The following is a 72,089-nucleotide window of genomic DNA, read 5'->3' on the forward strand; positions in this document are numbered from 1 at the left end:
TCCAGAAGGTGAGAATCATGGGCAGGCATCTTGCAGTTGGATATTACATAATTTATAGATTTTCACCTTTTAATATAAACATAGATGGATACTATAAGACATAACTTCTGATACAGTGAAATTTGTATGTATATTTACAACTGGTAATATGTGATCTGGAAAAGATAAAGCAAAGCAAAGAGTAGGATTGACAGTTTATAGTGTCATCTTACACATAGACAGGGGTTGGCAAACTATCACCTGTGGACCAAATCTGCCTCACCACATGTTTTTATAAATAAAATTCTTTCATTACACAGCCAAACCAGTCATTTAGGTATTAGCTATGTCTTTTAGCACTACAATGGCCAAGTTGAGTAGTTTCCACACAGACAGGTCCACAATGTTGAAAATATTTACTATCTAGTTCTTCAGAGAAAGTTTTTCAACCCTTGAACCAGGATATAAGGACGAAAGTTTTAGAAGTCACAAAATTATTGAAATACAAAAGAAGGTTAAATATTCCAGACTTGCACGTGCAGACAGCTGAAAGGAATCCTAAGGCTCCCATGAGTACAGGCATGCAAGGCTTCCAATAAGGGCAAAGGCTATGATCCTGCATGAGAAAGAGAATTCAGATAAGCAGCAGGGGACCAAGAGACATTCAGGGGCAAGCTCCCAATATTCTTCCTATTTGCACAAAGACGTGCTTTATCCCTGGATAAATCAGCTGACGTTTGTGTAATAAAACTTGCTTTCCGGGGAGCTGAGGCTGAAGTTTTCTATAATCTTTTCTGCCCATTTGGCCACAGAGCAGAGACAAGATGTCTAATACATTATCGTAGGTGTAAACCATCAATAAACAAATTGGTCCTAGATTATACTTGTGTATTTTGAACTTTAAGCAACTCACCATAATTCATTAATTGCCTAGTCTCTCAGCCCACTGTTCATATCATGGCCAAGCACCAAAAACAGACTCTTAGGCATCTCCTGAAATAAACAAACAGCTGTCCCAGTACAGTTACAAAATAATTATCCTTCTTATGTATACTATATTAGGGTATACATGTCAATAATGGAGGGACTAAGAATTAATATATTGGGGAAAAACAGAAAATGATTATTTGCCCTGGCATATGTGAATTAAGTTCTCAGTTAACTCAGGAATCAAAAAACAATGTTTAAACTACTGCAACTATGAAGGAGAAGTTGTAACACATTTGTAGGGGTGTGTTGGTGTGGTAGGCAGAACCCTAAGTGGCTTCTAAAATTCCCATGCACTGGTGTACACCTCTATAATCCCCTCCTTTGAATTTGAATACAATTTGTGAATAAGATAGAATATTACTCTGTGTTTAGATTACACTAAAGGCCACAGGTGAGGCCATTTTTCAGATGCTATTAAGGTTCCAAATCCTTCACTTAATGAAAAAAGAGATGTGTCCCTCAGGGTGGGCCTCACCTAATCAACTGAACACTTTGAAAGAGATTGTAAAGATCAGAGAGCGGGGAAGTCAGAGATGCTCTTATTGTGGCCTTGAAGAAGCAGGCAGCCATGTGTGACCGCCTAAGGACAGGGGCAACCCCCGGGAGCTGAGGGTCTCAGTTCTACAACCACAGAAACTACCGTCTGTCAACAGCCTGAATGAGCCTGGAAGGGGACTCTGAATTTCAAGTGAGAATGCAGCCTGGCCAAGATCTGATTCCAGCCTTGTGGGACCCTGAACAAAGAAACCAACCTCAGCTATGACAGATTCCTGACCCACTGAAACTGTGAGATAATAAACGTGTTATTTTAAGTCTGTAATTTTATGGTAATATGTTATGTAACAGTACATAGCAAGTATTGCATACCATTAGGATAATATCTTCAGGGCATCAAGATGAAATTAAGGAAATGTAAGCTGACTGTTGAAATACTATTTTGCTATTGTGTGTGTGTTTTCCATATTTACTTACCCTTTTCTGTTCTGTATAGAACATATAGGGTGTCAGTCAGCTAGATCCTTCCCTGTGCATGAGCCCATTTCATAGCAAAAAGAAAAAAAAAAAAAGCAAAAGAAGAATAATCTGTGTCTCCCCAGGAAATACTTCAGATATCTTATATCAGAGGGGATAAAAAGAGATTTGTATAAATTCTTATATATGATAGTCTTTCCCATCATGAAGACTACAAAGATATTTTTAGGATGAAGAACAATGGAATGCAGGCAAGAGTGGGAGGAAGAATAGTAAAAATGAAACAGGTCACATGGGCCTGGACTGAGTGTGACTCATGTGATAGCACCATGTTGTGAGAAAGACACACCCTTGGGTGACCAGTATCCTCCATTCAAGCCAATACTTTCCATCAAAAAGCCCTGACATTATGTATGAACTGAAAAATAACATCTGAGCTCTACAGTTCAAAGGCAACAGGAATTTTCTTCTCCCAGGAGAAAATATTTCTCTCTGAAATTAGACAGCATTCATCACACTTAACACCTTTATTTTCTCACTACTCTTGAAACTGTAATCAATGTTCATGCGTTCTCTAGAAAATAAGGGAAGATTGGGCTCTGGATGGAGTAATCTTGTGAAAAGTAACAACTAGAACCTGTATTTGGGTGTAGCTAAATGAACACAGTTGAGACTCATTGTGGACGAAAAATGATGAAAATTGAGCAGCTTTTGTTCATTACAGAGAAAACCACTCTAAGTGTCAAAAACCAAGCAGAAGATATTGCCTTATGGGTAGATAATAGATATAAGACAGTTGGTACCAAAACTTATTAATTTTCCTTACAAGCTTACCTAGTAGTTTTAAATTTTAATTAAAAATGTATTCTTTGTAATCATGAAACCAATCCATTTCAAATCTCCAGAAAGTGTAATGCATAAGCTCTCTAGTTCAAGTTAAACATTTGAAAGTTGTTATATTCTATCCTGTATATTTCATTATGCAACTTAAATGCATTTTTCCTAATTCAATCTTCATACAACATTATGAAGAGTTCAGTGCATAGTCCTGTTTATATTTTGAGAAATAAAATTTAGGAGGTCCTTTCCTCTTCTAGGAAAAACAACTTTATTCTTAATTATCATCATTTAATTGAAATATAAAACTATAAAGTGAATAGAGATGCCAATATAAATTTCTTAGTTTTTATATATGTGACAGTTATAAAATGAAGTTGGTTTTTGATAGCAGGGACATCACGTAATTCCCATCCAAGTCACAGCATTGGACTCATTATTGTCCCCAACCTCTTGTTTGACATGTTCAGAAACTCCTCAGTAAAATGGAGTGCCCCTCCCCTCCAAAAGGGAATTGTTCGGTATTAGACACATAATTTTTGAAAAGGGAATAAGATCGTCATCGTCCATGTAAGTGACTCCTTCACTGAAGCACAAGCGTACAAGTGTGTTCTTCTCTGAAGCAGGTGACAAATGTGAGAAGATTTTCATATGACACTTTCAGCTCTAAATTAAAGCATACAGATATATATGTATATAGATATTGACATCTATATATTGATATATATACATATCAAGAAAGGATATTCACATTATTGTTACTTCACAAAAAGTGAGGAGAGATGGCAACTTCCCAATTGAGTGTGCCATACAAAGAACTGAAGTGATCTTGAGATATATTATTGAGTGTGAATTACATTTTATTTAAATTTCTGCCAAGAGAATTTATAAAGATGTAAAGAAAATCACACGAATATGCACTAAAACTACATTGAATTTTGTATGAACCATATATATTAAAATGCATTTAAAAATTCATAAATTTAACTTGCACTTTATAATTTCAGATGTAGGTAGGTGTACAAATTTCATCAATTTTAAAGCACATGTCTTTAAATATAGGAAAATTGTATCATAAGACAGTTTGACACATTTTACAGAACTAAGAAATAGATAATTATTAATAGCAATAATGTGGGGTAAAAATACTATTTGTAGTAATACTGGATTGGTTGTCCCCACCTCTCTGTCCTAAGAAGCACTTAAATAAGCTTTTTTTACAGATGAAATGATTCTGTCTTTCACACGGTTCATCCACAGCACTTTTCATTGCGTCATACACTATGCAGTTCTTTGGGTCTGGAGTTTCAAATGATGAAAATCTGTAATGCAGAAGAAAATTTTAACACATGGGAACAGGGAGTGAGATGTTCAGGGGTGATCTTTATATTAAACAATACAATTTTAAAAGCATTTTAAAACTCCCTTGGCAGATCCAAGCATTAATTCACAAAGATCAAAAAAGGCCCCTAAAAACTTACAGATTCCGGGAAAAATTAGAGCCATCCTCCCACTGCCAGTCTCCACGTTCTGTATTGTAGGAGAGTCCAATCCAGTAAAAGTATTGATTGGAGTACATAAAAGCCTGCTTGGAGTCAGAGATAAACAGATTAAACTGAGTTTAATCTATTCTGCGTATACCATACTTCAGTGTTTGAATAAGATTCAACCTGTCCCTCATACAGACACATGATTTTTAACTGCTAATTTAGTAGATATAGTCACATCCTCAAAGTTCTCATTGATCAGGCCCACTCATATACGGAAATAAAAATACCACAAAATTTCCCTTCCTGGAGGAATGAGAAACCTCATAGAGGGAAATAGTTTTCACAGCACATTTCCTTCGCAGGGGATCAATGATCAAATGTGATCCCAAACTACCAGTATCTTAAAGGAAAAATCTCATGGGTACAATCTAGACTCCGCACAAATGCTGCATGCAGCTGGGGAAATTTTTCCCTTTTTCTTAAGAACTGGGTACCTTTTATGATTTTACTCTCCATATTGCTTTCATATTATATCCCAGAAAGATGACAAAACTATATATTTACAAGAGAAATTTACAAAATTTCTCTTGTAAATATATATATTTATATATATATTTACAAAATAAATTTACAATATTTACAATAAAAAACTATATATTTACAAAATAAATTTCATTAAAAGAACTAAAAATTACAAAGTTCAAATTAATAACCTATTATTTCTTCTTTGAATTTTCCCTAAAAAGTTTCTTGTACTTTATGTGACAACTATCTGAATCTTTATCCCTATGATGTAAATCTTTGAAGAACTTGATATATGTTTTACAATGGTAGTTTCAAGGTACATGGAATTGATCGGTCATTAGTTCAAAAATAACTGTCCCTTTACTATCTGATTAAAGACTTGAATCAAAGTGTTTGGCTTACTTAGATAGTATATTTTTCTAGATTAAAAAAAAACTGTAGGAAGCCACAAATAAGTACATGCCAGTTCATCTCTGTTTTGAAGCTGAAGCAAACTGGAATTCTGCGAAATACAGAAAATCCTACTTTCTTCCCAAGTTTTCACTTCACCAGAAATGAAGTAGCAGTTGCATTGGTACCCAATCCACTTCTCTGGGCAAGAGCAGCAGTCAGAGCCTAACAGAAAAAATAAAACATTGCATATGACATTGGGATTTAAAATTCTTTTTAATGCAATTTAGTTATTCAAAAGTAATTTACCATTTATTCATTTGTTTCTACAAATATTCTTTGAAAGTCTATATATACCACAGTTCAGGGACTATTAACATGAACAAATTATATTATGTTTTTTTTTCCTCATGGAGAATATATTCCAGGGATAGATCCAAAATTATATAATTTCCAATCATTTATTAACTATAGGTAATGACAACTTAGGTGAGTTTACAAAAGAAATTCAGTATGTTAATACAGTACATAGTAGTATATGGGGCGGGGGCAGTTAGAAGAACATTTTTTTGAAGATGTGACCCGAAGCTGAGCCCTGTGGTGCAAATAGGAGTTAACCAGATGAGAGAGTTAAAAGAGGAAAATATTTAACATATTTCCTGAGTGAGTGAAGAATATGGTACATTGAGAGAATTCTGATATAGATTTGGGTATTTTATTTTTCTAAAAGGAAGATAAACCAATTAATTAGCTTGAGGTCTGATTATACAGTGTATCTGTTAATATCTGCAACATTTACACACAGTAATTATAGTCATAACACATGGTAGATACTCAAATCTTTGCTGTATAATGGTGGTGGAGGTGTTGAGATAAAATAAAATTATAAATGAAGTACTACTGTGTGGGCACAGAAGATGATGAGAAAACATGGGGAGCATTTGGGAAAAAAACACAGTTAGAAAATTTGACTTTGAGCTACATTTGCTAGAGAAGAAAGGTTTAGAATTGCAGAAATCTATGCAATATATTCTGAGTCATAGAAGAGGTGGAAAAAAAGGTAAAGAGATAGGAAAATACAGGTTATACCCAAACACAGGCAGGTAATTAGGATTGGCTGTAATATTTACTGTAGATTATTTTTAATCTGTTACTTAATCATGAACACTTATTAGGAAACATCTGTCATCTCAGGCTACTATTTTCCTTTTTAGTTAATACATATGTCATGCACATTCAATGCTATTTAATCATTCTTACATTAGAGAGCAATAAAATGTAACTATCCTACAATTAATAGGTAAATTTTATGACCAAGTATAATAATTATTTAATTTTGCTCCTATGTGTAAAAAACAAAAAACTGTCTAACATACCTTCCTGGAGGTTGAGTCTTGGAGAGTGTGTGGCCTCAGTACTTGTTTGAAGAATTACTATAAGAAATGATTACAAATTTGCTTGACCAAGTATAGGTTTATGAAATCATGAAATAAAAAAAATAACACATTAATAAAATGAAAAGTTATCCTTAAAGTATTTCCTTAAACTTTTGACTTTTGTGCAGACTTGTCAAGAAAAACTTACAAGATTTCAACAATATTCCCAAAGTAACCATCAACAAAAGGCATATGACTCCTAAGGTCCCAGAAATCAACCTCCACCGAGTGGTCTGAGACACTGCAGAGAAAGACAAATGGAATAATGACTTAAACAAACAAAGTGGCTGAAGTTCTTTTTTACTTTTCTTTTCTTTCTCTTTTTTTTTTTTTTTTGAGACAGAGTCTCCCTCTTTGCCCGTATTAGAGTGCCCTGGCATCAACCTAGCTCACAACAACCTCAAGCTCCTGGTCTCAAGCAATCCTCCTGCCTCAGCCTCCCGAGTAGCTGGGACTACAGGCATGTGCCACCACGCCCAGCTAATTTTTTCTATGTATTTTTAGTTGGCCAATTAATTTCTTTCTATTTTTAGTAGAGTCAGGGTCTCACTCTTGCTCAGGCTGGTTTCGAACTCCTGACCTTGAGCGATCCTCCCGCCTCGGCCTCCCAGAGTGCTAGTGAAGTTCTTAAAAACAGAAATCAGTGATGTATGATGCAAAACGTTCTTTCATTTGATAACACAGTCATCTTGTCAATTAAACACTGAAAATGAAAACATTCAAGAGTTCACCCAATATCAATACTTTTATGCATAGTGCATTGTTCTTTGGTGTAATCATCCATACATTTTCTTCTCTGCCATCTCTGTTTCAATGCAGTAGATTTGCAACCTATTTTTTAAATTGTCTGAGAAGTGTAAAGATCAGGAGTAAGAAGAGGCACCAATTTGTTTTCCATGGGCTTATATAACACATATTTACTTGCATTCTCTCTACAAAATCATAAGATAGACAGTATGATTCCCATTAGATACATGAGAAAACATACAGTCTAATAATAATGTTATTTTCTCCAGGTATCAAAGCTAGTAAGTACCCAAACCAGAAATCAAATGACAGTTGGCCTAGGCTCAGACTCTTTCATTTCACATATTCTATCCCTGTCACAAGAATATTACTTGGGAGTGTGCCCTCTTCTCGTCTCACACAGGCTCTGCTCTGATAAATGTCTAGCTCTCATAGGCTTGCTGAGGTGTTATAGGGAAGAGAAGTCATAGGAACTTTCTGGATTTGATGTGATAACTGCTTCTACAACCAAAATATAGGTATTATTCTGGGGACCTGGATTTATATCACAGTACACTGAATTATAATACATAACCAATCTTTTTTTCCAAGAACATTAAATTTACTCATACTCAAAATTACTTGCTTAAAGCCTTTTCCTCTAAAACGTTTTAACATTAGAAGACTCTACATTAACATCAGCACACTCTCAAGAAGTGTTGCTGTTAACAATAGTGCCATGTGCCAAACTGTTAATTTGTATAATTTTTGCATGTCATAACATGAAGTATAAATTTTTAAAAACTTTTAAGCATTCTGTTATTAATATTTGGCATTCTTTATTTCAATGAAGAAATTATCATGCTCAAAAGTTAACCAGATAAGTTTTATTTCATTCCTAATTTAGAGGTATCTCCATCAAAAGCCACTTTTTAAAACTGTTGTAAAAATTTCACAAAATCATATCTAAGTTATGGATTCAAGAATCAGGAAAATAAAATGAAAGTGCTGATACATGAAAGGCCCCAAAATATCACTGTTAACCATGTGCTTTTCTCTTACAGCACTGCCCCAAAACTAGCCAATCCACAAAATATCTTCTCTGGTTACTTTTTATTTTTTAACTTTGTCACTGGGGTCACACATACCTGCCATGAGAACTGATGTTCCAAGGCCAACGCAGAGAAGACACGGTGCTTGTTCAGGAAGAACGGCACTGGGTCATTGGAGCTCATGTGAAGGAACCCTAATGTTGGCTATGAAGAAATTTAACATAAAAAGAGAAAGAAAAATTGTGTGTTTAAAAGACGCTCTTGAGTCATCTATTGTTGAGACGTGTTTGGATTGCATGAAGCAGTAAAGCAATAAAATCACAAGCTTCTGAAGTGTTCCAGGAATGACGACACAGGAAATTGTCACTGTACTTTTGTGCTGCTAACACTTTGACCAGCACTAAGAAAGGTGAGGAGGAGTTTTTGTTGTTGTTTTTTATGTTTGAACATCAAAGTCATCTTAAAATGTTAGTTGGAAAATGGGGAGGAAATGGGCAAACCAGAGGTAAATTTACTTAGTATGATAAAATTCTATGCAAAATTTCCCTCTTTAAATAGTAACAACCATTTATTATCTAAGTTGTGTTCAATACAGTTCAAAGCATTTGGCATATGTTAGCTCATTTATGAATTAAAAATGGGTTCAAAATGAAGATATATAAATGTCTTGATTTTCCCAATGAAAAAACTGAGGCACATAGAACTAAGTAACTTGCCCCAGGTCACTAAGTTGGGATCCCCATACCTCACTCTGTGCCTGTCATCCCTGCTGCACAAACCCAGCCATGAGGACAAAGTTTAAAAAGGCAGAATGGAGAGGCCTCCCACTACTGTTCTATGTACACACACACACACACACACACACACACACACACACACACACACACTTATGCTATAAAACTGCCCTGGCTTTAGGGCAACACTTCAGTGACTTGGTCACGTTAACCTTAGAAGATTCCTCTAAAAAATGACTGCCATTCCATTGAAGTCCTTTGATCATGACTTCAGCTAATCTAGACTCCTTATTTTTACTGATATGTTAACTATTATAATTGTTTAGTGTGTTATCTCATTCAGATAATATAGTGATATTTTAATATACACTAGTTTTTTCCTAAGGTTCTCAGAAAAGTAACCTTCTAGGGGAATTTCAGGAACAGATTGACATTATAAGAGTCTTGAGAGGAGAGACCTTGATCTGCAATTTATATTTGGAAATGCAATCTACCATTCATCCCTATATAAAAGCTGGCTCCGGCATTAGTTTTTTAAATTTTATAGTGTTTATTTTTAAGTATTATGCTATTTCTATAGATAAACCTGGTTATGAAAGATGGGTTAATCATCAACAGAAAAAGAGAAAATAAAAAACAAAGAACAATGACGACTTTGATTTTTCAGAGTCCATGAAGTCAAAAGTTTTCCATCTTTTTATAATAATTTGCTTTGTGTGCATAGAGCTGCTCTCATTGAACCACCAAAGTTGTTGAAATATAAATCTTTACTAGAGAATATAAGCATGAAAACAACCTAATCTAGATTTTATGCAACTCTTACTTGAGAGAAGTGATTTACAAACAATCCTACGCTTACTTGAAGCCTATCCTTTTTCAGTTTTTGTGTTGGAAAAAGCTGACCGACTAGAAAACTATCTGATTTTGCTTCCTTTTTGTCCCATCTAAAATTGCCTCAACTAAATAGGAGTTTAGGATTTTGCTGTTAACTCTGGTTTGAGATACGAATTTGTGACAGAAGGTACAATAGGGATTATTACTACACTGCCAACATAATAAGGCCACCTTTATTTGGACATTATTCTCAGTTTTCAGAACCATATTTGGTGAGAGTACATCAATCATTGTCCTGTTTTAAAATCTGAGTTCACTGACTTTGAAATAAAAATCCAGCAAACACATGTTTAATCCAAGAACTCCAGGCTCAAGTCGATAAAATAACTGGCCAGGCATGTTGGCTCATGCCTGTGATCCTAACACTCTGAGGGCTCTGAGAGGCCAAGGTGGGAGGATTTCTTGAGGTCAGGAGTCCAAGACCAGCCTGGCCAAGAGTGAGACCCTGTCTCTACCAAAAAATTTTTTAAAAAATTAGCCAGGTGTGGTGGCACTCATCCGTAGTACTACCTACTCAGGAGGATGAGGCGGGAGGATCACTTAAGCCCAGGAGTTTGAGGCTGCAGTGAGCTAGGATGCCATGGCACCCTAGCAGGGGTGACAGAGAGAACCTCTGTCTCAAAAAAAACCCAAAAAAATAAAAACTGAACACACACATACACAAATTTATATGTGTGTGTGTGTAGGGTTGTGTGTGTGTATTTGTGTATAAACTCTCCCTTTATTCTTTCTGAACTGCTGACCCTGGTTGCTCTTTTGATTCCGTTTTGTACATAGGCAGCCGAATGGGTTTCACACACAGTATCCCTCCCACTCCTCTCCACTTGCAGTCAAGGGCAACATTGCCATGCTCCTTGGGATATTTGGTGAACTCTGTCCAACTAGTGCTTGCATCACTATGAGATTTTTTTTCTCCTATAACTGCTGAAAGCCTTGCTTCTATCTCATATAGCTGTCCAGAAGTGCTGCATAATTATGATCAGTATGGGCCTCAAACAACAAATGTCAGGATATACCATGGGTATGGTACAGCACTTTTGATCACAAGGTGAGGCGATTCTGAAAATTGTGTTCTGCCCCATTTCCCAGAATCACTCAATGGTGTTAAGTTCTAATCTCCTCCTCTTGTAGCTAAGTTAAGAAAACAACTTCTATTGCATACCTCCTTCCCTATCCCACATTAACTTTCCTTTTCCTACCTTTAGTCAGTACACATCCCAAATAGTCTGCACACAAAACCTTCCCCAGGATTTGCTGCAGAGAGAAACCAGATTGAAATTCCACCGAAATGTCCACCTTCACTTATGGAAATTTGTTTTTGAAAAGTTAAGTATTCTTCTAAAAGGACATTGCTCTTTGCAGGACCTCCCCTCCCTTGGTGTCCACGCAGACAACCACCACCTTCCCCCCTTGGAATTTACTCAGGCCCTTGTTCTAAGCAAGTGATGACTTCAATAACTAAAATACCTTTAAACTGAGCAAAGAGCTGGGAAAAGAAACTAATACCCATCTAAGATCTGAACAGTGAAGTCTTTTTCTTACCTAGAAATATATAATTAAAATATTGCAGAATATAGTAACAATTGTTAATCATAGGCCATATAGGCTCTCTTTCTTAAAAAATGGGCTTTGCTGTTTTGTTTTGTTGGGTTTTATTTGTTTTTTGTTGTTTTTTTCCATAAGAAATTGTAGGTCAGACTTAAAGCCTCTGGAGCTAAGCCAAAGATTTAACTGCCTGTAGAGACCTGTATGAAGTAGGTAAATTCCTCTTTTCTCAAGGTCCAAAGTAACTTGAGGTTCCTAGGCCTGTCAGAAAGTGACCGTCCTTGCTTACCACACATCAGAAAATGTTTCAGATGTTATAGAGCTTTTATGGGCCTTATAAAGTCAACCTAATTCTTCAAAGCAGGCTGGACCTTTCTGAAAATATGCTGTTCCAGTCAAAGCCTTGCTAGAATAACCAGCATCTCTAATTCTGTCCTGTTAGAAAAAAAAGCAAATTCTTATTGAACTTATACAAATGATTATATTGCCATAAAATAAGAATATTTAGAAATAGTTTGCAAATTTTGGAGAAATCAAGTAGAGAGAAAAATACATGTTTCGAATTGTTTACAAAAATATATTTTATCAATATTTTGGAAGCTATAAGTAGCTCAAAATAAGGAAAAACGCTCTTTTGACTTCTGAAAAACAAAATAAAAAAAGAATCAGTAATGTTTAAACAAAAGTGATTTTAAAAATTGACTTTGTTTCATGTAATTAATATTTATTCTGTTTGAAGTTGGATTAGTAATCCTCATGAATGCATCATCTTTTTAATTAAAGTTTTCTTAGTTGAAATGATCTGATCTTCTAAGTCATCATCTGCACCTATATTTAAAGGTGTGTGTAAGAATCCTTTCTATAAATTTCCTTGAATAAGCCAATTTTGGACTGTAGTCAGTTAAAAATCACTTTTTCAGAAGAATCAAAGTAAGACAATAACTATGGATGACAAAAGTCTTAGGTTTGTCCTGGTTAAAGAGAAAATGGACAGGCTGGGCATGGTGGCTCATGCCTGTAATCCTAGCACTCTGGGAGGCCAAGGCGGGAGGTTTGCTCAAGGTCAGGAGTTCAAAACCAGCCTGAGCAAGAGCAAGACCCCCTCTCTACTAAAAATAGAAAGAAATTACTTGACCAACTAAAATTATATAGAAAAAATTAGCTGGGCATGGTGGCGCATGGGTATAGTCCCAGCTACTTGGGGGGGTGAGGCAGGAGGATTGCCTAGGATTTTCATTTTTGCATTAGTATATTAAATAGCAAAAGTAATTTTAATAAAAACTTACACACAAATCTATTTAATCTTAATTAATTTGACCATACAGTAAGATTTCCATAAGGTTTTATAATTTTTACCATTATTTTCCTAAATTTATATCAATTTAGTTTTGTCTATCATTTTTATTCATTTAATTTAAACCTATTTTTAAAACCTTTAAATTAAGCAAAATTATTTTTCCACAAAGATCAAATTTTTATGTTTTTATACCCAGTTTTTCCAAAAACAAATCTTATTTTCTTCATATACTTTATATATACAATAATTTCATTTATGTCTGGTAGTTTTAATTACATATATTAAATATAAGGTTAACTCTTAGTAATCCTAATTTTAGTAAAAAACCCAGAAAGTAAATAATTTGATCTTTAAACATGTAGACTTATTTGGCCTGCCTGACCAACAGGTTCAGGTGAAAATGCCTACATTAAATTTTGAAGATATTTTAATTTTGTTTTGCCAGTGATGTTAAAATTATCTTTATTCATTGAAGATTATTAAAGTCACATGAACTTGAAAAGCATTTGGGCTAGTTTTTTCCTTTTATGAATACTCACTTATAACTTAATTTGGTACTATGGAAAATAGACACATACATGCATATGAAGATACAATCAAACATAATGAAGATTGCATAGCTTTGATTTTAAAACTCTAGCCACAAGACTGGCAAAACAGGTGGATTTAAACCACATCCTTCACAATAAAACAATTTAGAGTCTACTTATTTTAATATGGCCAAAGCCCTCACAGAGAAAACAGGGTAGCAGTCTATGTTTCAAAGCATAGAGAGATAAAAAGCTAAGCTGTGGGCGGCAGAGGTGGTTGGATCCTTTGAGCTGAGGAGTTCAAGACCAGCCTGAGCAAGAGCAAGACCCGTCGCTACTAAAAATAGAAAGAAATTAGTTGGACAATGAAACATATGCAGAAAAAATTAGCCAGGCAAAGTGATGTATGCCTGTAGTCCCGGCTACTCTGGAGGCTGAGGCAGAAGGATTACTCGGGCCCAGGAGTTTTAGGTTGCTGTGAGCTAGCCTGACACCATGGCACTTTAGCCCAGGCAACAGAGTGAGACTGTGTCTGAAGAAAGAGAAAGAGAGAGAGAGAGAGAGAGAGAGAGAGAGAGAGAGAGAGAGAAAGAAAAGAAAGAAAGGAAGGAAGGAAGGAAGGAAGGAAGGAAGGAAGGAAGGAAGGAAGGAAGGAAGGAAGGAAGGAAGGAAGGAAGGAAGGAAGGAAGGAAGGAAGGAAGGAAGGAAGGAAGGAAGGGAGGGAGGAGAGAGAGAGAGAGAGAAAGAAAGAAAGAAAGAAAGAAAGAAAGAAAGAAAGAAAGAAAGAAAGAAAGAAAGAAAGAAAGAAAGAAAGAAAGAAAGAAAGAAAGAGAAATTGTTCTAAATGTTTAAACCACATCTTTTCTATCTGGAAGCACACACACACAAAACAAATACGAGCAGTCCTCTGTAGTAAAAATCACCTGCATTAAACCATCATTCTTAATCACCTTTAAAACTGTATGGTTTTATTGGTGACTGTCTCCTCCAGCTTTTTCACAGGAGTGAAAATGTTAGGTAGGTAGTGAGGGATTCCAGGGCTCCTAGGGACAAAAGTGGGTGCTGCTATGATCCAGCCCCACAAATGGGCTTTCAGAGAGGCTCGTGGGAGATCTGCATGCACAGTAAGACTCAGGTCGTAGAGCTCCCAGCTGTCCAATCAAAGTGGTTCCACGGTGACGTTTGAACCAAGAGGGAGGTCCCAATTCAGGCACTATAAAACAACATGCAGACCATAACCCCTTTTTGATCCCTTCCTTTTGCTCTCTCTTTGCTGAGAAAACGGGTCCAGTAGTTATCTGTGGAGTTTGAATATTGCCCTGTAAACCTATATCTTGCTCTTGCTCTATAATCCCATCTTTCTCTCCTCAATAAACAGGATTTCCGTGCTTGCCTTACTTTGTCGTGTCTGGTCATTCTCCAGCTAGGTGTGCACTAAGAACCGACATTTCGGACTGAAACCTGAAAAATCTATCTATATTAAAAAATAGTGTAGAGCCATAAGGTATAAATGGTAATCAAAGTCAGATTGTCATAAGAGTATAGATATAGGCAGAAGTTAACCAGCCATTGTTCCCTAACTTCCTTACTGCTGTAACAGGTTACTGCCTATTGGCACTATCCTCCCCGACAGATGCCAGATTTGTGACTTCCCACACTACTTCTGCTGATACCATTGCTATGGTAAAGCCTAAGACTGGTCTTTCAAGTATTTTCCAGACTCTGCATTCTGAGTCCTTCTAGATTCTATCCACTGCCAACTTTAAAGCACTCCAAAATTTTAGTATTTTTTTCTTTATGACACTACCTCCCTTCTCAGTAGCAAAATATGTATTAGTCATCTACTACTATGTAACCCATTTCAAATACTTAGCAGTTTAAAAGAATAAATGGGCACTATCTCACACAGTTTCTGAGGATTAGAAATGCTGGAACAGTTTAGCAGGATGGCCCTCATGAGGGGCTCTCATAAGGCTGCTTTCAGAATGTTGGCTGGGACTGTCACCATCTGAAGACCTGACTAGGCCTGCAAAGAAGGCTCATTACATGGCCGTTGGAATTAGACCTCAGTTCCTTGCTGGCTGTCCCTAGGAGGCTTCAGTTTTGTTTTGACAGGGCTGCTCAAGATATGGTAACTGGTTTCTCCCAGATCAAGTGATATGGGAGAGAGAAAAGAGGAGGAATCCATGCTATTGTTTGTGACCTAACTCAGAAGTGACAAATTTCCACTCTATTTCATTTATCACACAGATCAACCTGGATACAATGTGGAAAGAAATTACACAAAGGCATGTATACCAGAAGGTAAGAATCATGGGCAGGCATCTTGCAGTTGGATATTACATAATTTATAGATTTTCACCTTTTAATATAAACATAGACGGATAATATAAGACATAATATACAATGAAATTTGTAAGTATATTTACAACTAATAGGATGTGACCTGGAAAATAATAAAGCAAAGCAGAGAGTAGAATTGATGGTTTATAATGTCATCTTACACATAGACAGGGGTTGGCAAACTATCGCCTGTGGACTAAATATGTCTCACCACATGTTTCTGTAAATAAAATTCTTACATAACACAGGCAAACCAGTCATTTAGGTATTAGCTACATCTTTTAGCACTACAATGGCAAAGTTGAGTAGTTTCCACAGAGATAGGTCCACAATGTTGAAAATATTTACTATTTAGTTCTCCAGAGAGAATATCTCTACCCTTGAACCAGGATATAAAGAGAAAAGTCTCAGAAGTTCCAAAAATTATGGAAATACAAAGGAGATTAAATATTCCAGACTTGCACGTGCCGACAGCTGAAAGGAATCCTAAGGCTCCCATGAGTACAGGCTTTCAAGGCTTCCAATAAGGGCAAAGGCTATGATCCTGCATGAAAAAGAGAATTCAGATAAGCAGCAGGGGACCAAGACACATTCAGGGACAAGCTCCCAGTATTCTTCCTATTTGCACAAAGACATGCTTCATCTCTGGATAAATCAGCTGACGTTTGTGTAATAAAACTTGCTTTCCGGAGAGTTGAGGCTGGAGTTTCTTATAAAGTTTTTATGCCCACTTGGCCACAGAACAGAAACAAGATACCTAATTGATTAACGTGGATGCAAACCATCAATAAAGAAATTGGGCCTAGTTTCTACCTGGGCATTTTGACCTTTAAGCAACTCACCATAAATTATTAATTGCCTAGTCACTCAACCCACTGTTCATATCATGGCCAATCACCAAAAACAGACTCTTAAGCATCTCTGAAAATAAACAGAAAGCTGTCCCAGTCCAGTTATAAAATAATTATCTTTCTTATGTATGCTATATTAGGTTGTACATGTCAATAATGGGGGAACTGAGAATTAATATATTGGGAAAAACAGAAAATGTTTATTTGCCCTGGCACAAGTGAATCAAGTTCTCAGTTAACTTAGGAATCAAAAAATAATGTTTAAACTGCATCAACTATGAAGTAGCCATTGTAACACATTTCTAGGGGTGTGCTGGTATGGTAGGCAGAACCCTAAGTGGCTTCTAAAATTGCCATGCTCTGATGCACACCTCTATAATCGCCTCTTTTTGAATTAGAATAGGATTTGTGGATAAGATAGAATGTTACTCTGTGTTTGGATTACACTAAAGGACACAGGTGAGGCAATTTTTCAGATGCTATTAAGGTTCCAAATCCATTACTTAATCAAAAGAGAGATTTGTCCCTCAGGGTGGGCCTCACCTAACCAACTGAACACTTTGAAAGAGATTGTAAAGATCAGAGAGGGGGAAAGTCAGAGATGCTCTTATTGTGGCCTTGAAGAAGCAAGCAGCCATGTGTGACCGCCTAAGGACAGGGGCAACCCCTGGGAGCTGAGGGTCTCAGTTCTACAACCACAGAAACTACCGTCTGTCAACAGCCTGAATGAGCCTGGAAGGGGACTCTGAATTTCAAGTGAGAATGCAGCCTTGCCAAGACCTGATTCTAGCCTTGTGAGACCCTGAACAAAGAAACCAACCTCAGCTATGACAGATTCCTGACCCACTGAAACTGTGAGATAGTAAATGTGTGTTGTGTTAAGTCTGTAATTTTATGGTAATGTGGTATGCAACAGTACATAGCAAGTATTGCATATCATTAGGATAATATCTTCAGGGCATCAAGATGGAATTAAGAAAATATAAACTGACTCTTGCAATACTATTTTGTTATTGTGTGTGTGTGTTGCATATTTTTTTTTCTTATTTTGATCAACAGACACATCAGGATATGTTGCATATTTATTACCCTTTTCTGTTCTATATACAACATATATGGTGTCACTCAACTAGATCCTTTCATATGCATCAGCCCATTTCATAGCAAAAAAAAAAAAAACAGAGAGCAAAAGAACAATAATATGTCTCTCCCTAGAGAATGTGTCAGAAATCTTATATCAGAAGGCATAAAAAGAGATTTGGTACAAACTGTTACATATGAAAGAATTCTTTCCCATCCCAAAGACTACAAAGATATTTTCAGGATGAAGAACAGCAGAATGCAGGTAAGAGTGGGAGGAAGAATAGTAACAATGAAACAGGTCACATGGGTCTGGATTGAGCGTGACTCATGTAATAGCACCATGTTGTGAGAGAGACACCCCCTTGGGTGACCAGTATCCTCCATTCAAGCCAACACCTTCCATCAAAAAGCCCTGAAATTATGTATAAATTGAAAAATAACATCTGAGTTACAATTTGGAGGCAACAGGAATTTTCTTCTCACAGAACAAAATATCCTTGGCCTAAATTTCTCTCTGAAAATAGACATCATTGATCACACTTAACATCTCTTTTCTCACTACTCTTGAAACTGTAATCAAGGTTCATGAGTTCTCTGGAAAATAAAGGAAGATTGTGCTCTGGACAACAGATGGACTAATGACATGAAAATTAACAACTGGAACCTGTATTGGGGTGTTGGCAAATGAGCACAATTGAGGTTCATCCTCGTCAAAAATGATGAAAATTGAGTAGATTTGGTTCATTGCAGAGAAAACCACTCTAAATGTCAAAAGCCAAGCAGAAGAAATTGCCTTATGGGTAGAGAATAGGAAATGAGATTGTTTGTACCAAAAATTATTGATTTTCCCTACAAGATTACTTAATATTTTTAAATTTTAATTAAAAATATATTATTTTGTAATGAAAAAAACAAAACATTCCAAATCTCCAGAAAGTACAGTGCATAAGCTCTCTTAGTTCAAGTTAAACATTTGAAAGTTGTTATAATCTATCCTGTATATTTCATTATGTAACTTACATGCATTTTTTCCCAAGTCAGTCTTCCTAAAAGAATATGAAGAGTTCCATTCATAGTCCTGTTTGTATTTAGAGAAATAAAATCTAGGAGGTCCTTTCGTCTCCTGGGCCTTTGTGTATCACAAACAATTTTGTTCTTAATTATTGCCATTTAATTGAAATATAAAATTGTAAAGCAAATAGAGATGCCAATATAAATTTCTTAGTTTTAACATATGTGACAGTTATAAAATAGAGTTGGTTTTTGATAGCAGTGACATCAGGTAATCCAATCCAAGTCACCACATTGGAACTCATCGTTGTCCCCACCCCTTGTTTGACATGTTCAGAAACCGCTCAGTAAAATGGAGTGCCCCTATCCTCCCAAGAGAGAATTGTTCGGTATTACACACATAATTTTTAGAAAAGGGAATAGGATCATCATTGTCCATGTAAGTGACTCCTTCCCTGAAGCACAAGCGTACAAGTGTGTTCTCTGAAGCGGGTGGCAAATGTGAGAAGATTGTCATACGGCACGTTCAGCTCTAACTTAAAACATACAGATATATATGTATATAGATATTGATATCTATATATTGACATATACATATCAAGAAAGGATATTCACATTATTGTTACTTCACAAAAAGTGAGGTGAGATGGCAACTTCCCAATTTAGTATGCCATACAATGGACTGAAGTGATGTCAATATATATAATTTAGTGTGAATTACATTTTATTTAAATTGCTGCCAAGAGAATTTATAAGCATGTAAGTAAACCCACACAAATGTGCACTATAACTACATTGAATTTTATATAAATCATATACATTAAAATGCATCAAAATACTCATAAATTTCTTTAACTTGCACTTTATAATTTCAGGTGTAGGTATATAAATTTCATAAATTTTAAAACACATGTTTTCAAATATATGAAAATTGTATGATAAGACACTTTGAAACATTTTACAGAACTAAGAAATAGCAATAATATGAGGTAAAAATACTATTCGGAGTAATCCTGGATCTGTAGCCCCCGTCTCTTTGTTCCAATAAACACTTAAATAAGCTGTTGTATACAGATGTAATGATTCTTTCTTTCACACGGTTCATCCATAGTATTGTTCGTTAGATCATACAATATGCAGTTTTCTGGATCTGGAGTTTCAAATGATGAAAATCTGTAATGCAGAAGAAAATGTTAACACATGGGAAAAGGAAGAGAGATCCTCAGGGCTGATCTTTTTATTAAACTATAGAATTTTAAAAGCATTTAAGTAAGATATTAACATGTTGAATCATTATTATTTTAGAGCCATAACCACATTTCTCATGACTCTAGAGTATAATACCATAAAACACTCAGTTATTCCCTTACTCATCAGTAGCATTGAGGCCAGGGAGTTTTCAGTTTTTGCTCTTGTCAGTAACAGATTGATGTATGAAATGCTTTATTTCTGTTTTTTTAAGATGTATCAGCTGACCTAGTCTAGGAAAACAAACCAGAACATACACTTTGGCATAGTATGATGCTGTAAATCTCACATTTATGAATGAAAATGAGATTCAAAATTTACAAATATACAGAAAATAAGCCCAAGATATTTAAAAGATGAGAGGATGCTGAGAGTATTAGGCTCCACTAAGAATAAAGAAAATAATGGATATACCGTTTTCTCTGGCTGCCCTTGTGTTCATGAGCATCTATCTGTACTGGTACATATACCTTTAAGTACAGTACTAAGACAAAATAAAGAATATGTCAAGAGTTCTTTATGACCACAAGCTCACCAATTTTCATGTCACTTGAGCATAAACTTGGATATTGTAGGTGGAGCCAAAATTGTTGTTCTATCTCACTGTCCCATTTTTTCTGTGTTCTCAAGCCCTAAGTGGGTGATTTTAGCTTCAGTGCTCCTGGATGCTACCTCCCTTGTCAGATCTAAAGGTAAATTCACAAAGATCAAAAAAGGCCCCTAGAAACTTACAGATTCTGGGAAAGAGCAGAGCCATTCTCCCACTGCCAGACTCCACGTTCTGTATTGTAGGAGAGTCCAATCCAGTAAAACTTTGTATTGGAGTGCATGAAAGGCTGCTTGGAGTCAAAGACAAACATATTAATCTGAGTTTAATCTATTCTGGGTACAGCATACTTCTGAGAACATCAGTGCTCAGAATAAGATTCAGCCTGCCCATCATACAAATGATTATTAACTGCCAATTTAGTAGGTATAGTCAGTCATATGCCTCAAAGTTATTTTTTTAACAGGCCCACTCATTTACAGAGAAAAAATACCACAAAAATCTCCTCCTGAAAGAAAGAGAAACCTCGTAAAGGGAGATAGTTTTCATGGTACATTTCCTTCACAGGCTTCAATGATCAAATGTGATCCCAAATTAGCAGTAATTTGAAGCAAAAATCTCATGGGTACAATGTAGACTCACCACAGATGCTAGATGCATCTGGAGAAATTTTTCACTTTTTCTTAAGAACTGGGTACCTTTTATGATTTTACTATCCATACTGGTTTCCTATTATATCCCAGAAAGATGACAAAAGCTATATAGTTATATATAGTTATAATTGTATAGTTTTATATATAGTTATATATAGCTATATGACAAAAGCCATGTAAGAAAAATTATAAATTTCATTAAAAGAACTAAAAATTACAAAATCCAAATTAATAACCTTATTATTTTTTCTTTGAATTTTCCCTAAAAAGTTCTTTTATTTTATGTGGTGCCTATCTGAGTCTTTATCCCTGTGATGTAAATCTTTGAAGAACTTAATATAGGTTTTAAAATGGTAGTTTCAGGATATATAGAATTGATAGGTCATTTGTTCAAAAATAACTGTCCATTTACTATCTGATGTAAGACTAGAATCAAAGTGTTTAGCTTACTTAGATTGTATATTTTTCTAGATTAAAGAAAGTGTAGGAAGCCACAAATAAGTACATGCCAGTTCATCTCTGTTTTGAAGCTGAAGCAAACTGGAATTCTGAGAAACACAGAAATTTCTACTTTCATTCCAAGTTTTCATTTCAAGAGAAATGAAGTAGCAGTTGCATCGGTACCCAACCCACTTCTGTGGGCAAGAACAGCAGTCAGAGCCTAAGAGAAAAAAATAAAATATCACAAATGACATTGGAGATTAAAATTTTTTTCAGTGCATTTTAATTATTCAAAAGTAATTTACTTGGGAGGCCGAGGCGGGCGGATTGCTCAAGGTCAGGAGTTCAAAACCAGCCTGAGTGAGACCCCGTCTCTACTATAAATAGAAAGAAATTAATTGGCCAACTGATATGTATATAAAAAATTAGCCGGGCATGGTGGCGCATGCCTGTAGTCCCAGCTACTCGGGAGGCTGAGGCAGAAGGATCACTCGAGCCCAGGAGTTTGAGGTTGCTGTGAGCTAGGCTGACGCCACGGCACTCACTCTAGCCTGGGCAACAAAGCGAGACTCTGTCTCAAAAAAAAAAAAAAAAAAAAAAAAAAAAAAAAAAAAAAAAAAAAAGTAATTTACTATTTATTTTTTTCTGCAAATATTCTTTGTTCAGTGGCTATTAATGCGAAGAGATTATATATATGACACTTTTTCCTCATGGAGAATATATTCCAGGGATAGATCCAAAATTATATAATTTCCAATCATTTATTAACTATATATAATGACAACTTACGTGAGTTTACAAAAGCAATTCAGTATGTTAATACAAGACACAGTAGCGTATGGGGTGGGGGCAGTTAGAAGCACTTTTCTGAAGACGTGACCCACAGCTGAGCACTGTGGTGCTAACAGAAGTTAACCAGATGAGAGATTTAAAGGAGGAAAATATTCAGCATATTTCCTGAGTGAGGATAGAATATGGTACATTGGGAGAATTCTGATATACATTTGGGTATTTTATTTTTCAAAAAGGAAGATAAACCAATTAATTAGCTTGAGGTGCAATTATACAGTTTATCAGTGAATGCAACACTACTTATGCACAATATTTATAGTCATAACACACGGTGGACAAATCTTTCCCGTATAAATGGGTGGTAAAGATGTTAAGAAACGATATAGATATAAATGAAGTACTACTTTGTTGTCACAGAAGAGGACGAGAAAACATGGGGAAATTTTAGGAAAAAATACACTTAAAAAATTGGACTTTGAACTGCATTCACTGGTTAAGTAAGGTTTAGGATTGCAGAAATCTGTGCACTATATTCTGAGTTTTCTTGTGAGAATCAGAAGAAAAGGTTAAGAGATATGAAAGTATAGCTTATACACAAACACATACAGGTAATTAGGATTAGCGGTAATATTTAATGTAGATTATTTTCTATTTGTTACTTAATCTTGAGCACTCATATAGGAAACGTCTGTCATTTCAGGTTACTATTTTCCCTATTAGTTAATACATAAATGATGCATATTCAATTTAACTTAATGATTCTTACACTAGAGAACAATAAAAATGACACTATCCTATAATTAGTAGGCAAATTGTATTACCAAGTATAATATTTATTTTATCTTGCTCCTGTATGTAAAAACAAGAAACTGTCTAACCTACCTTCCTGGAGTTCTTTGTTGAGGAGTGAAGAGGATGTTGGCTTAATATCTATTTCATTAGGTACTATAAGAAATGATTAGAAATTTGCTTAATGAGATACAGTTTTGTGAAATAATAAAATATTACACATTAGTAAGATGAAATATGTATCATTAAATTATTTTCTTAAACTTTTGATTTTTGTGCAGATTTGTCTAGAAAAACTTACAAGATTTCAACAACATTCCCAAAGTAACCATCAACAAAAGGCATATGACTCCTAAGGTCCCAGAAATCAACCTCCACCAAGTGGTCTGAGACACTGTAGAGAAAGACAAATGGAATAATGACTTAAAGAACAAATACAGGAGCTGAGGTTCTTAAAAACAGAAATCAATGATGTAGGATCCAAAATGTTCTTTCACTTGATAACACAGTTATCTTGTCAATAAAACATTGAAAAATGAAGACATTCCATTCAAGAGTTCACCGAATATCAACATTTTTATGCGGTGTACCTTGTTCTTCAGTGTGATCATCCATACATTTTCTTCTCTACAGCTCTGCCCCAATAAAGTAGATTTGCCATCTATTTTTTAGATTTTCTGAGAAGCTAAGAAGGCATCGACAGGCACCAATTTGTGTTCCATGGGCTTATATAACACATATTTACTTGTATTTTCTCTAGAAAATACTAAGATAAACAGTAAGTATAATTCCCAGTAGGTAGTTGAGAAAACAGAGTCCAGTAATAATGTCATTTTCTCAAAGTACCAAAGCTAGTAAGTACCCAAGCCAGAAATCAAATGAAATTTGGCCTAGGCCCAGACTTTTTCATTTAATATATTATATCATTGTCACAATAATATTACTTAGGAGTGTGTCCTCTCCTAGTCTCACACAGGCTCTACTCTGATAAATGTCTAGATCTCATAAGCTTTTGAGGTATTATAGGGAAGAGAAGTCATAGGAACATTCTGGACTTGGTGTGATGACTAGTTCTACAAACAATGTATGGGTATTTCTTGGAGACCTGGGTTTAAATCACAGTACATTGAATTATGATACATAAACAATCTTTTTTTTCCCAAGAACATTACATTTACTCATACTCGAAATTGTTTAATGGCTTTTCCCCTAAAACGTTTTAACATTAGGACATTCTACATTAACATTAGCACACTCTCAAGAAGTGATGTTGCTGTTAACAGTTGTACGATGTGTCACACTGTTAATCTGTATTATTTTTGGATGTCATAACACAAAGAATAAATTTTTAAAAACTTTTAAGCACTGTGTCATTAATATTTGGCATGCTCTATTTCTGCGCCAGAATTTCGATGCTCACGATTTACACAGATAAGTTTGATTCTCATTCAGAATTTGGAGGCATCCCTGTCAGAAGCCACTTTTTAAGTGGCTTAAAACTTTTCTGTTGGAAAAGTTTCACAAAATCATCTAAGTTACAGATTCAGGAATCAGGAAAATAAATGTTCCCTGCACATTCTTTGAATGTGCAAAGTGCTGATCCATGAAAAGCCTAAATATATCCACTATTAACCTTGTGCTTTTCTCTTAAAGCACTGACCCCAAATTAGCCAATCCACTAAATATCTTTTCTGGTTACTTTTCATTTTTTTAAATTTTGTGACTGGGGTCACACATACCTGCCATGAGAACCGATGTTCCAAGGTCAACGCAGAGAAGACACGGTTTGCTTGTTCAGGAAGAACGGTGCTGGATGATTGGAGCTCATGTGAAGGAACCCTAAAATTGGCTATGAAGAAATTTAACATAAAAAGAAAAAGAAAATCTGTATATTTAAATGATGCTCTTGAGTTGTCTGTTGGTGAGACAAGTGTGGATGGCAAAAAGCAGTAAAGCAATAAAATCACAAGCTTCTGAGTGTTCCAGGAACGACAATACAGGAAATCCGCACTGAACTTTTGCAATGATAACACTTTGACCATCACTAAGAAAGGTGAGGGGGAGTTTTCTTGTTGTTATTGTTGTTTTCAATGTTTGAACATCAAAGTCATCTGAAAAAGTTACTTGGAAAATGCCTTAAAAAGGTGCAAACCGAAGGTAAATTTTGCTTAGCGTAATAAAATTCCATGCAGAATTTTCCTCTTTCAATAATAACAGCCATTTTAATATCTAAGTTGTGTTCAACACAGCTTAAAGCATTTGGAATATGTTAGCTCATTTATGAATTAAAAATGGGTTCAAAAGGAAAATATATAAACGTCTTGATTTTCCCAATGAGAAAACTGAGGCACATAGAACTAAGTAACTTGCCCAAGGTCACTAAGGTGGTATCCCCATATGTCACTCTGTGCCTGTCATCCCTGCTGCACTAACCCAGCCATGGAGGCAAAGTTTAAAAAACCACAATGGAGAGACCTCCCACGGGGCCTGGGACTTTGTTTCCCAGCTTCCTGTGACTCCTGAGACGTGGAGGGAGGCAGGAAGGCTGAACCCAGGCCACCCTGACCTGCCTGTGCATGTGATTCAGCTTCTCACATGTGTCCTGTGCAATCCACACTACCATCCTCATCAAATCCATTTCCTCCACTTAATTTTAATATGAGCAGCACTAATATGCATAAAAAATGAAAGGCACTGATGCGTGCACCTTTACCAAAGACCGTTGATAACAAGATGTTTCCACTTCAAAGGACTACAAGACTATGCTGATGTCCAGTCCTCAGATGCTCTGAGAGCTTTCCTAATAAAACAACAGGCTAGGCACCTTCGCACCCGAAAAACTAGCACTCTGGGAGGCCAAGGCGGAGGATTGCTTGAGGTCAGGAGTTTGAGACCAGCCTATGCAAGAGTGTCTCTACCAAAAATTTTTTAAAAATTAGGCAGGTGTGGTGGCACGCACCTGTAGTACCAGCTACCCAGGAGGCTAAGGCAGGAGAAACACTTTGAGTCCAGGACTTTGAGGTTTCAGTGAATTATGATGAAACCAATGCACTCTAGCAGGGACAACTGAGGGAGACTGTGTCTCCAAAAAACTGAACACACACCTACCTACATAAATTTCATATATATGTATTGTGTGTGTGTGTGTGTCTAATCCTCCATTTTATTCTTTCTGAATTGCTACGGTGGCCTCTCCTTTGATTCCCTTGTGTACATAGGCAGCTGAATGGGTTTCGCACGCAGTATCCCTCCCACTCATCTCCACTTGCAGTGGAGATCAGCCCTGCCCTGCCCTTGTCCCCTTGGGATAATTGGTGAACTCTGCCCACTAGGACCTGCATGGAATTTTTTTTTCTCCTATAACTGCCGTAAGCCTCGCTTCTATCACACATGGTCATCTGGAAGTGCTGAATAATGATCACCAGGATGGGCCTCAAACAACAAATCTCGGGATATAGCATTGGAATAGTCCAGCAATTTCGACCTTGCTATGAGGCGATTCTGAACATTGTGTTTTGCCCCATTTCCCAGGATTACTCAACAGTGTTAAACTCCAACTATCTGCTCTAGTAGCTAAATTAATAAAACAATCTCTATTGCATACCTCCTGCCCTTTCCCACATTAATACTCCCTTTCCTACCTTTATTCAGCACACATCCCAAATAAACTTTGCACACAAAACTTTCCTCAGGATCTGCTGCAGAGAGAAACCAAATTGAAATTCCATTGAAATGCCAAGCTTCACTTATATAAATTTGTTTTTGAAAAGTTAGGTATTCTTCCAAAACGACACCTCATTTTGTTTTTATTTTTATTTCAGCATATTATAGGGGTACAAATGTTAAGGTTATGTATATTGCCCATGCCCCCTTCCCCTTCAAGTCAGAGCTTCAAGCATGACCATCCCCTAAACGTTGCACATCTCACTCATTGTGTTTCTATATACCCATCCCTTCCTCCCCCCTCTCACCCGCCCAAAACCCGATAAATGTTTTTCCTATATGTCCACTTAGGTGTTGATCCCTTAATATCAATTTGCTGGTGAGTACATGTGGTGCTTGTTTTTCCATTCTTGAGATACTTCACTTAGTAGAGTGGGTTTCAGCTCTAACAGGAAAATACAAGAGGTGCTATATCGCCATTGTTTCTTAAAGCTGAATAGTACTCCATGGTATACATATACCACCTTTTATTAATCCACTCATGTATTGATGGGCACCTGGGTTGTTTCCACACCTTTGCGATTGTGAACTGTGCTGCTATAAACATTCGAGTACAGGTAGGACACTTCACTTTGCAGGACCTCCCCTCCCATGGTGTCCACACAGACAACCACCACCTTCCTCCCTGGAATTTACTGGAGCCCTTGTTCCAAGCAAGTGATGACTTCAATAACTAAAATACCTTTAAACTGAGCAAAGAGCTGGGAAAATAAACTAATATCCACTTAAGATATGAACAGTGAAGTCTTTTACTTAGAAATTTATAATTAAACAGTTGCAGAACATAATAACAATTATTAATCATAGGCTATATAGGCTTTCTTTCTTTAAAAATGGGCTTTGCTGGGTTTTTTGCCCATAAGGAATCTTAGCTTAGACTTAAAGCCTCTTGAGCTAAGCCAAGGATTTATTAATAACTGCCTGTAGAGACCTGCATGAACTAGGTAAATTCCTCTTTTCTCAAGGTCCCAAAATAACTTGGGGTTCCTGGGCCTGTCAGAAAGTGACATTCTTTGCTTATCACACATCAGGAAATGTTATAGATGCGATATTAGGTCAATTTTTCCAGAGAGCTTTTATGGGCCTTGTAAAGTCAACCTAATTCTTCAAAGCAGTCTGGATCTTTCTGAAAATACGCTAGTCCAGTCAAACCCTTGCTAGAATAACCAACATCTCTAACTCTGTCTTGTTAGAAAAGAAAACAAATTCTTATTGAATTTATGCAAATAATTACATTGCCATGAAATAAGAATATTTATAAACAGTTTGCAAATTTTGAAGAAATCAAGTAGAGAGTAAAATACATGTTTCAAATTATTTACAAAATTATGCTTTACCAATCTGTTGTAAGCTATAAATTGCTCAAAAAAAAAAAAGAAAAATTTCTGTTGCATTCTGGAAAACAAAATACAAAAAGAATCAGTAATGTTTAAACAAAAGTCACTAGCAAAATTGGTTTAGTTCCATGTAATTAATTTGTGTTCTATTTGAGGTTGGGTCAGTAATCCTCAAGAATGCATCGTCTTTTTTTAATTAAAGTTTTCTTAGTTCAAATGGTATGATCTCCTAAGTTATCGTCTGCCCCTATATTTAAAGGTACCTGTAAGAATCCTTTCTATAATTTCCTTAAAGAAGCAAATTTGGACTGAAGTCAGTTAAAAATCACTATTTCAGAAGAATCAAAATAAAATAATAATTGTCTGTGTATGACAAAAGTCTTAGAATTGTCATGGTTAAAGAAAAAATGGGCCGGGCGCTGTGGCTCACGCCTGTAATCCTAGCTCTTGGGAGGCCGAGGCGGGCGGATTGCTCAAGGTCAGGAGTTCAAAACCAGCCTGAGCAAGAGCGAGACCCTGTCTCTACTATAAACAGAAAGAAATTAATTGGCCAACTGATATATATATATAAAAAAAATTAGCCGGGCATGGTGGCGCATGCCTGTAGTCCCAGCTACTCGGGAGGCTGAGGCAGGAGGATCACTCGAGCCCAGGAGTTTGAGGTTGCTGTGAGCTAGGCTGACGCCACGGCACTCACTCTAGCCTGGACAACAAAGTGAGACTCTGTCTCAAAAAAAAAAAAAAAAAAAAAAAAAGAAAAAATGGACAAAGATTTGCTCAAAAATTTTTAGGGGCACATAACAATTTAATTTAATAACCATAATTATTACAGATAACATACATCAAGACATATCATAATGTTAGGATACTCATACAATTTTGGAATAGATATTAAAACATGTTTATATAAATATAATGCAAAGATAGTTAAACACCATTTAATATTTCACTGCTTCCTGTAGACTTTTAACACACCAAAATAAGCTGAATGTTTCTCTCCTGGTCTTTTAGTGGCTGTAATATTTAAAAAAAAAAATCCTAGTTTGTGGTCAAAAACACTGCATTTAGATTTTTGATTTTGTTAAGTTTGTCAAATATCAAAGGTCTAAAACACTTGCCATAAAACAAGATCATAGGTTACTATGATACAATAGTCATTTATTCAGTCCAAGTAATATTTAAAGATTGTAGGGGGAAAAATTATATTCTTTAATAGAGAGGAGACTCAGTTTCCCAAATAAATAAGACCTAATAAAGACAAACTGAAAAATCTGTCTCTCTCCCTTGTTTTTTGCAGTTTACTGAAAAGAGTGAATAAAATTTTTTTACTATCTCTATTAATATTACTTGAAAATCTTGTTTAAAAGAGAAAACCAATTTTTTATTTTTGCATTAGTGTATTAAATAATAAAAGTAATTTAAATAAAAACTTACACGCAAATCTATTTAATCTTAATTAATTTCACTATACAGTAAGATTTCTATAATGTTTTATAATTTTTACCAATTTTTTCCTAAATTTTTATCCATTTAATTTTATCTATCATTTGTATTCATTTAATTTAAACCTATTTTTAAAACCTTTAAATTAGGCAAAATTATTTTTTCCACAAAAACCAAATTTTTATGTTTTTATACCCCTTTTTTACAGAAAAAAAGTCTTATTTTCTTCATATAGTTTATGTATACAATGGTTTCATTTATACCTGATAGGTATAATTATATATTTAATACAATGTTACAATACTATCTTGTTATAATTATATATTTAATACAATGTTAAATCTCAGTAATCCTAATATTAGTAAAAAACCCAGGAAGTAAATAATTTTATCTTAAAACGTGTAGCAGACTTATTTTACCTACATGACCAACAGGTTCAGGTGAAAATGCCTACATTAAATGTTGAAGATATTTTAATTTTATTTTGCCAGCGATTATAAAATTATCATTATTCATTAAAGATTATTAAAATCACATGAACTTGAAAAGCATTTGGGCTAGGTTTTTCCTTTTATGAATACTCACTTATAAGTTAATTTGGTGCCATGGAAAACAGACAAATACATATATGCATATAAAGATACAATCAAACATAATGAAGATTGTGTAGCTTTGATTTTAAAACTCTAGCCACAAGACTGGCAAAACGGCTGAATTTAAACCATGTCCTTCAAAATAAAACAATTTGGAGTCTACTTGTTTTACATATGGCCCAAGCCCTCACAGAGAAAACAGGGCAGCAGTCTATGTTTCAAAGCACAGAGAGAGAAAAAACTAAGCCCTTTTAAAAAGGAGTTTTGGTATGTCAGAAGATACGACCAAAATGGATGCTAAGACAATGTGAAATCATAGGAATTTATCATTGGACTTTTAAGGAGACCAATTTTATTTGGATAGCTAACATATAATCTTGGCTCTCCAAAAAAGAGAGAGAGAGAGAGTTGTCATGGAACCACTCCATGCAATGCTTTTATAATACACTTTTTAAAAAAAGATATTCCTCTAAGTGTTTAAATCGCATCTTTTCTATCTAAAAGCACAAAAAAGAAAGAATAAAAGAATAAGGTCTGTAGTTAAAACCAGCTACCATAAACAACCATTGTTCATCACCTTTAAAACCACATGGTTTTATTGGTGAGTGTCTTGTCTTCTTCAGCTGTTTGAGAAGAGTGAAATGATCTGTATTAAAATAATGTAGAGCCATAAGGTATAAATGGGAATCAAAGTCAGACTGTTATAAGAGTATAGATATAGCCAGAAGTTAACCAGCCATTGTTCCCTAACTTCCTTACTGCTGTAACAGGTTACTGCCTAATGGCACCATCATCACTGATAGGTGTAAGATAGGTGTTATAGGTGACTTCCCCTACTATTTCTCTAGATACCATTGCTATTGTAAAGCCTGAGACTGGCGTTTGAAGTGCTTCTCAGACTCTGCATTCTGAAGGGACCCACTGACACCAAGAGGACCTGTGGATAGGTGTGGGAACAGATCCAACAGCCTGGAGCCCCCCTATTCAGGAAATCTGCCAACTGAGAAGATAATCTGCATGAGTTTATTCCCCCACCAATAAACAGACCCAATAGCCTAGCCGTTTGCCCGTTAAACTATCCTTAAAAACTCTTTCTCCCAAATTCTCAGGGAGATGGATTTGAGAAATTACTCCCACCTCCTCACCTGGCGCCTTGGGAGGTAACCTCTTTCTCTGCTGTGACCCCTGCTGTCTCAGTACAGTGGCCTTCACTGGGCAGTGGGCAAGGGACCCAGTTGGGCTGTAACAGAACTCTTTACATACAAAAGTCTAAAAGCCTCATCTGCATCTCATAGGTGGAAGAAAACAGGAAATTAAAGGTTGTTTATGGCTTGAAAAGAGAAAAACAGATTTTGGGAGAGAGAGGGGGAAAAGCTTGACTAATTAGCAAAAGATGGTCAGTCTCCTTATGTAAATGTAGCCCTGTGGGTAGTAGCCCCTCGGAGAGAATAGATGGCAAATGTTTCTTTCTAGATCTTTAAAGGTGTCAGACTCAAAGTTAATCTTTTCTAAATCAGGGAAGGATAGACCTGGCTGCATTTTTCAACAGATGTATATTTTCCCCCACAAACGACAGCTTTGCAATGTTACTTTTATCTGTGAGGCTTATGGCGACTATTTTAAAATATGTCAGAGAACTAGATTTAATATTTTGGAGTAAAATATTTCTAATCTCCTTTAGTCTCCACTTTGAAACTAAAAAGCTTTACACATTAAAACCTGAGCCGATAGTACTGGAGACATTTGGGTTAGATGTTGTCGGGGAAAAAAAAAGAAAACAAACAGGGACAAACAAGGACAAAAGTAAATTTAAACAATTCATTCCATATCTTCAGTCAGTCTTTTTTGTGAATAAATCAGTTTAGGTAAGCAGCTGTGTCCCATCCAAGGAGCCGGCATTGTACAGGAGCTTTTAAACAGAGAAAAACAACGGTTAACATTTGCACCAATTTTTAAACTTTTTGGGTAGAAAAACAATAGTCTTAGGAGCAGAGATTGAAAGAGCGGTGAGAGCAAGCCAAAAAGGAGGTAGGATTGAAGAAAAGAAAGAGTCAACTTTAAATATTTCACATGTGCCATGTTTAAATTTTAGTTTATGGAGTCTCTTTTTAATTTTAAATGATTTTCATGAAGGGAGGCTATCTAGACTCTTAACTTTATTTGGAAGACTTGAAATACTATAGTATTCATAGTTTTGTAAGGTTTGATAGCCTATTTGTTTGAATTGAGCACATAGATGACTAGAGGTCTCCTAAGATTTTGATTGTTGCCAGGAAAGCTTTCAATCCTCATACATTAGCCCTGTTAGGTTTCCGAATATTTCCGAGAATTTTTCCACAGTTCTTAGAGATGTTAGCCACTGGAGTGTCTGATGGTGGTGGATCAGAGACTACCTCCTTACAACTAAGGTTTTCTATAATTGCACTTACCTTATGAAGGCAGTACTTCTGTGCCCTTAATGTGAGTCTCCCCACAAAACCTTATGGACCAGCTGAGTCCAACTAGATCCTCACCCCAAAACCCATGGCTAACAAAGACATTCCCTCCAGGGTCTAGAATGGAGGCAACTGAAATCAGGAAGAAAGAAAGAGAAGGAGTGGGGAGAAATAAAGCCTTGGAGATTTTCATCCTAAAAGCAGGAGATCTTCTTCTGGGTGAGCTTGCCCAAGTTCTTCCCAGAGAGGTGGAGGAGACAGCTGAGTTTTGAAGGGCTGGTGCAGAGGTTGGTGCATTGACTTCTGATCATGCTGGGGAAACCAGGGGTCTCCCTGGATCCCTTCATGGTTACCAATTTGTTAGCTGAAAAAAAAAAAATAATGAGGTTTATAACTTGAAAAGGAGAGCTTTTTGTTGTATAAAGGGTCACAGCCTAGGATGGCTATTTCAGCAGGCTATTTCAATTCATTTCATTCCACGACAAGCCAGGAACACATGCTCTGAGACAGGGACAATGGGAACAAGAATTTTTACTGAGTGGGATGGCTACATATAGATATTTAAAAGTTATAGGAGTCATGAATATTTATAAAAGAGAAAATATGTGCATATGCAGTTGTGCTTTATACCTCCCATCCCCTCAAGGCTGGGAACTCTCTGGAGTTCCCATGGCCAAGAAGAGTCCATTGAGTCAACAGGGGGCTAAGGATTTTATTTTTAGTTCATAGAAGACACATTCCAGTAGCCATGAATTGGAAATTTATTTTGATCTCACTGCTTTCAGAAAATGTACGCAGTCCGTGAGTGGAAAGAAAATTGCTGCTACCGTGCTGCAAATTAGTCTCCTTTTAAGAGGGAGAGAGGGCTTCCCGAAAAAGAAGAAAAGAAGGATTTTGACCTGGTAAAGTCTCCTTGTAAACGTGCTAATAATAAACCCACCAGCAAACACTAGTGGGTTTTGCTTGCCAAAATCTTTGGAATGTTTATAGCAGGATGTATTAAATTGTCTACACTGTTTATGTTGAAAACAAAACAAAAGATAAAACTAGAATCAATGGATTTATGGTGCAGGGCTTCCTAAAAATGTCACATAAGGTATGTAACCATCTGAGCATGAAATGAAGACGTAACTTGATTAAACTTCTCCTTTGTGTAAGTGATGCTGCCACAAACCCCATTGAGAGACCTTCTATGTTAATCTGTTAGTTTTGGCCAGAGAATGTGCTATGGGGAAAAGAAAAGAGACCTGAGTAGCTGCATGGATGCGCCTGCACTTTTCATTGTTTTTATTTCCTATATCTTGCAATTATCGTCGTAGCACTGAGATTATTAGTAAAGCATGATACTGGGTGAAATCTCTGATGATGCTTGTGAATGTGACTTGACAGTCCAATCTTTGGTGATAACTGTTTGAAAAACGGGTAAATTTTGTCCACGTGGATAATGAGAAATAAGCACGCAGTTCTATGTATACAATCAAACATGCATTCAAACATATGAAATGCCTCTTCATCTACACTTATGGCAGAAGTTGCCGTTGCCCCTCTCATACCCCTAGAAACTTTGGCTGTACTTGGGCAAACTTCTGCATCTCTAGGACTGGGGTCTTCTTTTCCCCCTGGCGCTAATGACAGCTTTGCTGCCCTCACATCAAATCACACTATATATATATATATATATATATATATATATATATATATATATATATATATATTCCTGAGATTGTATATCAGCTTCTTTTGCTTTTCTAAGATGCAAGGGCTGTTTGGGGATGCATATTTTAAAAAAGAAAGTTATTGTTGCAGCACAGAACACACCACTCCAAAATATGACCAAAGGATACCAGAATATTCCACCCCAAAACACTATCCTTTGGTATATTTCAAACTGGTTATTTTGAGACACTACAGCACAGTAGCAGTTCATGAAAAAAATCACTGTTTTGTAAAGGAAATTTACATCTATAAAGAAAATCTATGACAGCAAAATTATCTGTATTCAGAACAGAACTGCTCCTAGACAACATTTTTGGCCTGAGAGATTCTTAACTGCCTAACAAGGAAATCTTTATTAGCCAAGCATTTCCTCTCCCTCTCCCTTCACTAATTTCTCCTTTCCCTACCCCAGAAGCCCCATTCCTTTCAGTAGCTCAGGATGCTGTATAAGCTTCCATCATTTCGCCCTTCTAAGAGTCTCCTAGTTCCCTGAGACCCCTGTGGCTTTCTCCATTTGGATCTCTTTTATGTCAACTAAATTGGTAGCCTGGACAAAGAATCTATGAAGGTGAAGGGAAGCCATTTCTCCCTCCTTTACAAAGTGAAAAAGTTGTTTCCCATCCCCAAGACTAAGAAAAACTCCCCTTACATGAGGGGAAGGAGAAGCAGCATAAAAGTGCAGTGGTGGATTAGGGCAGGCAGGTGACAGGGAGACATCAGAGAAGCAGGACAGTGGCCTCTGACAGGAAGGAGCCATGCTGTTGGAAGAGAGGAGCATTGGATGACACTCATGTGCCACTCAACCTGCACTTCCCTTCATCCATGTCCTGATCACTGTGGGAGTGCAGCAAACATCTGAAGACAATCCACCATCTATGTGGATGAGTAGAGGCCACCTCGTTCTACTGCACTGTGCTTTGTTGTGCTTCCTGGACACAGTGTTTTTCACACAGTGAAGGTTTGTGGCAACCCTACCCACAGCAAGTCTATCAGCATTTTTCCAACAACATGTGCTCACTTCACGTCTCTCTGTCACATTTGTAATTCTCACACTATTTCGAGCTTTATCATTATTATTATATCTGTTATGCTGATCAGTGCTAAAGTTTGCCCCCAGCTGACAGACATGGACTTCCTGTGGCTAACTGAGGGCCTCAAAGTCACAATAGAAGGAAGTGGCCACGGCTGGGTGTGAAAGTGGTCACTTACTCTGTATTCTCAGAAAGATGCTGCAAAAGGGTCATAGGACCTTGCTTTCTACAGTCAAGGGAAACTAGTTCCTGTTATTGGTTGACTTCAACTCGAAATTCCCCAACTGACCACCAACAGATCACCTGGTGCCACCAACCCACCATTTGGAAGAAGCCAATTAAGAGAGACTGGTAAAGTGAGGCTCAAATGTCATCCAATCAAGATTCTGTTCCTCAGTCCCCTGACTCTCCTCCCCTTCCCTGTAGCTCTTGCCTTAGTGATCTTTAAATCTGCAAATTCCTTTTAGAAAATAAAGTTCTCTTTTCACTTCCCTTCACAGATATCATTGGTCTTGTGTGACCATCTGTAATCAATGATCATTGATGTTACTATCATAATAGTTTTGAGGTGCCAAGAACCATACCCATAGAAGATGTGTTGTGTGTGTTCTGACTGCTCTACTGGCTGACCATTCCCTGTCTGTGTCCCTCCTCTTAGGCCTACCTATTCCCTGAGACACAGCAAGATTGAAATTAGGCCAGTTAATAACCCAATACTGGCCTCTAAGCGTACAAGAAAAAGGAAGATTCACATATCTTTGAATTGAAAGCTAGAAGTGATTAACCTTAGTGGCGAAGGCATGTTGAAAGCCTTGATAGGCTGAAAACTAGGCCTTTTACACAAAACAGCTAACCAAGTTGTGAAAAAGAAAGTTCTTGTAGGAAATTAAAAGTACTTTACTGTAGCAAACAAAAATGACAAGAAAGGAAACATCCTTATTGCTGAGGCAGAGAATGTTTTAGTGTTCTGGATAGAAGATCAAACCAAGCACAACATTCCCTTGACCCAAAGCCTAATCCAAAGCAAGGCCCCAACTCTTCAACTCCGTAAAGGCTGAGAGAGGCAAGAAAACCACAGAAGAAAAGTTGGAAGCTAGTAGAGGCTGGTTCAAGAGGTTAAGCAAAGAAGCCATCTCCACAACAGGAAAGTGCAAGGCGAAGCAGCAAGTGCTAATGTGGAAGCTGGAGCAAGCCATCCAGTAGATCTAGCCAAAATCACAGACTAAATAACAAATCTTCAGTGTACACAAAAAGCCTAAATTTGGAGATGATGCCATCTAGGACTTCCGCAGCTAGAGAGCAGAAATCAATGCCAGGCTTCAAAGCTTCAAAGGATAGGTTGACTCTCTCGTTAAGGGCTAGTGCAACTGCTGACTTAAGTTGAAGCCAAGACTCACTTACCATTCTGAAAACCTGAGATCCCTTAAGAATTATAATAAATATACTTTTCCTGTGCTCTATAAATGGAACAACAAAGCCTAGATGATGGCACAGCTATTTACAGTACTGTTTAATAAATATTTAAGACTAGTGTTTAGACTTAGTGCTAAAAAAAAAAAAAAAAAAAGATTTATCTTAAAATACTGCTATTCATTTGTATGGGTATTATTAAATATATAAAGAAACATGTATCATATCTAAATATATGCATCAACACAAAAAAAATAATAATTAAAATGTAGACATTTATACCAAAAACTTTACTAATGGTCATTGATAATGCACCTAGTCATCCAAGAGCTCTAAGCTCCTTGAGATGTACAAGGAGATTAATGGTGCTTTTATGCCTGCTAACACTTCATTCATTCTGCAACCCATGGATCAAGGAATCATTTCAACTTTCAACTCATTTTTTAACAAATACATTTAGGCAATAGCTGCCACATATTCCTTTGATGGATCTGGGCAAAAGAAATTGAAAACCTTCTGGAAAGTTTTCACTATTCTAGATGCCATTAAGAATATTTGTGATTCATGGAAGGAGGTCAAAATATCAACATTAACAGAAATTTGGAAGAAATTTATTCCAGCCCTTATGAATGACTTTGAGGGGTTCAAGACTTCATGGAAGAAGTAAATGCAGATGTGGTAGAAACAGCAAGGGAACTAGAATTAGAAGCGGAGCCTGAAGATGTGACTGAATTTCTGTAATCTCATGATAAAACTTGAATGGATGAGGGATTGCTTCTTATGGATGAGCAAAGAGAGTGGTTTCTTAAGATGGAACCTACTTTTGGTGAACATGCTGTGAACACTGTTTAAGTGACAATAAAGAATTTAGAACATTACATAAATTTAGTTCATAAAGCAGTAGCATGGTTTGAGAGGATTGACTCCAATTTTGAAAGAAGTTCCATTGTGGTTAAAATGCTATCAAACAGCATCACACATCACAGAGAAATCTTTTATAAAAAGAGAGTCAATTGATGTGGCAAGCTTCATTGTTTTCTTATTTTAAGAAATTGCTACAGCCATCCCTACCTACAGTAGCTACCACTCTGATCAGTCAGCAGCCAACAACATTGAGGCAAGACCCTCCGCCAGCAAAATGATTAAGGTTTGCTGAAAGCTCAGCTGATTGCTAGCTTTTTTTTTGCAATAGCATAATTTTAATTAAAGTATGTACATTGGGTCTTTTAGACATAATGTTATTGCACACTTAATAGACTACAAAATAGTTAACTATAACTTTTATATGCACTGGGAAACCAAAAATAATTTTTATTACTTACTTTATTGCAATAGTAGCTTTATTGCAATGGTATGGATCACAGCCTGAAGTATCTCCAAGGTACACTTGTATTTTACATAACTGGAGTAGAATATGAAAACCAAGGTATTGATATTGATACTGTACATAGAACTTATTCAGTTTTTACTAGTTTTATATGCATTCATTTGCTTGTGTGTGTTTATGTGTGTGTTCATGTGTAATTTTATAATATGTAAGTTTACATAACCACCACCACATATCTTCTGATTTTGTATTCTAGAAAATAATTATCACCAATTATTTCATTACTCTGAAGTACAGTTATTAAAGAATGAGCGAGACAAATACTCAAACTTTTCCTTTATTTACCAATTTTCATTTTAATAATTCTGTGGGGGAGAATTTTAACATTTATTGAGCACACATTACATGCCAATTCTAGTGCTTGATGTGCATGTCTCATTTCAATGTATACGTGTATGTGTATGTGTGTATGTGTATGTCAGAAATTGTTATGTCCAATACTTTCTTCAACGTAGATAAGATCACCCAGATATACCTAGTAATAGGAAATCATTTGGAGTCTGCCTAATCTCTGAATATTCTTGTCCTAGAGTTAAATATCCTGACATCATTTTAAACTAAGTAGCCAGTTTCTTATCGGTGGCTCATTCCACCCATGGAACTTTTCTAAGAGTTGACTTTGTAAGTATTGCTGTGGCCTTTTCTAAGGAGTAGCAAGGACCACCTCGTTGTAGCAAGGACCACCTCGTCATTCCAATCCAAGTGAGAAAATATTTGCCACAGTAGAAAAGTTGACTTGCAGTTCTTATTCAACATACTATTTTAATTTAATCTGTGACATGCTATCCAATGTCTTTGCAGTTATATTTTGGGCTTTGGATACTACTTTCCTGCTGTTATTGTTACAAATATGGTATCATCTTACAGTTGCAATTGTAACTGAAAGTTACAAATTCACTCATGGAGACCGACCAGAGACATTGGACAAGTTTCCCCTTTTATGCACCTACATCAAGATAAAAGTACCAAGATAACTGCTTCTCACCAAAATAAATAAGCAGATAACCAAACAATAAAAACAAAGCAGCAACAAATTCTGCATGTGGTTCAGGAATTGCTTACTCACACTCAAGAAGAAACAAAACAAACAACAAGCTATAAACGAATATACATAGATCTTTCATGGCACCTGATATTGTCTAATAACTATTTTAATAAATGAGATGTCTACACGGTAAAAGAAGTGTCCAAACCGTGTGACATATTGGTAATATATATACATTTTGAATAAAACTGGCATTATCCCAGATTTTTAGGGTAGAAACAGGTTTGTAAAGCCAGCATGGAAAAAACATATAACTTGTTTCAAAATTTCTTAATTTCAGCCCTTACTGTACATCTTTTCTAAATAATAGGTTTGTGCACCACCTTAAGTAAGGTGTAAGAACCTCATAAAAGAGTTGCAAAGAGCTCAGCTAGAGCTGTGGCTTGTCAACTCCTATGTAGCTGGAAACAGTTTCTCTGTGGTGAGCTGTTGGGGGGCCCTTTGGGTTCTCATTCTGAAATAACAAACCAAAGTCCACAGATTGATCACTTCTTGAAATCCAAAGCCCAAGTAGTTTCACTTAGTATCAGTGAAGTGGCACTGAGGCTCTTTCTTGGCCTTTAAGCAAAAATGTCTACATTGCAGAGCTCTGCATTACAATCTGCTGCTATAATTTGGGTATAAAGAAAAAAAGAGGCAGGAAGTAATAAAGGATTTCCTAAGAACAGTAAGGCACATCAGTGCCCAAGCAGATGAAGAGTCAAACAGTTAAAATCTGTCAGTCTCACCAACTCATCTTTTAACTTTTGTGACTACTCTCTCATGCAGTGAGTGTTAAATAATTTACATATCCCCAAGCTCCAGTAGCCTGAAAGAAATCTGAGGAAAAGTGTTATACAAAGGATTACTGTTAACATTTTATAATTCCCCTCTAATTCTTTAATATGGAAATAGTCTACATAATTGATTATATTTAATAATTGTCTGTAACAATTATTGTCTGTAACAGTTAACAATTTTTGAGTTTACTATATGTATGCCAGGCTTTGTGTTTGATTATTTTGTTAGATCTACCTCATCTAATCTTCATCAACCCCATGATATTGACAGTTCTATTTCTTAAATTTTATATCAAGGAAACACGCTCAAAGTCAACTAAGCTAGCAACGGCTGAGCTGAATCTCACTAAACTCTGCCTACTCTAATAGATTAAAATGTAGAGAGTCATTTTGGACAGTTGTAAGAAATTACCTTTTATTTTGTCTCAATTATCCTAGGAATTTTTAGTTTTTGTTTAAATTTAAGCACATAGATTACCACAGATGTACTGAATGAATATTGGTTATATAACAACATATATTTGCATACATATATATGTATATGCATCTATATACATGCACACACACTTGACCATGTACTATCTGATCTTTCTTATACACCTCCAGATTTAGACATATAATTAAACTAAATTGTCACCATAATTTTGTATAATCTAGGGATGAGTTTCAAAGTCCTAGTAAGCTTTTAGTTATATATATATTTTATTTCTTGGTTTCCTTATTCTCATGCCTTTTGTCTTCTAAGAAGCATAATTTAATTTTTAAAAAGTATCTATATACACCTATATTTCTTTGTAAATTTTTTGATACTTCAGGATATAAAATAATCCACTTGAAGAGGATGTTGACACCAAGGTGGATGGTCCTTCTTAAAATTTAGAACTTAGAACTTATTTGAATTTGTTTGAAGTTGGGTTTCATGGGAGAAAGTAATTCTACCTTGCTCCTTCCTTTTATTATGAGTGTGTATGTGTGTGGTGGGAGAGGTGAGAAATCTTTGACCAGAAAGATGTAAATACAAAGTAAGCATTACAATTTGACTGTAACAATTGAAGTATATTCACTATTCACTATATGTAGTTGTCATGTTTACAGAATTCCAGGCAGACACTAAGGGATAGAATGACGTGAATAAATGTTATCTCTTATTTTAAAATCTCTGTATAATGAAAAAGTTTATTACAGTTCAATTTATTAATAACATAATGGAGATACATACAACATGTTCACATTCCAAGAGAGTAGAGTTAGGTTACCAAGTCAGCTTCATGAGACAAAGTACAATGTATAAATTATGTCTCAGTCGAGAAAAATTGTCTTTGTCATACTAAAGAGTTTTATTTTATCCTGTTACTGTAATGGAGGGAATGGCCTGGAAAACTTCCCCCACTCTTCTGGGAACTGCATTCGGGCCTGCATCCCTGAGGCAGGTTAAGTCTTTAGTTAAAACTCCCAGGTGGGGCCAGCTCCCAGGTGGGCACTGGCAGAGTTCACAACCTTTGTCTTTGGCACAGATGGGATGGACGATTAGAATAGTTAGCCATAATAATTGCCTGAAGCCAAGAACCCTCCCTTTAAAAGCTTTGTATTTCTGCCTATGTTCAGAAAAATGTGGGATTTTGAGAGGAGAAGGTCTACCATATTTCCTCCTTTGTCAGCAAAGTAAACTCTCTTTCCTTTCTCCCCATACTGCTTGTCCTCATTCTTCTGATTCAGCCTCGTGCATGAGTGGTTGAGCTTTCAGTAACATTATCTTAGGATAGTCAAAAAAGTAAATCCTATCTACTAAGTTTTATGATTTACCTGTTTAATGTGATGTTTTTTCTTGGTTATTGAACTCTTCAGAATCCTGACAACCAAAAAAGAAAAAAAGAAATGGCCTATATCCTGCTTATTTTCTCCTAGATCCTTTAAATGTAGTCTGCTCTCTGACTCTTTTCAGTGACTGACAGGAGAAGAAAGTGAGTTTGGGATGTTGTAATTTCCCTATGAAAAACTGTAAGAATGTTTATCAACATGTAGAGGTACCAAAAAGTCACATCTGTGCAATTTACTTGGTCATGTCTTTAAAATGATATGCTAAATATCTGAAATCTGCCACTAGTTAATTTGAATGATTTTCACTCTTCCCCTTCAACACTCTATAAGGAACAGAATATTTTCCCCTGTATTAATTTTTCCCCTGTATTATAAATTCGCATCAGTACAAAGAAGAAACAGCTTTAATAGAAAAGCCAGGCTGACATTAGATTGGATTAAAATCCACATTTTAAAAATAAATAAGTTTTTGAAGGATATAATTGGATTGTTAAGATGTTTCCCAACTATTATAACAAGCATCAAAAGTGGTTTTGAAGAAACTTCAGGCTAAAATCAATTTATTTAAGAAATGAATACTGGGTACTTACTAAGTGTTGGATACTCTTCTGGATGCCATGGATAAAGCATCCCACACACACACACAAAATCCCTGTTTTGCAGTATTTTAATTTCATTGCAGGAGTCTAACAATAAGAACACACATGCATAAAAAAGTTTGTCAGGTGGAGAAATATCAAACAAAGAAGGGGGACTGGAAAAGCTGGGACAGGTGTGAAGTGTGATGATAAAATTTTAAGTCAGATGGTAAGGAAAGGCCGCCTGTGAGGGAGATATCTGTACAAAGACATGAAAGGAGGTAGTGAGCAAGCACACTTTTGGTGTCCACAGCTGAGGGACAAATATTCATTTGGGTCTTTCTTGTTTATTTTTTGAAATAGACCTCAAACTGTTACTAAGAAATGTATAATCCAATCCTAGAAGTGCTTCCTTATACTAAGTCTAGCCATACTAAAAAAGAATGGTCAAAATTCAGTCAAGAGTCCTAAATTAGACATCTTAAAAAATGTATTTTTTAATTTATATTATTGTTAATAAAATTTGTGTCTTCACCTCAAAATAGGTCTTTTGACTCTCTTACAAATTGTTTCCTGAGGTGGTTGCTGAAGTAGTGTTTCCAGTCACATCTGCTATCAAAAGCTTCATCTCCAGTTCCTGTCTAAGAGAATGCTACCGCTGATGATGGAAATTCACAACTGACATGAAGATGTTGGCAATTATGTCTTTCTGTAGAAAATATATTTCCTCATTCATAAAATGCCAATATGGCCTCTATTTGCTAAAGAAGAAACTGTTGGAAAAAAATGCTTCTGACATTTTGTGTGCTTATTGTACCATAGGACAGAGAGGGCAAATGTTCTCATTATTTGCATAACATTTTTTACAACTCATTAGTGAGAAGTATGAATGTAAGTCAAGAAGTCTTCTGAGTCTTTTGCATTTATGCGTGTGTTCATATATGTAACAAGCACCAACAAATACTTATTGTATGTCATGCACTCTTCCAAGTATTTTATAAATAACAACTCATTTAATAACTGCACTAATCTCTTATATACCACTCTCCCAATGGCTCTCTAATCTAACTTCAAACCTGTGCCCCACACGGCATATCACACCTGTATTTAGATACAGTCTCTCCAAGAGTTTTAATCATCAAAGAAAACTCCAGTGGGGCTCATTATAAAAACAAAGCTGTTTATAAACTGTCATGGAAACCAGAATGTAAAACACAGAAAAAGACAAAAGCATGCTCAGATGAAGGAATTGCCACACCCTCTATTGTGTGACAAATTGAATTTCTATCAATACAGTTCCATGTGTGTGGAAAAGATGGAGAAGTGATGAAAATACACGTGCATTCTACTGAACTCTGAGGCTAAAACAGGGCCTGCCTTGTCATTATCTAGCTTTGTCACATCTGCCACAAAAAGTAACATGAGGGCAGGGATTTTAGCTGTCTTGGTTTACATCTGTACATATACTTCCTAAAACTATGCCTAAAACATAGCAAATTTTTAAAAAATAATTATCCTTGTAATGAATAAATAGGTGGATATATAAATTAAGCCAGGCAATAGGTAAATTTATAAAAATTGAGTGATACTTAAAAATGATCTGAAGTCAGAATCAACATAACTCTCTCAGCAGTGTTATGATTATGGAATGGAGGGGGGGAATCTAACAAGAACCAAGCACACAGAGGTCTAGCAAAACAGCAGCATGAATCTACATAAAATGATGATTCAGAAATAGGCTCTTTAGCATTCAAAACTAATTTCTAATCAATCCTGATCAGGTGATCATTCTTTCCCCTTCCTCAACCTGCTAAATATGAAGTGTCAAAAGTCAGTAGTTTCAGGTGTTTGATTCTGCTTTTGGTAGATCTGTAAATTAGAGTAGGTTACATAATTCCTTTGAGAGTCATTTCTATCATCTGTAAAAAGGTAAAATGCAACTAAATTAGTTTATTGGATTTACGTTTGTGAAAATGGATTAAATGTATTTAACACCTAATGAATGCTCAAAAACATATACCTATATATGTTGGTGCTCTAGGATAGACGCCATTAATCATTAGTTACAATAAATTTGGAGATTGAACTTTACACTTTAATGGAAATCTCTGGATTCTGACATGACCCCTGCCCACCGTTTGGTGAGACCTCAGCCATCAGCTCAGGACACCCTATGTGTGTCAAAGGTGCAGCCAACACATGACGCTGCACAGTACAGAATATTTCCAAGCACAAAGTTGCTGCTTGAAATATCAGTTAACGCCTACACTAGACCTGATGTGACTTACCAGCTCGGGGATGAAGTGGGTGGGTACTGGGCAGAGGAATAGCATGTCTGATAGAAAGAGTAAGCCCCTACTGCAGAGGATATTGGGAGTCGGAGCAGAAGGAGCAGAAGACACAGCTTAGGGAGGAGGGGTGGGGACCAGATGAGGTTTACAAGCATTATTTTTGTTATCCTGGCAAGTGTGACCACAGGAAACAACACTAAACTCAGAGCCATGACGATATTTACCTACAAAGAGAAGGGACAGAAGAGGAGAGAGTCAAACACAAAGAAAAATAAAATGAAAATCATAAAGCAGCATTGATTGGACCACACATACTAGAGTCATATTTTCCATGAGACTATTTTTACCTGGGGTTTTCTTCTGATAGAGTGCTTAGCAGATTTTGTACATGGAAATAATGGACACATAACGACACAAGAGAAAAAAACCCTTATTCTGCCGTGGAGGAAGGTGTTAAATAACTCCACATAAAAAATCATCATGGTACCTGTTGACACACAACAGTTTTTTAAGTTTCCTTATTTGTTCAGGTCCTGGAAAAGGCTAGAATCTGAGCTAGAATCTCCTGGCATCTTCTGACACTCAACCATGGAGCACAGTGTGGTCACTATCCTGCTGCCCTACACAACACTGTCTAGAATATAGGCAGCTAAAAAAATCTATTTGTCATTAATAATAAGGAAATAAAAACTATGTTCTGATAAAGTACTTTTTTTTTAGAATATTGACTGCTAAAAAATGTTTGCCATATGATTATTAAATAAATAAACCAGCTCTGCTCCAATGTGGCCTGTGTTGCAATTTTTTTTTCAGAAAGAATAATAGATTTTCTTCTGTACTTAGTCCAGTGGTTAATTTTAGCAGCAGCATCACACATCTTGTCAATACACTGTAACAGTGTAAAAGGTGTGGCTGACACATCCACTGTACCCTCCTCTGTACAGAATATTTCCAACCACAGTGCTGCCAGCACTTGAAAGAGCATTTAGCATCCAGACCACTTTTGTTGTTTTTATAATGAGTCTTACAGATTCTGGGAAAGGAGAAAGCCACTACTGGTGAAAAATAATAAAATTCTACTAAACAAGATATTGGAAATCAAATATGTGTATCAGGGCAAGGAAACAATAGGTTTGGCTTAACAGAGGAAAATGAAATCAAAACTGACATTTATAAAACTGGATGTGGGGCCGGGCGCGGTGGCTCACGCCTGTAATCCTAGCTCTCTGGGAGGCCGAGGCGGGCGGATTGCTCAAGGTCAGGAGTTCGAAACCAGCCTGAGCAAGAGCGAGACCCGTCTCTACTATAAATAGAAAGAAATTAATTGGCATATATATATAAAATTAGCCGGGCATGGTGGCGCATGCCTGTAGTCCCAGCTACTCGGGAGGCTGAGGCAGCAGGATTGCTTGAGCCCAGGAGTTTGAGGTTGCTGTGAGCTAGGCTGACGTCACGGCACTCACTATAGCCTGGGCAACAAGTGCGACTCTGTCTCAAAAAAAAAAAAAAATAAAATAAAATAAAACTGGATGTGGGTGACTACTACCATTCTGTCCCATTAGTGTCATTATCATTTGGACAAGCATGACCGCAAGTAACATTAGCTTCAGAATCATGAAAGGATTTTTTGTGGAAAGAGGAAAGAGGGAGGAATGAAGATACAGATAATATGAAATAACATGAGGCTGGAAAAATCACTGCTATGATGAGAATGAGAAATAATATGAGGATGGAAAAATTGATGTAAGTCATACATACAACTATGTAAATGTTATAGCCATATTCTAAATATGCATTTCTTTGAAATTTCATCTCAGTTAGGTGTATTTAGGTAACATATTTTGTAACAGGAATAAATGGGCAAGTGTATGCCCATATGGAGAAAACCACTGGCTACCTTCCATGCTGTTTATTTATATAAATCCAAATCTTTTTAAATTTTGAACTCATCCTTCTTTGAAAAATACAATATGAGGCTGGGCACAGTGGCTCAGGCCTATAATCCTAGCACTCTGGGATGCCGAGACGAGAGGATCACTTGAAGTCAGACGTTCAAGACCAGGCTGAGCAAGAGCAAGACCCTGTCTCTACTAAAAATAGAAAAAAAATAACCAGGCAACTAAAAATAGAAACTGACAAAAAAATTAGCTGGGCATGGTGGCACATGACAGTAGTCTCAGCTACTCGGGAGGCTGACGCAAGAGCATCGCTTGAGTTTGAGGTTGCAGTGAGCTAGGCTGATACAAAACCCTTACTCAAAAAAAAAAAGAAAGGAAAAGAAAATATGATTTGGTAATAAGGCTTCTGGAAGACACATTCAAGCATTTATAGTGGAGAAACAGAAAGCTGGACCATGATAAAAATAATTCCTGAAATAATAAGTGAATAAAACATCCATGATTTGCAGAACATATTGAAAAAAGCAACCTATTCTTACCAATAACTACCAAAAACTCTATACTAAAATGGCAGTTTCTGAAAGAATATAATTGAAAACCGAAGACTTATTTTATAAATAAAACTAAAGGTTTTTTAATTCATGGTTACCATTAAACACAGGCTATATAGAATGTACAAGAGTATCAGAAAATAAAGAGGAATCAAGACAGTACTACGTCAGGGATTGTTCTGGAATACACAGCGTTAGAGGAAGGCAAAGTCAGAAATCTCTTTCATTTTTGAGGAGGCCAAACCAAAGCTCAACAATACCAGATGCCTACCGATCACAGAGAGCATGGAAGTCCATTAGATACTTTCAATATTAGCCTTTTGAGCAACTTTTGTAATAAGATGTGCACCATTGTCAGACTGTAAATGGTTTGGAAAGCTGGAAACTTGACACAGATTATTTTCACAGGCCAAATGGTACAGCCGGAGTTGGCTGACCACACTGGACTAGCAATACCATCACCTCACCTGGGAAGTGCTGTCAGCAGTGAGGCTCAGCTGTTAGCTACCAGTGAGGGTCAGACAGCATCCAATTTTTTAGTGGAACATGGAAATTCGAGTTTTAGGTAGGCACCACAGGAAATTCCTAAGAAAAACTGAGGTAGAAAAGTACTCTTTGGCTTTCATAAACTATCACCTGTGTAAAATTAAACAGAATTGTCTAACATGTGACCACTCTGGTTTATTAGAATTAAGTACAAAATTAGCTACAGAAGACTCAACAAATATCTGTGCAGACAGCTTGCCTTTGCTGCTATGTGTTTATTCTCTTGTTTTGCTGTATGAAATCCCCTGTGGACTGGAGGGAGACCTTTTATATGATTTTAAACTCAGTTTGCTACTTTAATTCTTTTGATTTCCTTCACCCTATTGCTCTACTTCCAAATTCTCACTGCAATTCTGCTCATAAGACCTGCATCTCAGAGAAGGCTCAAGTCATGAAGATCCTAAAATGTTAAAGTTTTATCCTCTATCAAACCAGGGTAAATATCACTGCAGCAAAACCTGACTGAAATCCATGAAGATGGTGGAGATGAGATCCTCACATCTGGAAATCTGGCCCTAGAAGTAGGGCTGCCAAATGAAGCTCCAAGTCACCAAAAAAAAAAATACTGACCAAACTCAATACTTTGGATAAGAATAGCAATTAAATCCTAGGCAAGGTTCTCTATCATTGCATTAAACAGATTCCTAAGTCTAACTTTGCAAACAGGGGTACATTTTCCATCTTTATGTAACATTATGTAAAATGACAAAAATGAGTTGCAATTAAATTATGAATTAGAAATTAAAACATTTGTTTTTATTCTTCTCTCAAATCACAGATTGCCCACAGTCATAATTAATTCTGTTCTCCTAAAAAAAATCTATGGAATTATACATGCATCCTTAAGAAGAGCTCACCTCTGTATTCTTATATTATAGTTAAATTAGTTGTACAAAACTCTATCTAATTGGAACCTAAGTTATTTAATGGCTGGACCATGTCTTATTTATATTTATATCCTTTATAACATATACTAGAGTAGCTATTCGAGTAGCTTCTTAATATATACTGGAGTCGCTCGCATATAGAAGGCTTTATGCTTGTGAAGCTTATAAAATAATGAATATCTTTGCAGCATAAGACATCAAGTTTTATGTAAGGTTCACCAATCCCCGCTTCTGTGTCCTGCCCGAAAATCCAGAGTACTTTGACCACTCTGCTACCAACCAGCTGCCGGGTTTCCTCAGCAGGCTCGAACCCAAGCCCCAGACACTGATACAGGCTCACAGGTTGTTTCCCACCCCCAAGCCAAAATCCTTAAACACTCATGTGAACTTCATCCTTGCCCCTCTCTCTGGGATATGCCTAGGTAGAACACACCCCTTTTCTCTCTCTTTCTGTCGAAAGGATTGCTGCAGCCCTCTTTAAGGAAGTTCCTAAACTAATGTTTTACCTGCGGTTTCCAATCCCGCAGACCAGGCCACAGAGTTCAGCTGCCCCACCACCACCACCCTCCTCTCCCCCACCACCACCCTCCTCTCCCCCACCACCACCCTCCTCTCCCCCACCACCACCCTCCTCTCCCCCACAGCCCAGATGGCCCTGCCCCCTCCCTCCCCCTCCTCCCCTCCCTCCCCCTCCTCCCCTCCCTCCCCCTCCTCCCCTCCCTCCCCTCTTCCCCTCCCTCCCCCTCCTCCCCTCCCTCCCTCCCCCCTCCTCCCCTCCCCCCTCCCTCCCTTCCCCTCTTCCCCTCCCTCTTCCTTCCTCCCCCTTTCCCCTCCCTCCTTCCCCTCCCCATCCTGGGTCAGTGGAAAATTGTCTTCCATGAAATCCATCCAGTCCCTGGTACCTAAAAGACTGGGAAGCGCAGCCTTAGACTGATTACCCTGGCGTGCTCCTTTCATCTGGGGCGGGTTTGGGCACCCCCTTATGGGGGGGGGGCTCGCCTGCTGCTGCTGCTTGTGGTCAATTCCAGCAGCAGGTTGGGCAGGACAAAACACTGCAGAACACACAAATGTTTGTGGCACTTTTATTTATAATTGCCAAAACGTGAAAGCATATAAGGAACTGTCTGTACTTATAGAACTAAAAATTTCTGCTCAGTTTTTTTCTGTAATCTAAAACTTTTCTAAAAAATAAGGTCTGTTAACAACAACAACAACAAAAAAGCCGGCAAAGGGAGTAGTTGAAGCAAAATCGTAGGACAAATAATAAATATAACGTTTATAGAGCATATTACTGTCAAGAATGCATTTAAACACATTTTTATCATGATTCTCACAACCACCTGTGACATGTTTTGACCCAATTTTAGAAAATAATTTGAAAAATGAATTAAGAGAATCATTTTTACAGACTGCATATGATAACATAGTCAATTAATGATTAATTGCACTTAGCTAATTAGAACTGAGTCCCTAATTCACAAATTCAGCTTCCAAATTCTACTCTCTTTTTCACCATAAGTGGGAGAAATAATAATGAACTGAGTTTAAAAAAAAAAAAAAAAAAACCCACACAACTATACAAAACCCAAATGGCAATTGATTTGTTTAGGTACCGAGCTCTCCCTTATAATAAAAAGTGACTATATTAATTAGGGGGTCAAACATTTGTTTATTTTTTCACTTTCCCACTCCCTCCCTTCTTCCCTTAACTCAATGAATGTATGAAAGTTCTAAATATTTCACCCAAGGATTAGAACCAGTAGGTACAGAAAAATGAGTCTCTGCAGTAATGTCTAGTTTCAGCTAGCATTTATTTTATCATTACTGATTGACCTCAACATATGTGTTTTCTGCAATTTCCTATGTGCTTGTCATATTTCATAGGAAAAGAATTCTGATTAGTTATTTAATTTATAATTTTTATCATAAAAGCTTATCTTAAAAAGAATGGAGAATATACAAATGCCATGTTTCACATTTATCTCACTTGATATTAGAGCTTTGACTAAAATAGCATCCCACTCTGACTTTGCAGTCCAAATACCTCATTTCTCATGTATCAATTAATTCCCACAACACCCAATCTTAACTACATTCTGAGTATAGAATGAACTTAAACTTCTCCCTGGTGACCGAAAAGAACATCTCCTTCTTGAAATAGTATCTCTGGAGCCAGGTTTCATGTGAATTTGCAGGCCAATATTTCATTTTAAAAACTTCCTAAATTTGTAATATTTCTAGTCATCTCACAGGAGGAGAAAATACAAACATTGTCTAGAACAACTCAATTTATCCCAGGAAGAATACATTACCATAAACAAATTAGTTAGAAACATGAGAAGCTCAGAGCCAGAAAGAAACTAAAAAACAAAGTACACAAGTAAACAAGGCACCTTAGAGCCAGAAGGAACAAAAAAGACACCAGAAGATGTTCACAGAACTGCTACTGTAATAACCATATGCATGATAGAACTTAACTATATTTACTGTGTTTTAAGGAATATAAGACACATTTGGCAATGTGTTCAGAAAATAAGAAACTCTTAAAAATCTGTAGATTTTGTATATTTGTAAAAGAACCCAATATAATTTTTTGAAAGATAAAAGAAAATGTTGGATACGTTTAACATCTACATGAAAAATACATCTGAAGCCATTGTTTAAAATGCAGCCCATAGAGACAAAAAAATAAAAAGTATGAAAAAGAAATTAAACATGTTAAACATGAAACGGGCCAGGCACAGTGGCTCACGCCTGTAATCCTAGCACTCTGTGAGGCTGAGGCGGGAGGATCGCTTGAGCTGAGGAGTTTGAGACTAGCCTGAGCAAGAGGGAGAACCCATCTCTACTAAAAATAGAAAAATTAGCCAGGCATGGTGGCACATGCCTGTAGTCCCAGCTACTCGGGAGGCTGAGGCAGGAGAATCGCTTGAGCCCAGAAGTTTAAGGTTGCTGTGAGCTAGGCTGACACCATGGCACTCTAGCCTGGGCGACAAAGTGAGACTCAGTCTCAAAAAAAAAAAAAAAAAAAAAAAAACACAAAAACCATGAAGCAGTTTCAAATGTCTCCAGGTAGCATTCCAGAAATGGTGAGGAGAGAAAGGGGCGGAAGAGAGAAAGAAGAGACTCTTAGGAATTAATGGCTGTGACTTTTCTAATCTACTGATAATGAGACACCAATCTACACATTTAGGAAGTCTAACATCAATCAAGATTTTAAAAAAAGAAAATAAATCCACGCATAAGCACATATAGTAAAAAACTGAACAGCACCGGGAACAGTGATAAATTTCCAAATTCAGCAAAAAGGAAAAGACAATTGCTGGAAAAAGGCAACATTTATACTGTCTGCTGACTTTGAACAGTAAAAAATGGAAGTCAGAAGCACGTGAATTAATGCTATATGCTTACAGAAAATGAATCAAGATAGAACTCATTGTTTAGCCTTTTTCCTCAAGTATTGGACAAAAATAATTTTTTAGAAAAACAAGACCTGAGAGAAGTTGGCATGCATCTTTATTCAATAAAAGAAATTGTGCTGTTTATGTATTGTTTGAATCTTCTTTAGATTATTCAAATCTGATTTCTTTTGGTCTGCTTGATGTATCAGAGTGTGTTAAAATTTCTCCAAATTATTATGCTATGTTTATGTTTTTCTTCTGTATGCACGTATCATTTAATCCTTGCTATATTTTGAATTATGTTAAAAGGTTATGTTAAAATTGTGATATATTATTATTGAATTGAAACTTTTATTATTATTAAGAGACCCATCTTATCTACTATATTTTGCCTTAAAGTGTATTTTGTCAGATATTAGGAACTATGATACTTCAGTTTGATTAGTGTTTGTATTATGTACATTTTTATCTTTAATTTTCTACCATTCCACATCCTTATCTACTAGATATAACTTATGTAAATAACATAAAATATTTTTAAAAATCTAAGAACCCATTGTGATAATTTTTATGTTTTTACTGGAGTACTTAGCAAATTTATATTTATTGATATATTTTTTTAATCACATAATTTTGTGCTATTTGTCCTGCCTGTTCTTGGGTGCCTCCCCACCACATATTTTATAGCTTCTTTTGGATTTATTTCTTTTTCTCAGTCTATTTTTTCTTTATAATTTTTGAAGTTATATTTTTTTCATCATTTTATCATTTACTCTAGAATTTAATCCCCATGTACTCAAATTATTAATGTCTGAAGTTGATCATCTTTGCCCTCTTCCAAAACAATTTAAGACTCCACGACACTCCATAGTGTCTCAGCCAAATTATATACTTTAACTATGAAGTTTATTTCTGGCCATCAAAGGTGAGGGCAGGGGCCCTGTGGTCCTTGTGACATATATTTTTCAGAGAAGCTTTCAGTGATAAAAATAAATTGTGCTTATCAGAAATGGTAACACAAAAATAGAAAAACCACATATGAAAAATATAAATTTACCAAGTTAGTAACCTAAATATATTACATTACAATCTTAACTACCAGGTTAGATGCGTAACATTATTATATTACAAATACACACATGATGATGAAATTTTTCTACCAAAATATAAAGATCATATCATGCAATAAGTTTTACCCTTTTTCCAGTTAATATAACATGGAAAATTATCCAGATAAATACTTGAAGAGCTATCTTATCTACCTTTAATGACTGTGTAAATTTTATTATAGAAATAAATCATAATTTATTTCATTATTTAATTTATTGACAACTAAATAGCTCATTTACTTTTTAAAATAAAACATTCATTGGTCATTTGAAAAATTAGAAAAAACTATGAATAATTATATTAACAGTGGTTATATTGAGGGAACAGGGTTATCTGTCATGATCACTGAATTATTTACAATGAGCATGAATATTTATAATCACAAAAAAGGTATTTGGTGAAAATCAGTATCTGTTACAATCTTATCCAAATACAGTATCATTTATATACATTAAATTATTTAGTCTTTATTGTTTTTTCATTGTTTTTAAAAAATATAAATTAAGGCAGAGAAGAAATCATTATGGGTAGTATTTTTAACTTTATCTTTGGAAATAAAGAAGTGGTTCATCATACATAGAAGAAATAACAAATTTAATCTGTAGAAACTGGAGTACATTGCCTTTACTTTTCTTAGGTGAAAAGAGTAGCTTACATATTAGGCCTAGTGTAAACATCCTGTCTGATGTTGCAATATTAAGACATCTGTTGTCCTGGTCCCCTATCATTCTGACCCTCTGCTCCTCATGGGTCTATACAATGTAATCTAAACCATGGAATCAGAGGAGTCAGCACTGTTCAGTTCCTGTCAAGATCTTCATCCTTTGCCAATGGCATTTCATGAAATAAATACAGGTAAAATCCGATACTGTTGCTATTGCTAAATAATCTCTTTAGTCAATGAGAAAATGATATTAAAAATAACAAAGTCCATAGCCGGGTATTTTTAGAGTAGGACTTAAAAATCTTTTGTCTTTGTGAAAGAATTTAAGAGTTTCTTAATGAAGGGGATTTAAATTTCAGACAATTATGGTTTGGTAAGTAAATATTTACAACTGCATTGGATCTAATATTATTTGGGAAAATGTTACTGACTTTTGGTGTCTATGAGTTCTGTTTCTCTAGCACTGAAGAAGTACATGCAATGTGTTGCTGAAAAGAGTTTCTCTATTTAGTGAGAATTAGATAATTTTTTTTCTTATGCTCCTTTCATTAAGTTCACCTCTAAGAAGGGATAGGGATAGGCATTTAAATTAATTTTTATACTTCTACTCTTGCTTTTATTATCAGTGTAACTACTGATGCTAATGCCCATAACAATCTTAAAATTACATTCTTATTCTACACTATTATTGTGATTATTACTATGACAATAAAAACACTTATTGAGTGTTTGTCTTAAGCACGATGCTATTGATTTTATATACATTAACTTAATCTCTATATCTGTGATTTAGTTATCTCTATTTTATAGATCAATAAACTAAGAATTAAAAAAAAGAATAAGAACTTACTGCATTTCACAAAGCAACTGTATGCACCAATTGTAAAACTTTCTTATAAGCATAAAATGTGACAATTTTGTTTATGATTTATACCATGCTTTTTTATTGTATGTTTATGTATCATATGTAGGTATATATACATACATGTATACATATGGATTATGGTTATTGCATACACGTTCTTATATATTTTTCTAGAGTTTTCTGAGAATGAGGTAACATATTCAAATATCAAAGTTCATCATACTAAAAATAGACAGAAGAGAGAAGTAACTAGGACCTTGAAAAGAAAAGGTAAAGAGCATTTAAAATTCTAGATTCCCTTTTTTGCTTAAATGTTTTAATAAACTAATTATGAAAACAAATATTGTTGGACTAATGAGGATTTCTGTCTCATACCACCACTTTTTAATGGGTCATTATAACAGAAAGTGTTCTGCAAAGAGCAGATGAGAATGGACAATAAACCAGTGATGGACACGATGGCTGAGCGTGATGTGCCATAGTCATGGAAGAAGGAATGTCTCACATACTTCCTGGTTTAATATTTTAGTGTTGCAAAATGTGTGCCCCTTTGATGCTTCAGTATTTCTAAAAATGAAATGGAGCATGTGAGGTCTCTCATGATGAACGGACCTCTATCAAAATTGTCATAGTGTACCTGTCTGGCCCACAGTTAATGTTGGAGTTTTGTTCTTAACCTAGTTCATATGGGAGATATCATTTTTTTAAAATTGGTGGAGAGAAATGAACTAAATCCATAATAGGATTTCTGGAGTGCTCTTTTATAGTCTTTGAAAGAGTTCTTTAATAGGGCAACTTTTTAGTCCATAAACAGTATGTTTCTGCATCAAAATGTTCCTCTCTTCCCTAGCTGCCCCTAAATCTGCAAAATAATTTTTAGAATTCCTCCCACAAGTAGAGGTACATTTTCTCACAACATGGTCCTCCCATGAGCTTAGATTTCAGACCAATTCAAGTGGGTTAAATATTCCTGACCAAAATTCTTTCTAATCTCAATTCCTAAATCTGGTTTCCATTGATCATATTAGCCAACTTCTCTCTTTTTGAACAGTGTCTTCATGGTGCATTGCTGCTGTGATATTTGCCTTCCTTTATTTAATTACTCTGGTAATAGCTGCAGTTATGATAGCCAAGGGTAAGTACTTTTAGAGCAATTTCATTAATTTTTTTAAGTTGCTAGAATTTAATTTTAAAATAGCATTTAAAATTGGTTCTAAAGTTTTCTTCAAGGTATTTTTCCTATTTGTTATACATAAAAGAGCTAACATAATACACTACTGTACTGAAAGATTACTATATAATGAAAAATTGTAGTTAAACTTAAGGATGGAAATTTGTGCATTTATGGAGAGTTCTGTCAATGGAGAGGAGAAAAGAAAGAAACTACAAACATATTTAACTTGATTAAGATTATTTATAAGAGCCTTAGGAAGGTATCATCTTTCATAGTCAAACATCAGAATCATTTTCAATAAAATCAGGAAGATAAGGATGACTGCTGTAACTATTATTATTTACATTTCCTTGGATGCCCTGAGCAAAGAAAAGCCATAATGCAGGAAAACCTATTTAGATATGATATAAATATTGGAAATTAAAGACTGCAACTATATGAAGGTGATATGCTTTCTTACCCAGATAATCCAAGAAAAAAATCTACTGGAAGGAAACAATCACAGGAAAAAGAACAATCAAATCAGAAAGCTGGATACAAAGTTAACATAGTTTCTCATATACCAGAAAGATCGAATATCTTATTTCCAGGTCCACTTTTTAAGCTTCTTTTAAGCTTCTGAGATTTCTTCTCAGATGTCTTTAAAAATATTAATATCTAGCACACTATGTTTTCACACAGACTCTTTGCCAGCCCTGAGCTTTATCGGCATCAAGAAAAAAATCAGATACTTTAATACTGTTGTCTTTCTCAGCACTTGACGTCTAGTGAGATGAACCTAGGTGTCATCTGTGTTCTCTAACAGCCACTGAATATCTCAACTCGCTGAGTCAGTGCACTTCTCTTAATGTGCATTGCTGCCCATCTAATCCAAGGTGGTAATCTCTCTTCCTCTACTGCATATGCCTCCAAGTGATCTAACTCCGTCCATCGTTGATACCTTCCAATCAATTTCCATAATTACTTCTTCAAAATATAAATTTTATAAACTTACCATAGCTTTCCTGATTAGCTTCTTACTATTCTGAATTCAATTATATTTTAAAATCTGTAACATAGTTTATAAGGTCTTCTTTACTTGGTGCATGGCTCCCTACCCCAGCTGGTACCACACACTTCCTCCCTCTGGAGGCTCCAGCCACAGCTGTCTTCTAGTTCTCTGAATGTGACATGGTTAGTGTTACCATATAACATCGTGCAAACAAGAATAACTTTAAGAATGACAACAGATGCTATTAATAATTACTCTAGGAAACAGGCATGTATCAGGACCTCTCTGGGAAAATTTGCATGAATTGTAACTTTGTCAGTAACCCTTCTTGCCACACAGCAAGTGGACAGACTGCTCCTTTTACCTGAAGCACCCTTTCTTCTGCTTTTTTCTAGATAACTAAATCCTAGAACATTCAATAATCACAGAATAATCAATATTATTTCATAATTAGGCCAAATGTATCCATGATAATATTTTTATGTGCTACTCATTTGTAGCATTTTTAAGTCTCACCTGTATCATTATTTGTGTGGCTGTTTATTCAATTTATGTCTCTTCTACTAAATTATCTTCATGAGAACAGAGCCCTTGTCTTTATTTGCTCAATATTTTATCCTTTGCTTTCAAATAGTGTGTTGACTATTACAAGTACTTAGTGAAAAGATTTTGGTTAAACAGACACACCTAATAATGTATATGACATATCTAAAAGAGATTGTTATACTTTATTAAAAGGCACAAAGAAGGACGTTAGTTAAGACTTTATAAATTGAGTATATATTAAATGTGCCTTGGTGGGCAAATGAATACTGAGAAGATGTTAATACTGTTCTAAATTCATTTAAGACTTACATAATTCCAATGCAAGTGTATTTTCATGATAAATAAGTTCATTATAAATTGTATATGAAAGTAAAAATTCATGAAGTTAATGAAATACATATTGACATATATTAACAGGAGAGAGAGGGAGCTAGTCTCTTTAAGTATCAAAATATTCTATAAGGCTATAATTAATTTAATATGATATTGTTACAAAATAAATATATCAAAATAAGAGAAAAGAGCTTAATGATAAAGTCACATGCATATGTGTGCAAATAATGTATTCATATATATGTATAAATATATATAATATGATACAGTAGGCTCTTCAAAAATGACAGATATTTAACAATAGTTTTGGGAAAATAATTGTTTTAAAAGAAAATAAAAACTAAAAAATAATTTCTAGATAGATTACAATGCTAAAAATAACAGACTAGGAAAAAATAGATTAAACAGTTTCAATATACCTAATATATAAACATTCAAATTAATACAAGCACAAACATTTCTTTTTAAAAAAAAGATGAGTTAACACTATATAAGTAGGAAAAATACTCAACTTCAAAGGTAATCATGGAAATGAGAATGGATTTTAAAAAACATCATCTTGCCCATTGGATTGGCAAAAATAATAGGGAAAACTCTGTAAACAAACGAGAATGTTCTTGGGTAGAAAAATAAGTCAAGCATGGCATGCTCATCCAATAGTGACTTAGATTTAGTTTGACTATTTGTTTTGTCATTTTAAACAGGATAGAGCAGTTGTTGGTTCTCCATGTTCAACTGCCATCATGTCCACAACTATCCGTATCCATCCAGAGAGAATATGCTTAAAATATAGACTAATCCAATTTGGGAACAAATATGGAAAACTGTCAGTTTGAGGGAATGGAAAGTTGATGATAATACTCTCTTCTTTTTCCCTTGAATAATCATAAAAAAATGTCTCAACTCCAATACTCTAAGTGGTCTAGTGAAGGAATAGCTCAGCAATCATTTTGTTTCTATGAGTCTAGCAATGCATGTGGAACCCAAGCTGTAATAATATAATCCAGAAAATGTAAAATCGTGGCGATAAAAGTCTGCACATGACCAAATTGAAACTCTGTGCGCAATAATTGTAGGATTTTGTAACTGGACAGGGATCAGATAGTTTTTCTCCACAATTCATGTGAAGTCTCCAAAATCTCTTAGAAATAACCACAGACCATTTGCACCAAAATAAGTTAGGAATGTTCACTCATTTTATTTGATTAAGTTGTGCCATCTGGAGTGCCACATACTTCAAAGTAAAACACAATATATCAATTTAAAATCATGTAGTTTAAAGTTTTCATATTTGAAGGTAGTTAGAAATATAACTAAAATAAAGGAAAATGGTACAATTTTGAAAGTGGTGTTAATACAATTTTAAAGTTAATGAATTTTAATTTTAGCATCTCTGGAGGTGGTTGAAGGGGTATCATTATTCAAGTTGTGCTTTGGGGGTGTTAAGAGGCAAACCAGAGACAGAGAGTTTTTAGGATATTATAACAGCTCAGCATCAAAGTAATGACAAAAAGCTATGCTTCTGCAGAGAAGGAAACACATCTATGAAGCATTATAGTGATAGAATAAATAGTACTTTGTGACTGACTGCATGTGTGCCATGTCAAAGGTATTTGTTGCAAAAATAGCATAAGTCATTACGTTCTCATCATCCAGGTTTACTAACTGCTTAGGATGACATCAGTCAGATGTACAGACATGAACCTATAAAAGCACCGTCATTAACCTGTAAATACACATCAAAATTAGAAGTTCACTCTTTACTATCAATTACTTATAAATGATAATATACAATTTGCTCCTCATTGAATTTAAAAATATGAATGAGTAAATTGTGTTTAAGAACTTTTGAGTTTCTATTTTATTTGCAGTTCAAAATGTTTGAAAGTGATAACAATATTAAAATATATTTTCTTTTGCAAATATTGTGAATTTTAGTTCGCTGTCTAGAAGGGATTCTGAATGAGACAACCATTGAGACTTCATACTGCAACGTAATGTCATAAAACAGAGGTATGTATTAGATTACAATGGGAATTTTCTTTAGATCTAGATGTACAGATACACTTTGTAAATATAAGATCAAAGTTAAACAACTATGTTGTACTTATCAGAACAAATCATACATCAGGACTTTTCTTGAAGGATAATTGAAAGCAATAATGCAACAATTATAATACACTGAATGATCAGGAGTGATGAGGTTATCTTCATGAATGTATTTTTGTTTGTCAAGGTGGTCCTTCTCTGAAGAAAATTAATATTTCATATCTACTGAAAATACAATTTCAGCAGCAAGCAAATTATTCTGAAGCACAGAGCTCCAGTCCTGTCAAGGAAAATAACAAGGAAGAATTGGAAGTGTATGATGTAATATTCATTCTTATAACTTCTTACACATTAGATAATTACAGAGACTTCTTAATATCTTATGTTTACTTAAGCATGCTAACCTCAACATTTTGTAAATAGAGATATCTCAATCAAATCCAAAAAGTCAAAATATGGCCTGAAAATGACATTATTTTTATATTTTAAATGCATTGCTTATGGAAGTAAATGAAAATATAAGAAATTTCAGATGTTGGTCAATAAAGGAGGAAAATCACATAGGACATACAAACTAAAGGGAATCTAGTCACAACTGGCACCTTAAAAATAGCTAACATTTATTGATTGGTTCTAATATTCCTAGTACTACTTCAGTGATTATATATATTAACTCTTGTACTTTCCTATAATCTTATGAGACAAGTATTTTCATTATAATTGTAATATTAATAAGGAAGCTGAGAACTATAGAGAATGAAATACTTTTTCAAGACGACATAGCTGTAATACTAAGGATTAGAGCTAGGATGTAAGCCAAGATAGTCCTACTCTAGAGATCATGAGAACAACCATTACGCTATATTAACCTCAGAACAAAAATCAAGTTGTCAAGAATATTGCTTCTTGGAAATTAGAGCTGCTCATAAAGGCAAATTTACATTTTTCTACCATAGATGTATCTTCTAGAGAGGAACAATGAGAAAAAGAAATTTTAGGAATCACATATCATAATAGCTCTTTATAAGCAGTGACTATTTTTATACTAATCATTCTTTGGAATGTGAAAAAAAGACTTTAATAGGAGTCATATCTTCCCTCAGTAAATTCCAGTAAGCCTAAAGAATATAGATCTCCTTTATTTTCTAATTCTCTTCTACTGTGCGGCTGTTACCTCTATATTATTTTGCCTTTTTTATTGTACCCATGTTCTGTTATTGCCTCTAATAAAGACTTCAATCCATATTAGTGATGGTAAATTTATGGCATAGGTGCTGATAATATTTAAATGGGGCTTTTGGAAGACACTCTTCATAATTGCGACATTCTTCCCTACTGAGCCTGAACTTCACTTTGAATAATTTTTAATGGAACATACCAGAAAGTTTCTTCCAGTTGCAGACTTCAGCTTGTCTGCATACTGTGCTTCAAGGTTAACTTGTGCATACACATTAGCAGAGAGCTCTTTAAGCAATAGCAAGTAAAAAAGGCACATAAAAAGTAAACATTTGAATTTGCTAATGCAATCTCTTCTAATGATCTAGCACCTCAAAATCATTTTTCTCTATAACCTATAGTGAAAAAAATAACATCTGTGAATTTTCCAAAGCTAATTTAAAAAAAATATCAAACTAGAAATTGTCAAAGATTTATAAACCTCAGTAGGGTGAATACAATGTTAGATATAAAACTGTTGAAAACAAAAGACAAATGAAAACCTTAAAGGCAGGAAGGAAAAACAGAATTTACCTTCAAAGAAATGACAATTACACTGGCAGCTAACCTATAAAAAGAAAAGGAAAATATGAAAGCCATATAATTACTGAATGACAATTTCTATACCAAAATTCTATGCCCAGAGATAATTATCTAATCATATGAGTATCTAATCATACTCCATAGGTGAAATAAAGATAATTTAAGATACTAGAGGAAAAAAATTATAACCTTCATATCTGCAATAAGGAAATACACTAGAATATTTTTTAGGTATAAGAAAATGATCTCAAGTGACCTTGAAGACTCAGGATAAAAGGCAATGAAACAGGTAAGTATAGGTGTCAATCTAAAAGAATAGCAATTATATGAAAACATAAATAATGTTTAAAATTTTAAATTGCATAAAATTAAAATACATTACATACTCTTACATTAAAGTACAAGTTGCAATTAAATCAAAAGAGTAAATGGAGCTAAAAGGCCCCAAGTTTCTTATGATGTCTGAAAGAGGTAAAGCAACTGTGTATATTGGACATTAAAAAGTCAAAGATGAATGGTGTGATTTTTCAGGATAACAACTAAAATAATAGCAAAATATTACATATCACTAATGAAGATAATGCAGGACTATATCCCAAATAATGGAACAATAATAATTTAATGAAGGAAGCCTCAATTAATAGAATAATATTTAATGAAGTCAATGAAGTAGAAGAATACATATCAGGATTATTCTCAGAATTTTAAGAATTCTGAGGGCTGCAGGAGTTCTAACAAGACCTTTAGTGTTTTTTTTTTTTTTTTTTTTTTTTTTTTGAAACAGAGTCTCACTGTGTTGCCCAGGCTAGAGTGCCGTGGCATCAGCCTAGCTCACAGCAACCTCAGACTCCTGGGCTCAAGCGATCGTGCTGCCTCAGCCTCCCGAGTAGCTGGGACTACAGGCATGTGCCACCATGCCCAGCTAATATATATATATATATATATATATATACATATATATATATATGTTGTTAGTTTTAATTTCTTTCTATTTCTAGTAGAAACGGGGTCTTCTTCTTGCTCAGGCTGGTTTCAAACTCATGACCTTGAGCAATCCGCCCGCCTTGGTCTCCCAGAGTGCTAGGATTACAGGCGTGAGCCACCCCACCTGGCCAAGAACTTTAGTCTTAACTACTGTGTCTTCACTAGATATTTGGGGGACCATGAATTACTCAGGATGGATACTGAAGAATGAGAATCAATAATTTTAATCTCAAAAGTGGAAGCATCCCCAAATGCCTCAGAACCAGTTTTCTTCTGTTCCCTTTACCCACCAACTAAGTCTCACTTGTAGACCAGTTCCATTTATCTCTTCCCATTTTCCCTTTTCTTACAAAGTTTCTTTGGCTTCTTCATAGGTCTTACAGAGTCCCTTATCTCAGGGTTTGGGTGTGTGTGTGTGTGTGTGTGTGTGTGTGTGTGTGTGTGTGTGTGTGGTTTGGTAAACCATAAGTATATTAAATATATTTTTCAACTTCTTTTTCTAAAGAAAAAAAATAGCCATGTGGTTTTGTGTGAAGAAGCAATGTTGAGTCTCCTCTTCACACCATTCTTTGTTCTCTGTTTCTTTCAGTCTCAAGTGAAAACATGAAATAAACTTTCAAGGTCCTTTCAGCTCTATTTACTCTCCTTAAGACATATATGTTTCTGGAAGGATTAGTTTGTCCCCTTGTGGACTTGGTGGTAGTTGAATTTCCCAATTGTTTCAATAGCTGAGCTTTAAAACTTATGCATCATCTTAATTTCTATTTTTCAATAAATCCTTTGTTCTAGGACTTCGTAGTCCCCAGATATAATTCTAATGATTATCTTATCGCTGACTATCCTATTTTGGATGAATTTCTCACCATTGTTCCCAAAAAAGAAAATACCTTCGATCAAAGTGGCTGGAAAAAATATATTACACTTCCAAAAAGTAGTATATGCCTTGTGTTGAGAGCAACTGCTCAGTAATGAAATAAGAAAAACACCACATATTATGCCAGATAAAAGAAACTCAAGGATAGCGCACAGTTCCTCAGACTCTGGGCAGACCTAAGAGAGGTAAGTTTGGGCTGAACATAACTGAACTCACTATTGACTGTACTACAGGAAAAATCCTGATTTCCTCTGGATTCATATGTTTATAGAGGGGTTGATGTGACAGGGATGATTTGACCTAAGCTAGGTTCACCAGGTCATCCAACAGCTAGCAAGTTTGCCTCCCTACAATATTAAGTGAACTTAACATTTAATAGGTTTTTTGGTCACAGAGATCAAAAAATATATATGCCTTATAAAAATTGGAAAGAGTTAGAGTGATGTCAGAAAAATGGCAGACTAGGAAGCTCCAAGCCCTTTCCCCCCAACCCCAAGGAGATAATAAAAGATAACTAAAGATTGGCTAAAATAATTTATAAGAGCTCTGGAAAACAGTCAAAAGTCTACAGCAATGAAAGCAATGACCAATTAGAGAAAAAGCGATTTTTGAAACAGTAAGAAATTTTGTGGTGGTTTTACTTGCCATTGCTCCCCCTTATCCCTAATTTGATAAGATCATAGCCTGGAGGAAATGACACCCCAGTTCCCAATTCCCTGCCTTAAACTGGAGAGAGCACCACAGACTTTACTTCCAGTGTTCTCACCTCTTTGGGGTCTGCCTGGAGGACTCTCCTCTATTTTGCCTAACTCCAAGCACAGACAAGAAAAAGTGGCAAAACTGAGATCTCAAGCTGGCAAAGGCAGTGGAAAGTGGTAAGCACTGTTGGTAAAAGCTGCAAGGGGGTCTATATAACCACAGGTACCTGGCAAGAGATTAGAGGTAGATACATACCATAGACCATCTAAATCTCTGAGGAAAAGTTGGGATATGACTCTTTAGGAAATTAAAATATTCAAAAGCAGCCATGTATACTGTGGAATTTTAAAAAGACACACAAAGGCCCACCAAGAAAGGCTAGTGCTTAAAAGGACCTGAAAAGACCTTAAAGCTTCCCCTAGGGCTAATCTCAAGGCTTAAAGTACATTGTTAATGGATAGAGAATTGCCCTGGTAAAAGCCAGTCTTCAAAGACTGGTTGTTTTGTTTTGTCTGAAATGCCCAATTTTCAACAAAATACTGGCATACAAAGAAATAGGAAAGCATGACCCATTGGAAGGAACAAAATAAATCTTTAGAAATAGTCTGTAAGGAAACACAAACATCAAACTAACTAGACTAAGACTTTAAAACAACTGTAATAAATATGATCAAAGAGTTAATGAAAACATAGACAAAGATCTAAAAGGAATCAGGAAAATGATACATAAACAAAACAAGAATATCAACACATAGAAAATATTAAAAAGTATAGGCCGGGAGCGGTGGCTCACACCTGTAATCCTAGCACTCTGAGAGGCCAAGGTAGGTGGATCACTTAAGGTCAGGAGTTCAAAACCAACCTAAGCAAGAGTGAGACCCTACCCCTACTATAAATAGAAAGAAATTAATTGACCAACTAAAAATATATAGAAAAAATTATCCGTGCATGGTGGCCCATGCCTGTAGTCCCAGCTACTGGGGAGGCTGAGGTAGGAGGATCACTTGAGCACAGGAGTTTTAGGTTTCTGTGAGCTATGCTGACACCATGGCACTCTAGCCCAGGTGACAGAGTGAGACTCTGTCTCAAAAAAAAAAAAAACGATATCAAATATAAAACAGGAATTCTAGCCAAATAACTGAATTGATAAATGGACTACAAAGACTCAACAGCAGTTTTAGCAGGCACAAAAAAGAATCAGCTAACTTGAAGACAGGTCATTTGTAATTGTTGACTCTGAGGACCCAAAATAAAAAAAGAATGAAGAAATATGAACAGAGACTAAGGGACTTAAGGGATACCATCAAGCAGACCAATACAATAAGAAGAGAGGGAGTAAAGGACAGAGAGATTATTTAAAGAAATCATGTACAAAAATTTACCACATTTGTTAAAACACAAAAATCTATAAATCCAAAGAGCTCAATGAACTCCAAGTAGTATAAATACAAAGAGATCCACAATAAGACATATTATAATCAAACTGGCAAAAGCCAAAGCCAACATGAGAAACTTGAAAACAGCAAAACAAACAAACAAAAAAAACAGACAAAATTTTTTTTCACTTGCAAAGAGATCCTTGATAAGATTAGTAGTGGATTGTCCAGCAGAAGTTTTGGAGGCTGCAAGGCAGTGGGGTGATATATTTAAAGTAATAATTTTCTTTAAGAAAACTGTCAACTGATAATTTTATATCTGACAAAACTGTCCTTCAAAACTGAGTCAGAAATTAAGACACTCTAAGATAAACAAAATCTGAGGAAGTTCATTAGCACTAAACCTACCGTACAAGAAAAGCTAAAGGGAGTCCTATAGAACAAAGTGAAAAGATGCAAGATATAACTCAGAGTCACATAAAGATGTAAAGATCTCTGGTAAAGATAAATACATAGGCAAAACATAATAACCAACATTATTGAGACTTTGGTTTATAACTTTACCTTTTATTTTTTACAAGATTTAAAAGGCAAATAAATAAAAATAATGCATTTTAATGCATACACAATAAATAAATAATTTGTGGCATCAATAATATAAATTAGGGGAATGGAGCTGTATAGGAGTAGAGTTTGTATTTGCCTTTGAAGTTAAGTTAGTATCAATTCAAAACAAATTTTTAAAACTCTTGGATACTATAAATAATCTTTATGGTAATGACAACAAAAACCTATAGAATACACACAAAAGGAAATAAGGAGAGAATCAAAATGTATTCCTAAAAAATTTAAGCTAACACAAAGAATTGCAGTAATGAAAACAATGAGGTACAAAATAACCATAAAACATATTGAAAACAAACAGCAAATGGAAAATAGAAATCCTTCCCTATCAGTAATTACATTAAATGTAAATGGATTAAAGTCCCCAATCAAAAGACACAAATTGGCAGAATGGATAGCAAAAACAGATTCCAACTGTAAGCTGTCCATGAGAGGCTCACCTTAGATCTAAGAATACAAATGAATTGTAAATGAAAGGAAGGAAAAGATATTCTGGGCAAATAATAACCAAAAGAGAAGTAGCCATACTAATATCAGAAAAAATACATACTACACTCAAAAACTACTACAAAAGACAAACAAGATACTTTTATTAATAAAGGTGTCATTCACTAAGAATAAATGACAATTATAAACATATAGGCACCAAATATCAGAGCCCCTAAATATATGAAATAAACATTGATATAATTGAAGGGAAAAATAGCTCTACAATAGTACTGGGAGAATTCAATACCTGCTTTCAGTCATGAATAAAACAACCAGACATTAGGTCAATAAGGAAGTAGAGAATTTGAACAACACTATAGATCAATTGGACCTAAAATAAATACAGAACACTCCACCCAACAACAGCAGAATATACATTTTACTCAAGTGCACATAGAAAATTCTTCAGGACAGTCTGTTAGGCCACAAAATTAGTCTTAATATTAATAAATTAAAAAGCATCATTTTTTTTTCTTTAGCATTTGCATCTACTAGAAAAAAAAGCATCATTTTTCAATCACAATGGAATGTAACTAAAATCAGTAACAGAAGAATAGAATTCAAAAATATGTGGAATTTAAACAATACTCTTAAATAACCAATGGATTAAATAAGACATTACAAGGGAAATTAGAAAATATTTTAAGTCTAATTAAAACTAAAACACAGGATATTAAAATGGATGGGATGTAGTGAAAGCAATGCTAAGAGGCAAAATTACAGCTGTAAACACATCAGAAAGAATATTTCAAACCAACAGCCAAATTTTATGCCTATGGAAATAGAGAAAGGGGAATGAACTAAAACCAAAGCTAGCAGAGGAAGGATACAATAAATATTAGACTGTGTGTGTGTGTGTGTGTATAATATATATTATATATATTATACACACACACATATATATATTTACAGGGAGAGAGAAGAAAATAAAGAAAATGAACAAAGCCAAAAGTTGGTTCTTAGAAACAATAAACAAAATTGATAAATCTTTAGTCATAATGACTAATTAAAAAGAAAAACTCCTATTACTAAAACTAGAAATAAAAGTAGGGGACATTACTGCTGATTTTACAGAAATAAAAAGAACAGTAGAGAATACTATAAAAAACTGTACACCAACAAACTGGAAAACTTAAACAACTGAATAATTTCCAAGAAATGCACAACCTTTCCTTATGAGGAAATATAAAATCTGAATAAAATCTTACAACTAGCAAGACAATTGAATCATTACTCCAAAACTCCCCAATGAAGAAAACCCTGGTACAGTGAATTTTTATTTTGTAAATAAAAATAAAATAAAATAAACAATGAAGAAAACCCTGGGACAGATGGCTTCACTGGGGAATGCTACTAAACATTTAAAGAATTAATACCCCTCCTTCTCAAACTCTACAAAAGATTGAAGAGGAGGAAATCATGCTTAAATCATTCTTTGAGGCCAGAATTACCCCAATACAACACCAGACAAAGACACTACAAGAAAAGAAAACTCCAGGCCAATATTCCTTAGAAATATTGATGCAAAAATCCTCACCCAAATATTAAAAAATGAAATTCAGCAGCATATTGAGAAAGATTAGACATAATGACCAAACGAAATTTATTCATGTAATGCAAAGATGCTTTAACATATAAAATAATTCAATATACTATGCCAAATTAGTAGAATGAAATGAAAAAAAAGATAATCTCAATTGATGCATAAAAATTCATTTGACAAAATTCTACACCCTTTTATGACTAAAACAATCCTGAGCAAACTAGGAATAGAAGAAACCTACCTTAACATAATACAGACCATATATGAAAAACCCACAGGTAACATATTCAATAGTGAAAGACAACATTTTTCTTGTAAAACCAGAAACAAGGCAAGAATGCTTAACTTCTATTTAAATAGAATGCCACTTCTATTTAACATAGTATTGGAAGTTCTGACCAGAATAATTAGACAAGAAAAAGAAATAAAAGGCATCCAAATTGGAAAGGAAGAAGTAAAATTATTTTTATTGTCAGAGGACAAGATCTTATATAAAGAAAAACCCTAAACAGTCTACCCAAAAATCATTAGAAATAATAAACAAATTGATCAGATACAAAATCATCACACCAATAATAAGATGTATTTTATAGACCAACAATAAAAATTCAAAAATGAAATTTAAGAAACCAATCATATTTAAGATAGCATGAAAAAGAATAAAATATTTAGGAATAAACTTAACCAAGACAGTGAAAGAGTATTACATGGTAAACTACAAAATAATGCTGAAAGAAATTAAAGAAGATATAAATAAATGGAAAGGCATGCTATGCTCATGGATTATAAGATTTAATATTATAAAGATATCAATACTACCAAAAGCAAACTATAGCTTGATTACAATCCCTATATAATCCCAATGACATTTTTTGCAGAAATAGCAATACCCATCCTAAAATTCATATGAAATCTCAAATGATCCTGAATAGGCAAAACAACTGAAAAAAAAGAATAAAGTTGGAGTGATTACACTTTATTTTCAATACTACAATGCTGTAGTAATTAAAACAATGTATTACTAACAAATACAGACATAAAACAATGGAATAGAATAGAGAGACCAGAAATCAATCCTTACATATATGATCAAATGATTTTCAACAAGGGTGCTAAGACCATTCAATAGAGAAAGGACAGTCTTTTCAAAAAATGGTGCTGGTTACAAAAGAATACAGTTGACCCTTATATCATAAACAAAAGGTAACTCAGAATGGATCAAAGATATAAAAATAAGACCTAAATTTCATAAAAATTATGAAAAGAAAACAGGAGATGAGCTTCTTAACATTGAATTTGTCAATTCTTGGCTATGACAACAAAAGCACAAGCAATACAAGAAAAATAAATAAATTGGGCTTCAAAAAAATTAAAAACTTCTGCACATCAAATGACACAATCGAAAGAGTTCAAAGACAGCTTACAGCATGGGAGGAAATATTCTCAAATCATATATCTTATAAAGGATTTATATCCAGAATATATTAAAACTTTTTATGGTCACAATTGCTGTTAAAAAAGAAAATTAAAAAAAAAAAAGAAGAAACAGAATATATTAAAACTTCTGTAATTCAACACCAAAAAATCCCCCTAAACAATCCAATTAAAAGATGAACAAAGGACTTGAATAGACATTTCCCCAAAGAACATATGCAAATAGCCAATAAACACATGAAAAGAGGCTCAACATCACTAATGATTCAGGAAATGCAAATCAAAACCCCAAATGTAAGTCAAAACTTCACACCCTTTTGAATGCTTATTAAAAATACTTAAATAACAAGTACTGATGAGGATTACCATATGATTCAGCCATTAGAATTATATGTATATATCCAAAAGAATTAAAAGCAGAAGCTCAAACCAATATATCTATAATATTTTTAACTAGTGTTTATAGCATACTATTCACAATAGCCAAAAGGTAGAAACAACTCAAAGTCTGTCAACAGATGAATGGATAAACAGAATGTGGCATTACATACAATGGAACAATGTGATTCTGTATCAGGCTCTATGTTTTACCTTCACCACCTCATCCTGTCTTATTGTTGTAAGATATACATAACACAAAATTTGCCATTTTAATCGTTTTACATACACTTTCAGTCAAAGTGTATTTCAACCAGTACACTATCCCTCTCCAGAATTTTTTAATCATTGCAAACTGAAACTCTGTACCCATTAAAAAATAACTCCCGAGGGTGGGGAGGGGATGGATGTATACACACGTAATGGGTGTGGTGCACACCATCTGGGGGATGGACATGCTCGAAGCTCTGACTCAGGTGGGTCAAGGGCAATATACATAACCTAAGCATTTATACCCCCGTAATATGCTGAAATTTAAAAAAATTAAAAAAAATAACACCCCATTTCCTCCCTCCCTCCAGCCCTAGTAGCCACTATTTTAATTTCTGTCTCCATAGATTGGACTATTCTGGGTACCTCCCATAAATGAAATCATACAATATCCAGACTGGAACAGATTTTAGCATAAGCAGGCAAATGCATAGAATGGTTATTATAATTATATTCCATATGTTCAAAGAAAAATATTTTTAGAAGATCTAAATTGAACTTCTAGAGATGGAAACTACAATGTGGAAGATAAAATTACACTTGATGGTATTAGTGAAATAGAAGACACTGCAGAACAAACAACTGTATCTGAAGACATAGCAGTAAGAACTATACAAAATGAAACACAGAAAAGAGCATTTAAAAAGTAAACAAACATCCTGTTTCTGAATACTCTCAAAAAAAAAAAATAAAAATAAAAAAATAAAAAATAAAATAAAAAAAAAGTAAACAAACAAAACATCAGCAACCTGTGGGACAACTTCAAAGGGCCTAATATAAGTATAAGAAGAGTCTCTGGATGCATAATAGGGGCCAAAAAAATTCAAAGAAATCATAGTTGAAAATTGAAATTAAAATAGTTAAAAATAAAAATTTCCAAATTCAATAACAAGCATAAATATATAGCTCTAGAAAACTCAATGAACCAAAACAAAAGAAACAAGAGGAAATCTACTTAAAAGTACAGATTTCTCAAAAGAATCTTAAAAGAACTAAACAAAAAACTATATTTTATAAAGAGGATTTTCAAAACTTTGTTCATTAAGAGTTAAATTATTCATCGTGGGTATTTTCCTTTATATTCTCCCACTGAATTAGGACACCAAGTCAGCAAAGCCACGTCCAGTCAAACATATTAGGCTAAATTCAAAAATCACACCACTGCCCTTCCAACTCTGGCTCATTCACTCTTGTGCACAGACAACGGAAATATTTTTATTTCATACCACCCTCACATTCTTCTTCAGTGTGTGTCTTGGTTCACTTAAATGGGCTTGCTCTGTAAGTTATTTCTCCTTCTCAAAGACGAAGAATCTTCATGTTCATCATATACTTTCACAGGATGCTCCTCTCTGGAATCTACCCTCTTTTCTTCCCTGTAATGACTGTTCATTTAGTATACTTGCTTGTTGAAGACAACTAATAATACCATAGAATCATGAATTCAAATATTGTTATGTAACATGAGGGTAGGAAAAATAACTTCTTATAACTTGAGAATCTGGTATATTTTCAATAATTGGAATAAGAGCAAGATTATCCATTTCAATAAACCACAAACCAGTGACATAATTTGATGCAATTTTTTGGAAAAATTTTGCTTCCTCTGAGGAAGTGGTATGTTGTCTCTGCACAATTAAGGAGAAATATGTAATTAACCAGACCCTTCCTTTTTACAGTTGCTAAAAAACGATTATAAGAAGATGGACATGACTCAATCATGGCAACATACTGCTGTCCTGTGCTCTTTATTTCTTGCTGATGAATACTTTATATTGTAATTCATACTTTCCCCTGTCATGATGGTTTTGAAAAAAAATCACAGTTGTCTATTATATTATATACTTTTCTTCTAAAATGATGCATAGCACCCATATGCACACATACATATAAACTTTCAATAT

General features: G+C 35.1%; 3 protein-coding genes across 8 annotated transcripts; 1 reads left to right on the forward strand and 2 right to left on the reverse strand.

Moving 5' to 3' along the window:
- Positions 1–3,116: 3,116 nt before the first annotated feature.
- LOC105866304 (natural killer cells antigen CD94-like) lies at positions 3,117–8,799 on the reverse strand. Of its 4 annotated transcripts, none has more exons than XM_076006785.1 (7): positions 8,494–8,796; positions 6,768–6,860; positions 6,560–6,616; positions 5,257–5,408; positions 4,260–4,366; positions 3,961–4,100; positions 3,117–3,444 (listed from the first exon to the last, which is right to left on the reverse strand). In XM_076006785.1, exons 1-7 carry the CDS (start codon positions 8,498–8,500, stop codon positions 3,362–3,364), a joined length of 639 nt encoding a protein of 212 aa, XP_075862900.1. In that variant the 5' UTR covers positions 8,501–8,796; the 3' UTR covers positions 3,117–3,361.
- Positions 8,800–19,391: 10,592 nt separating this feature from the next.
- LOC142873414 (natural killer cells antigen CD94-like) lies at positions 19,392–25,182 on the reverse strand. 3 transcript variants are annotated; one of them, XM_076007662.1, is made up of 6 exons: positions 24,895–25,179; positions 23,457–23,549; positions 23,249–23,311; positions 21,643–21,794; positions 20,666–20,772; positions 19,392–19,858 (listed from the first exon to the last, which is right to left on the reverse strand). In XM_076007662.1, the coding sequence occupies exons 1-6, from the start codon at positions 24,899–24,901 to the stop codon at positions 19,738–19,740; spliced, it is 543 nt and encodes a 180-aa protein (XP_075863777.1). In that variant the 5' UTR covers positions 24,902–25,179; the 3' UTR covers positions 19,392–19,737. The 3 variants fall into 3 exon arrangements, with proteins under 3 accessions (XP_075863777.1, XP_075863778.1, XP_075863779.1); XM_076007663.1 differs by having other exon boundaries at positions 20,666–20,769; positions 24,895–25,177; XM_076007664.1 differs by having other exon boundaries at positions 19,744–19,858; positions 20,666–20,769; positions 21,639–21,794; positions 24,895–25,182.
- A 28,723-nt stretch (positions 25,183–53,905) lies between these two features.
- Positions 53,906–60,301, forward strand: LOC142873415 (uncharacterized). Its single transcript, XM_076007666.1, has 5 exons — positions 53,906–53,989; positions 54,838–54,933; positions 55,715–55,798; positions 59,646–59,720; positions 59,944–60,301. The coding sequence occupies exons 1-4, from the start codon at positions 53,908–53,910 to the stop codon at positions 59,711–59,713; spliced, it is 330 nt and encodes a 109-aa protein (XP_075863781.1). The 5' UTR covers positions 53,906–53,907; the 3' UTR covers positions 59,714–59,720; positions 59,944–60,301.
- Positions 60,302–72,089: the final 11,788 nt, after the last annotated feature.

The sequence above is a fragment of the Microcebus murinus genome, chromosome 10 (genome assembly GCF_040939455.1).
Source record: "Microcebus murinus isolate Inina chromosome 10, M.murinus_Inina_mat1.0, whole genome shotgun sequence".
NCBI lineage: Eukaryota > Metazoa > Chordata > Mammalia > Primates > Cheirogaleidae > Microcebus > Microcebus murinus.

Coding starts and splice junctions, on each gene's coding strand:
- LOC105866304 (XM_076006785.1), bottom strand. Junction 4,367..5,256: donor TTCAAAACAGAGATGAACTG/GCATGTACTTAT, acceptor TCTGACTCCAAG/CAGGCTTTTATGTACTCCAA. Junction 3,445..3,960: donor GTGCTTCTTAGGACAGAGAG/GTGGGGACAACC, acceptor GCTTTAATTTAG/AGCTGAAAGTGTCATATGAA.
- LOC142873414 (XM_076007662.1), bottom strand. Junction 21,795..23,248: donor CAACAAAGAACTCCAGGAAG/GTAGGTTAGACA, acceptor TTTTTCTCTTAG/GCTCTGACTGCTGTTCTTGC. Junction 20,773..21,642: donor TTCAAAACAGAGATGAACTG/GCATGTACTTAT, acceptor TTTGACTCCAAG/CAGCCTTTCATGCACTCCAA.
- LOC142873415 (XM_076007666.1), top strand. CDS start 53,908: ATGGAATCAGAGGAGTCAGCACTGTTCAGTTCCTGTCAAGATCTTCAT. Junction 53,990..54,837: donor ATTTCATGAAATAAATACAG/GTAAAATCCGAT, acceptor ATATTTTTCTAG/AGTTTTCTGAGAATGAGGTA. Junction 54,934..55,714: donor TAGGACCTTGAAAAGAAAAG/GTAAAGAGCATT, acceptor CTTTTTGAACAG/TGTCTTCATGGTGCATTGCT.